The sequence below is a fragment of the Rosa chinensis genome, chromosome 6 (assembly GCF_002994745.2).
Source record: "Rosa chinensis cultivar Old Blush chromosome 6, RchiOBHm-V2, whole genome shotgun sequence".
Classification (NCBI taxonomy): domain Eukaryota; kingdom Viridiplantae; phylum Streptophyta; class Magnoliopsida; order Rosales; family Rosaceae; genus Rosa; species Rosa chinensis.
The window spans coordinates 2223109-2284056 of NC_037093.1; the positions used below are offsets into that span (position 1 = coordinate 2223109).

At 38.2% G+C, this 60948-nt stretch overlaps 4 protein-coding genes and 1 pseudogene across 13 annotated transcripts; 3 read left to right on the top strand and 2 right to left on the bottom strand.

The window, feature by feature from the left end:
- Window positions 1-18202: 18202 nt before the first annotated feature.
- On the bottom strand, window positions 18203-19132 carry LOC112169734. Its single transcript, XM_040508010.1, has 2 exons — window positions 19054-19132; window positions 18203-18966 (listed from the first exon to the last, which is right to left on the bottom strand). The coding sequence occupies exons 1-2, from the start codon at window positions 19121-19123 to the stop codon at window positions 18623-18625; spliced, it is 414 nt and encodes a 137-aa protein (XP_040363944.1). The 5' UTR covers window positions 19124-19132; the 3' UTR covers window positions 18203-18622.
- A 3354-nt stretch (window positions 19133-22486) lies between these two features.
- On the top strand, window positions 22487-27087 carry LOC112169739 (annotated as a pseudogene).
- Window positions 27088-28854: 1767 nt separating this feature from the next.
- On the top strand, window positions 28855-39424 carry LOC112169744 (TMV resistance protein N). Of its 4 annotated transcripts, none has more exons than XM_040509457.1 (14): window positions 28855-29023; window positions 29340-29838; window positions 30081-31170; window positions 31280-31558; window positions 31661-34097; window positions 34232-34522; window positions 35121-35340; window positions 35697-35867; window positions 35982-36059; window positions 36524-36615; window positions 38482-38538; window positions 38705-38749; window positions 38833-38877; window positions 39375-39424. In XM_040509457.1, exons 2-5 carry the CDS (start codon window positions 29363-29365, stop codon window positions 34073-34075), a joined length of 4260 nt encoding a protein of 1419 aa, XP_040365391.1. In that variant the 5' UTR covers window positions 28855-29023; window positions 29340-29362; the 3' UTR covers window positions 34076-34097; window positions 34232-34522; window positions 35121-35340; window positions 35697-35867; window positions 35982-36059; window positions 36524-36615; window positions 38482-38538; window positions 38705-38749; window positions 38833-38877; window positions 39375-39424. The 4 variants fall into 4 exon arrangements, with proteins under 4 accessions (XP_040365391.1, XP_040365392.1, XP_040365394.1 ...); XM_040509458.1 differs by having other exon boundaries at window positions 29343-29838; XM_040509460.1 differs by lacking the exon at window positions 39375-39424 and having other exon boundaries at window positions 38482-38629; window positions 38833-38868.
- Window positions 39425-45108: 5684 nt separating this feature from the next.
- Window positions 45109-45955, top strand: LOC112169751 (disease resistance protein RUN1-like). The gene is made up of 2 exons (XM_024306803.1): window positions 45109-45596; window positions 45838-45955. The coding sequence occupies exons 1-2, from the start codon at window positions 45109-45111 to the stop codon at window positions 45953-45955; spliced, it is 606 nt and encodes a 201-aa protein (XP_024162571.1).
- A 1126-nt stretch (window positions 45956-47081) lies between these two features.
- LOC112174076 lies at window positions 47082-49887 on the bottom strand. Of its 7 annotated transcripts, none has more exons than XR_005802248.1 (6): window positions 49656-49887; window positions 49031-49094; window positions 48888-48949; window positions 48094-48771; window positions 47443-47988; window positions 47082-47359 (listed from the first exon to the last, which is right to left on the bottom strand). XR_005802248.1 is itself a non-coding variant. In XM_024311773.2 (5 exons), the coding sequence occupies exons 3-5, from the start codon at window positions 48944-48946 to the stop codon at window positions 48301-48303; spliced, it is 453 nt and encodes a 150-aa protein (XP_024167541.1). In that variant the 5' UTR covers window positions 48947-48949; window positions 49031-49094; window positions 49656-49887; the 3' UTR covers window positions 47367-48300. The 7 variants fall into 7 exon arrangements, 1 of the variants encoding a protein (XP_024167541.1); XR_005802247.1 differs by having other exon boundaries at window positions 48067-48771; XR_005802249.1 differs by having other exon boundaries at window positions 47443-47532; window positions 47769-48771.
- Between the last annotated feature and the right edge of the window lie 11061 nt (window positions 49888-60948).

The window sequence follows — 60948 nt, forward strand, 5'->3', positions numbered from 1 at the left end:
AAAAGAACAAGGTATATAATTGATTTCTAAAGTTTTATGTTTCTGACTGTAAGTTTTTTTATCTGATAGTTTGTCAATTGGTAGTTTTAAAGATTGTCTCAAACTTCTTCTCTTCAAAGAAAGACGCAGCAAGATCTGGTCCCTATATAACCAATATGTTCTATTCTTGTGCAGGGGCATGCTGATGTTAAAGAGGAAGGAGCTCAGCTTTGCAGAGATGACCACCTTGGCTATTATGGATGTATATATTTGTAGAAGCTTTGGAGTTTTGCTGCTTGTTTTGGAGATACAATAGGCTAGTGAACTCCTTAGTGAATCAATTTATATACATTTATGTTCGGTTATAATAGCAATATATTGGGATCAATTGTCATTGTTCAATCGGTAATTGAATCTTGATTCTAATCATTGTTGAATATAAACTGAGACAACGAGCATAACTAAAAGGCATTGTTTAAAATGTATACACACAACAACAAAAGTTAAATGTGTCGTCTCAATGCACACATATATGCCAGAAAAACTATTGTGTGTATAGAGTTCGCACAACGTCTTGAAAATTAAAACCGACTTCTGATCAACAAAGAGACCACATCTAATGCCAAAAGAACTGTCGTGTGTATAGAGTTTGCACAACGTCTTGAAAATGAAAACTGACTTCTGAACAACAAAGAGACAAGGCTGGAATCCTAAAAACCGTGGTATGAATAGAAGTCACACCACGGCAGAAATGAAAACTGACTTCTGAACAATAAAGAGACAAGGCTGGAATCCTAAAAACCGTGGTATGAATAGAAGTCACACCACAGTAAATTTCTATCGACAGCATGTCGGCAGATCTGCCGATCCATCAGACGACGGATTCAGCTGCAAACCGTCGACCCAGTGATCGGTATACGACGGTTGAAAACCGTCGTCTGATAGCGTTTCATCAGACGACACCTCGATAGACCACGGAAATGCAAAACGTGAGACGACAGTTTTAAACCGTCGTGTGAAGCCTTTTGTGTAGTAGTGACGTTACTTGAGTTTAATTGTTTAGTTGAGCCTTTGTTAAATTAAATGCATCAGTTGAAAGTCAGAGCATGTGGGTTTTAGATTGAATTAACGTACGTGAGCATGATATGTTATGATATGAACTTGATGTTTATGTTGTGATAATTGTATAATGATTTTGTTAGGTTGAGATGATTTAAGCTTGTGTTTCATCTTTGTTGTTTTGAGTTTACTCACACGAGCTTTCATAAGCGTACCGGGTTTATTATTTCAACCCGGTGCACTATTCAATGGTGTAGGGTTCTATCCTGCAGGTTAGGGTGAACGTGGTGAAACTATGGTCCCTTGCCGTTACAGTTGTGAGTTTAGGAATTTAATTGTTGTGTGCACTTGTTAGTCTTCCGCTGTGTAGTGAGTTTGGTGGGGTTTTTTACATATTGAATTGTTATTTCAATTTAATTTGTAAACTTGGTGTAATGTAATATATGACTCTAAAGAATAGGTCTGTATTGACATTGTGGGTTCAAGACATCTTTATTTGCTGTTCTTTAAAGAAAATTTTTCCTAGTGTTTTGTATTGATGTCTGAACCATCACGCCCAGAGTATTTGTGATTGTTAATTATTTGTTGTTAATTTCTGCTTGAAAATCAAGGCGTGACAAATAACTTATCAAACTTTATTTTGTTAGTTATGCTTCATTAGTTACAATAAGCATAAAGAGAACATCCTGAAATGATATCAAGATTCTCTACAAAATCTATGTAACTAACCTACAATAAACATATATAACTTATTGTAGGTTAATTACAAGACTATCATTTAACTAGAGCCTATCTGACTTTGATTTTTGCCTTTATGGTCAAAAGCTTATTCATTACAACATTCTTCACATTTAGCTTTGCAGTCATAAATATTGACAGCATATCACTTATCATGCAACTCAAAAAGTAACTATTTGATCCTTATGTAACAAAACATGTTAGATTATTTAATACAATAAAAAATATACACGGATCATGTACACACCTAAAACCTAAAAGAAAGACCATCAACATGACCTCAAATCTGTCATCACATTAACATGACCTCAAATCTTTACTCAATCTATAATTCAAAATCCCAACTAATATGCCCCCAATCTTCGTTAAATCAATCAACTAACAAGATTCTTGTCTTCAAAATCCCCTCTTGCATAAAAGAAAATCAAACCACTATTGAAAAAAAAAATTGAATCCTAGTAGTATGATTATGATGATGCTGATTGTCTGTACTCGAGACCATAGTTACATAATACTCCAACAATCGCCGACGTTGATCACCCTTCAAGTATCAATTGACCCTACTTTAGTCTTTCTATCCCATGAGCAGGCTTAACCACACACTAACACAACCTAAATTTTACACAAATAAAAAAAATTAAAAGGGAGATTCTAGTTGGACCTCCATCCTTTTTTTAGTTCTTTTTTGACTTTGTCAACTCATATGAAAAGACAAATAAGGACAACGATATAGAGAGAGAGGGAGAGAGATAATCTTACTTGTCATGGAAATCTCTTCCGTTTTTCTTTTCACTTTCAATGTACAGTCTCCCTTCAATCTCTCATGCTTGGATTCTAGATGATACCTTTGTAGAAATTTTTTAAATTGTTATCCTTTCCAATTAAAGTCTCTTCCATGAAATCATAGAAGTGTCTAACTTGTTGCCCATCTTCTTTAACGTTAAACCATGAAATAACATTCAAATTCAAAACCCTAAAATAACATTCTACTTTAAACCCTATGGAAGAAAGTGAAGATGCAGCAATGGAGAGTCAAATTATCATGACTGAGTCTCAGGATAAGGTATGGGCTAAGAATTTTTAGTTACTTCTTCCTTCTCCTACATAAATAACTGAGGGGAGATGAGCAATATATGATTTATGATTCATTGCCTTATTGGTATGCAGGATCAACATCAAGATGATAATGAATCTATTTGATATAGTGGGATTGAATTGGAAAGCAGGGAAGATTATACAAATCAATTCACGCCAAGCTGGGTAATAGTTGTGTTTTAGGGAATCAGAAATTGAGATAAATTTGCTGTGTATTCTCATTGATAATATGGACCTCTTTATACAGAGGATTACAAGGCATAGAATCTGAATCATACAAGGAAAGAAATCGTACATTGAATAGGAATCTAGATCCTTCTAATGTAACCCTATTACCACTAGGTCAAGTAACCTAGAGTTTGGGCCAAACACAAATTAGGGTTTTACTTGAACACTCCCCCTTGTGTTGCCCAAACGCGGTGCTTCTCTCGTTGCCTCGCTAAAAACCTTGCTGAGTAACAAAAACCCAGTGGGTCAAAAATAACCTCGGTCGAAGGGGAAAAAGAGCACAACACACCCTTCACGTTTCGAGACCATACATGTAGACATCTCCCCCTGATGACTACTGTCATTGGAGTTCGGATAACTTTCCTAAACGATGCTACCAGCACATTTCTCGAAAGTGAAATTTAGGCAATGACTTAGTGAGTAAGTCTGCCATACTGTCCTCAGATTGAACCTAGTTCCCTTTGATCTTGAGGAGAGTCTGTTGCTGCTGATAATATTTGGTGTTGTCACTTTTGTTGTATCCTTGATTCATTTGTTCAAAATAAGCAGCATTATCCAAAATGCTTGTAGGCTCATCTATGGTAGACTTCAAACCACAATTGTTCGAACATACGTAATTATGGATCCAATCCATATACATTCACGAACCACTTCGTGAAGAGAAATGTCTCTGCATTGTTCAAAGATATAGTGACTAGGGTCTATTCTATAGACCTCCAAGATATCACGGTCTTTACTTATGGTGTCCAAAACACATGTCGTTTTAGGATGGGGATAGTGGACGCAGGCTAGTGTTGGCGGCGTTCCTTGTGTGTGATGGGTCCGAATCCATCATCTCTCTGTAGGGATAGAACAAGCCCATATCAATCGTACATCTCAAGTACCAAAAGATATCTTTTACACCAATCCAATGGCGTCGCGTTGGCACAAAGCTATACCTTAGCTAACAAGCTTACTACAAATGAGATGTCCGGTCTTGTGCATTGAGCTAAGTACAATAATGCGCTTATTGTACTCAAGTAAGGCACTCCTGCCTCTAGCACACCTTCATTATCATCCTTTGAACGAAGATGATCATTTTCAGGATCGAGACTACGAACGATCATGGGGGTGCTTGAAGGTTTGACCTTATCAAAATGCCTAAGCATCTATCAACATGCACGATGCTCAAGTTCCAAACCAAGACATAATCGTGTTCTCCCAAAATCCTTCATCTCAAACTCGGATTTCAAGTGTTCAGCGGTTTCCCTTAACTCTTTAAGGACTTCCAATGAAGATCATGTCCAACATGAATCGCGATAGAATCTAAAACTTGTTATGGAAACGCGTGGGCATATGCCTTCCCAATCAAGTAGTCACTTTAATGAGCGTTTCAACCTCTTTGTAAACGCGCTCTGTGGTCTAGAGCCACTTGAATTAGGTAAATGAAGTTCACCATGAACCTTCATGTATATTCTGTATCTAGATCCCCATAGAGATACGTAGTGACCACATTTGTAAGCTGCATGTTCAGTTATTCAGAAACTACCAAACTGACGGGGCAGTGGAGTGCAATGACATCCATTATGAGAGAGTATGTCTCATCGTAGTAGATTCTAGGGCGTTTTGTGAGAAGCCTTATGTCATAAGGAGAGATTGCCATATCTTTTTCTCTCCATGCTTTCTAACGAAGACCCATCAGTCAATAGGTTTTATGTTAGGAGGTGTTGACATCACTGGCTCAAAAACCTTCCTCTTCGTTAGAGAATCCAACTTAACCTGGATCCCATCTTTCCATTTAGGCTAAATTTTTCTACGTTGGCATTCATTCATCAATGGAGTGTGGTTTGATATCATTAGACTCAACAAACTCATGCGCATGCGCAACTACATCATTATTATGATGGAGTTTCTATCCCACGTCTCATGTACACTAGTGTAATTTTCATAGAGCTCTATATTCTCAGGAATAGGTTCTGACGTTGAGGCGTCCCCCAATGATAACCATAACTTGGAAGATACTAATGAGACAGATTTTGAGTGTCGATGATCAAAGGATTGGAGTGTGCCAAAGTATCCTTGGAACCCATGGGCCTCCCACACATCCTAGCTGCGGCTATGGCCTGTAATGCCAGAGTGCCACTCTCTTTGGCATTGGCACCATGCCTACCTCCGTGTAGGTGGTCCTACATCCTCTCGTAGGGACGTCTTTCCTTGCAGACATGTTTGCAGCATATTTGTGTGATCTCGTCACTTTAACGGGGATCGAGATGAGACATGGTGGGGACAGACTATGACAATTCCTGTCGTTCCTACTGAACATCAGTGTTCTTATCTCCCCCTAACGATGGGAAGACTGTCTCATCAAAGTGACAACCCGCAAATCTAGCGGTAAGGAGATCGCCTAGCAAGGGCATGAAGTGGCGGACTATTGTTGGAGTCTCAAATCCAACGTAGTTGCCCATTCGTCTGTGAGGACCCATTATAGAGCGTTGTGGCGGCGCAATTGGCACATAAATAGCACACTCAAATATTCATAAGTACGATACTTGTACCCAATTACTAGCTGTAACGCAGAGGTAGATTGAGTGGCGGTGGGTCGTAGATGAATTAGCATAGCTGCATGTGATATTGCATCACCCTAAGCGGATATGAGGAGTTTGGTGCGCATTACCAATGTCTGGACTACCATCGTAGTCGTTTCCGCGAGACCGTTTGAGTGTGTACATGGGAATATGATGTCCAACATCAGTCCCAATACAATAACCATCGAAAATCTCTGATGTAAACTCTCTAGCATCGTCAAGTCCAATTGACGGAATTAGGATGATCTGGGGAGTGATCCCGTTGTCATATGATATTTGCTAGGAGTGTAGCATAAGCAGCATTACAAGTGGTCAATGGCACAACACGTGACCAGCGTGTTTGCGTGTCAACCAACATCATGAGATATTTAAACGTCCGCAGGTTGGTTGAATCAGTCCATAGAATCCCTATGGGTTCTATGTAAGAACAAAATGAGTAGTTACATATCCTTTGCATAAGACTGTCTCAGTCCTAATTTCCCTAAGAAACGGGCTTTGTAAAACGAGCGAGAGGCTTTAGAAGCAACCAATGAGGATTTTGGTTGGGCCTAAGCGTCTGAAACGCTATTTGAAGCAAAGTTGGTGATTGCAACATCACCTGGGGCGCCATCACCATGATGGACGCCATCCATGGTGTCATGGATACGGACTGCACCAGCCCTAGGTTGGTGGTGGACAGCGGCGGTGCTAAGGGCAGCAGCGGTGGTCACACTTAGTCCAAGAATCAACCTTTGATTCATGCTTCATATCGCTCGAGAGAATGGATGTCCGTGTGAAGTCTTTTGTAGACGGATCATCATATCATGGCTAGGATGATCTATCCTATCGTGACAAAGCCAATATGTGTCTAAATCCAAGAGATCTTCTCTCATAACTTTTATTGGATTAATATATAGCTCGAATAGTGACATAGAATCCACTAGAGAGACACATAAACTTCTCTAAGATGTGCCTTTGTTCGCAATCATTAGAGGCATTGCAAAGGTACTCACTTCTGTTCTCTACATGCGTTTTCGCATGGAATCCATTGGCTATTTATAGGGTACGATTTGCCCTAAGAGCGTAGAGAGTTTCTGTGACAATAATCAAGGTGTCATTTGGCAAGTGGAACTTGGGCTATTCCATGTCCTTGAATTAATACCGATGGCCCAGCCATCGTAGTCACAAAGTAATATGCTTAGAATCAAAATGGAGTCATAATGAAAAGAACTGAAAATTTTATTCATAAGCCAACGGAGTTACATCATTGTCTCTTTGACCAAAGAAAATCTAATCCAAAATGCTAGCTAATGCAAAACAATGGTAGTCGTCTAACTTCTTTCGGTAATTCCAAAATAAATGTGACCAGGTGAGTAGAGAGATGTCGGTGGAGCAAGGCTCGCTTAAGTACCACTAATCTCAGAACCTTCCTAGACATCACACTTACTTTGGGTGAGCCTACTTTGAAGAAAGACTAAACCATTGGCATTCACTACAAAAATATATGGCAATTGCCTATTACATCTCTTGGGAAAATAAAGACTTAAACAAAATTGATGATCTATTGATCCCAACCAGATTTGTAGTCTTCAACCCTTCACTCTAGATCATCTTCTTGATCTTCTTGTTCCACATAGTGAGTTTCTCTTGCTTCACAATATGCTTTGTAAGCGGTGAGAATTTCTTCACGAGCTCTACAAATGTGTGCCCACTGATCAGACACTCCACATCGAATACATACATCTCTTTGCTCAAACTCCATTGACTGAGGCGCTTTGAAAGCGTCATTTAGATGGCTCTTAGTGTTGGTGGCACCACCAACATGGCCAGAGGCATTGCCTCCCTCTCTCTTTCCACGTTGACCTCTTCGATTCTATGTTCACCTATTTTGGTGATTACCTTCCCAAGTAGAGCGATTATATGGACTAGAAAGTCCAGAAGTATCCCTTAGGTTAGGGTTTCACTCTTGGTGCCTTCTCTTAGGGGCGCGACTATAATTGGATTCCAGAATATGCTCTATTTCCACCGATCTCGAATTATAGTTCTTCACAAGGATGTTGTCTTGCTTTTCAGCGACATTCATAGCTCCAATGAGCTCATGAAACCTTGTGATCCATCCTGCAGTAACATCAATTCGATAGTTCTTAGCAACCATCAATGTAGAGACGGGGAAGGTAGAGAGAGTCTTCTCAATCAACATCGCATTTGTGATCTCTTTATCACAGATGTCCATAAAGGATTTAATACGAAGTGCTTCCGAGTTGTAGTCAAGAACTGACTTGAAATCACAGAAGCGGAGGTTATGTCATCTTACTTCTAGGTCAGGAAGCAGGGAGTCATGGATGTTGCCAAATCTTTCTTTGAGTGAGACCCACAGCCTTCTGGGGTCTTCTTTATTCATACACTCGTACTGGAGCGAATCATCCATATGACGAGTCATTAGGATGATGGTTTTGCCTTATTTGTCTCTAAGGCTGCTCTATTTGCTTCTAAAGCTTGAGCTTGCTCAACAGTTAGCACGTCTTGGCTAGGCTCAAGAATCGTATCTAGGCTTCCATTGGCCTTGAGATGCTAGAGGACATCACGAACCCACCTGTGATATTCAGAGCCAGTTGTTCCAAATGGAGCAAAGTCCAATTTGTTCAGGTTACTAATCCTGAAAGAGAACAAGAAAAAGGGTTAGTTTCGAAGCGAAAAAAGCTACCACAAAAACATATAAAATTTCTGAGCGTAGTCGCTTCCAAGAAATTCAATTCCAAGAGGTATTGGATTAGATCAAAACAATGACGTAAGTGGTCGATCATAAATTTTCTACAAACTCTAAGTTTGGAGATCTCAACAAGCTCCAAGCTTGGAGTGAGCACGAACCCCCACAGTTCTGCTTAATTAGGTCTCCCCTATGATGAAGAAGGGGGGGGGTAGAGGAAGGGAGTTTGCAAGTCCCCGAAAAAGAAGAGAAATTGAATTTAAACTCTAAAAAACGGGAACGTTTAGTAAAAAATACCTTGAAATAGGTCGCCGGAAAATTTGGTCGGAAATTCACCTGAAATGTGGCGTTGACCTATGTTGACGTGGCAGATGATGTGGCAGAGTTGCTGACGTGGCGGATCTGATGTCAGTGGGCTTTGACTCCTTCTGGGCCGTTGACCTTTGGGCTTTGACTTGATGTGTGTGGGCCTCTCTATTTTTTTTTTCTTCTTCTCTTCTTCCTCCGTCAGTGGGCCCCTTTTTTTCCTTTTCTTTTTCTTTTCTGCCTAGCACGGGGCACTCTTTCCTTATCTTTCTTTCTTTCTTTCTTCTTTCTGGGCCCACTCTCTTTCCTTCTCTTTCTTTATTCTTCTTTCTGGGCCTGCTCTCTTTCCTTCTCTTTTTTCTTCATCTTTCTGGTGAAGTGGGCCGTGTCTCCTTAGTCTGGGGCTGGGCAGGCTGGAACAGAGGGCAGGGATGATCAGAGATAATTTCTGGGAGTCCGGCGGTTTAAGGACGTGCAACATTTCATCAAACCGGTCCAGCAACTTTCCGGCTAGTTTTTGGCATTATTTTTCCGGTTCCCGGATTCCGGATTTAGGGTGCTGTTTGTGGCCAGATGTGAAGGTAGAAATCGGTCTAGAAGGGCACGAACTGGCAGGATTCTTTTTTCTCTTCTAGAGGCCGATTCGGTACTTATCCGGCTGGTTCTGGAGGTGGCGCCACCGGTTCTGGACTCCTGGGATTGAGGGCTTCAATATATGCGGCGGTGGTTTCCAGGGTTTAAAGGCTACAATTTTAGGGTTTCAGGGTTAGGGCTTCGTGCTGATAACGTGATTTAGGGAATCAGAAATTGAGAGAAATTTGCTGTGTATTCTCATTGATAATAGGGACCTCTTTATATAGAGGATTATAAAGCATAGAATCTGAATTATACAAGGAAATTGTACATTGAATAAGAATCTAGATCCTTCTAATGTAACCCTATTACCACTAGGTCAAGTAACCTAGAGTTTGGGCCAAACGCAAATTAGGGTTTTACTTGAACAAGTTGTTTATTATATTTTCTTGTCTTGCAAATTGTAGACAGTACATCTTCTTGGTATATATTTTTCTTTGGTTCATTGGTATCTTTCAATCTTTCAAATTGAGAGTTGTTCCCTTGTTTCTTTCTTATTTATTATTTTTTTTTTTTTGATGCACCTCCCCTTCTTTGAGAGTTGTTTATGTTGGTTCTACATGTCTATTTTTTGTGAGCCAATTAATTGTACCATCTACAAGCATTAGTACTGTTATTGCTAAGTCAATATATAGTTTCTTTATTTGATCAGGTCCATAATGGTTTTGAAATTCTATCACCAACTGATGTAGAGGTGTGCATTTGTGAGAATATATATCAGATACTCAACGTTCTAATGATTTCCAAATTTGCTATATTTCCTGGTTCATTATTAAGCTAAGATCTAACAGTGGGATAAGATATGTATGAAGATGTCTAACTACAACGTACAACTTTGCACATTTCCATCTTTATATGTATATTAGGGGATTCTCAGCCAACCTGGTTGAAAGCTGAAGCCTTCCCATTCATATAGCGTTTCATTCTCTTTTATTTGTATATATACTACTCATAGGTGTATTAGTGTAGAGTAGTTTTAAGGCTTAGGTTTAAAAAAAAGGGATGCTCCAAAACCATGAAGCTAAAGCCAGAAACTTGGGCCTTAATCTGCCATTCAAACAGCAATGCATGCCATTGAATGGAACCGACCCAGTTTAACAACTATCTTACAATTGTGTTTTGAGTTACCTTTACCCTTTGGATACGTCTTATTCAGGGTTTTTACTTCCCAACACTTCAACAAAGTCAATAGTTAGGTAAGCAAATTCAGAACAACTTCATAACTTATTGCTCTACCTACATAAAAGTACAATTCCACATTCTGCAGGTTAAACACAAATATAATTGTTTCTGATCTTATTGTTTCTTGTGTAGCATGTAATCTCTTAAGTCTTACCTAATGGAAATCCAATATGTTCTTGATGATATATTTATCATTCCATTGATTCAGTGGTATGGATTTTTCAGGTCTTCAAAAGTAAAGGTGCATTAATTGAGTGGGTCCGTGCTGTTGGAAGGAAGAACAATCTGGTGATTATCATTTGAAGGTCTGATTCAGGAAATGTCGGGAATAAAAAAAAGAGACCAAAATTAAAGTTTTGTTGCGAGCGTGGTGGTGACTACCAGCGTGTTTTAAAGTTTGATGCTCAAAAGTCTTATAAAAAGAGTCAGAAACAAACTGATGGAGATAGTCAAAAGAAAAGGCATCCTAAGGCTAGTGGTACGAAGAAATGTGAGTGTCCATTCGCATTGAGGGGGATTGACATTGCTGGGGATGAATAGACATTGGAGGTTATATGTGGTGTACATAACCATTCTCCTTCTCAATCCCTTCATGGTCACTCATATCCCGGACGCTTATCTAAGGAAGAACATGCAATGTTAGTGGATATGTCAACTAGTTTGATGAAATCCAAGGATATTCTTACTGCTCTCAAGAAACGGGATATAGATAACGTAACAATTATGAAGATGATATAGAATGCCAGAAGAGTACATCGGACGAAGGTTATGGCTGGGAGATCACAAATGCAATGTTTGCTACATAAGTTGAGGGAACACAATTATGTTGAGCATCATAGGAGTGAAGGTGATATTATCACTGATTTGTTTTGGTGTCATCCTTATTGTCTTCAGATTTTCAGTACCTTTCCACATGTTCTTATCATGGATTGCACCTACAAGACAAATAGATATTGTTTTCCTCTTTTTGAGATTGTTGGGTTGACATCTACTAAGAAGACCTTCAATGTTGTATTTGTTTATATGCCAAGAGAGGCAGAAGACAATTACACATGGGCTTTGAGTAGATTGAAGACTCTTTTGCATGATGACTGTACTCCGGGTGTTATTGTGACTGATCGAGAATTAGCACTAATGAATAGCATTAGCAAATTATTTCCTGGTTCTCGACATCTCCTGTGTAAATGGCATATCAATAAGAACGTGATGAAAGAGTGTAAGAAAAAGTTTGCAACAAAAGAAGGGTGGGATGCATTTAATGGTGCTTGGAACACTGTTGTTAGTTCTACAACTGAGGGTGAGTATTAGAAAAATCTCAAGGAATTGGAGTCTAAATTTAGTACATATCCTAATGAACTTCAGTATGTGAAGAGCAATTGGTTGGACAACTACAATGAATGATTTGTGGTTGCATGGACAGATACTTGCATGCACATCGGTACCACTACTTCAAATTGTTAATCTTTAAGCTCTATTTCATTTTCCCTATATTATAACAAGACATTTATTTTACGTTATATGCCATAAATTGGGTGGTTCTAGTTGGACCTCCAAATTTAATACTTGGACCTCCAATTTTTTTCAATTATTAATAGATTTTGTCAAGTCATATGAAAAGACAAATAAGGACAAAGTTAGAAAAATGGAAAGAAAAAAAAATACTCCTTTTTTTTTTCTTTTTTTGAAAAGAAAAGGAATTACAACAAGAAACCCCTAGGACACCCAAGGCTAGCAGAATCCAGAAGCAATGCGGACAAGGCCACAGTCGGAATGGAATTGAACCAAATCTTGGGATTGGAAAGATCATGACCCATTGAGGATTTGAGGTGATAACATCCGCAATGAAATTGGCCTCACGAAAGACATGAGAGAAGGAAACAGCATCAAATTTCGCAACAAGGTAACTAATATCAGCGATCAAGGATCTGATTCTCCAAGGAGTGGCACAAACTCTATTAATGCAATTGATAATAAGAAGCGAGTCACCTTCCACTTGAATTTTTGTGATGTTATGACGAAGCGCCTGGAGAAGGCCATCTTTGAGAGCACAACTTTCCGCAATAGGAACTGACGTGACACCAAGCTTATGGGCACCCGCCAGGATAGGCCTACCATTAGAGTTCCTGATAATGAATCCCGCAGCAGCCCTACCGTGAGCTTTAACCGAACCATCAAAGTTGAGTTTAAAGAAGCCAATAGGAGGAGGTTTCCATATGATAGGATTGGTTGAAGAAGAAGAAACTGTCTTTGAAGCAGGCTGATTGTTTCTTATGTAGTTGTAGCCAACTGAGGCAGTTGAGAGAGTGATGCTATTTGGGGAAGCAAGAGAATTGTTGAAAATGAAGTTGTTCCTTGCCCCCCAAATTTGCCAGCACAACAAAATACAATCTTCAATAGTGGTACAGGACTCTTAAAAAAAAAAAACTCTTCTTACCTTCCTCAAATATAACATTCAATTAAATTGTTTTTTTTTTCCCGAAATTTCCTTATATTGTCATATAGTTTTATAATTACCTAAAATAATTAAGTAAAAATAATAATTTCTATACTAAAGTAAATTCAAAACAATCTGATTTGAAATTTCCTTAAACTATATTAATTGAATATTATGATATAGTTATTACTTATTACTCGATATTTCAACCCAAAATCCATGAAATCCTTCTTTTAGCAAATTCAAAGGAATTCCAGGAACATATCAAGATCGAGAACCAACCCTCTGATTAGTTTTGGTGGAGGAGAGATATACTCATAAGAGAACAATATCATGTGATTTTGATTCATTCTTTTTCTCATGGTTGAATATAGAGATAAAAAGTAGAGTAACAGATTATTGTATCTCATGTTCAAGGGTGTTTTCAGAGCTGGGCAAAAAACCAATTTGAAGTTAAAAACCGACCGAACCGAAGACCGTAACACTGAAAATGCAAAGAACCCGACCGAACCGGATAAGAACCGGGTCGGCCTCGGTTTTATTTCTTGAACCGACTTAAACCGAGCCAAACCGAAAACATATAATACAATTTTTTTTTTTTGTAATACCTGTCCTAATATTACTTGAGGAACACGGTTCTAACTCTACTCCCTTTCACACTCACCCAACTTAATTGAAAACCCTACTCCCTTTCTCTATGCGACATTTCTTTTCGCTCTCCCTTTCACCCTGCCGCTCTGGCGATCTCAGCTCTCACCTCTCTTCCTTTCTTCGTCTCATCCTCTCTGACTCTCTTCGTCTCACTTAAGCCTCTCTTCCTCTCTTCGCTCTAGGATATCTTGCCTTCTGGTTCGCGGACTCACTCAACCTCTCTGGCCTCCACGCTTTCAATCCAGATCTGAGTGAGTTGCTGCTTCGTTTATTTATTTTTTTTCGTTTTCATGTGAAAGACTGAAAGAGTATGAAGATGTATGTGATAGCCCAAACGGTTGACTAATTTCAAATTTAGGGTTTTCTGTTTTCCAATTTCAACTGTTGCACAGTTTATGTGATGGGTTTTTGAGTAAAACGATCTATTTAAGTGTTTATATTAGTTTGTTTATGAGTAAAGCGATTTGTTTATGTGATGCAATGTAAGGACTCTGATTTGGAATTGCTTTGTTTATGTTACTATGTTACTAAAGCGATCTGTTTAAGCTTCTCTATTTAAGCTTCTTTATTTTGTGACTTTGATTTGGAATTGACATACTACGGTTTTTTTTTTTTTTTAAATAAAATAAAATAAACTGTTGATGCAGATGATGGATGAATCAGTTGAGGCTTACCCACCGCTCGTTGGGACTGAGGTCACTGGGAGCAGCATTGGCACTACCCCTGCATCTAGTGCGACTGTTCCCCCTACACTTCCACCTCCTGCTGGCCCTGCAGCCCCTTCTTCAGATGTGCCTCCGGTTCAGTCTGCTACAAGAGGGAACAAAAGCATTGCATGGGAGCACTTCACGCAGCTGTTGAATCCTGATGGTTCAAAGATGGTGAAGCTGAGGGCCAAATGCAACTACTGTCCGCAGACTTAATTTTGCCACACGAAGTCCAATGGCACGAGTTCGATGAGAACTCATATGCTATATCAGTGTAAGAAGTGTCCCCTTTACATTCCCGCTAAAAATCAGAAAAATTTAGTGTTTGATTTGGTAGATAATGGGAGGAAGTTAGTTGCACGATCTTTTAATAATGATGTGGCGAGGCAAGCTTGTGCTAGGATGGTAATTAGGGATGAACTGCCCTTTAGCTTTGTTGAAGGCAGGGATTCATTGATTTCATGAAGAGTTGTCAGCCACAGTTTAAACTGTTGTCCCGTAGGTCAATTGCTAGAGATATTTAGGATCTCTATCAATCGGAGAAGACTAGGATCAAAAATATTTTAGCTACTTATGGTCAAAGAGTGTCCCTAACCACTGATACTTGGACTTCGGTCCACAATATCAACTATATGGTTCTCACAGCTCACTTTATTGATGATGAATGGGTTCTGCACAAAAGAATCCTTAATTTTTGTGTGATACCGAACCATAGGGGCAAGACAATAGGGTAGCTAGTTGAGACTTGTTTAATTGGGTGGGGAATAGAGAAAATTTTTTGTATTGTCATTGATAATGCTTCACCTAATCAAGTGACTTTAGATTACATGAGAGAAAAGATAGGAAATTGGAAAGAGCTGGTCTTGAGTGAGCAGTTTTTACATTTGAGGTGCTGCTGCCACATCCTTAACTTAATTGTTAAGGATGGAATGGAGGAGTTAGATTCCTCAATTGATGGGTTTCAGAACTGTGTGAAGTACATTAGGTCAAGTCTAGCTAGGTTGAAAAGGTTTCGGAAGTGTGCAGCTCAAGAAAAAGTTGAGCATAAGGGTGGGATAGTGCCCTTAGATGTGTGCACTAGATGGAATTCGACTTATTTCATGCTAGAGATAGCTATAAAGTATCGGAAAGCTTTTCTAAGGTTGGAGGATGAGGATTCACAGTTTGAATCCTATTTCAATGAAAGGGTTGGTGGGAAGAAAAGAGATGGACCTCTAATTGGTCTTGATTGGGAGAAGGTTGCACTGCACGGCTGGTCAAATTTTTGAAGATATTTTACGATGCAACTCTCAAGTTTAGTGGGACAGAAGTTGTTATCGCAAACCAGCCATTGCTTTGGATGTGCACCATCATCGGAGAGTTTGACAAGAGTATTAAAGGTAAAATACTTCATTTATTTATGTTTTGTTAGTTGTCAAATTTTCTGTTTTTATAAAGTAGCATAACTAATTGCACCATTTTTATTTTTACAAGGTGATGACCCTTTGCTTGTGAGCATTGGGACTTCAATGAAGAAGAAGTTCAACAAATATTAGGGGAGGCTTGAAGAGTTGAACAAGATCCTTTTGATAGTTGTGGTGTTGGATCCAAGGTTCTGTTTTTATTTTAGTTCTGTTTTGGTATTGCTGCTGCACTTTTTAAATGTGGTATGGTACTTGAACACAATTGATTTCGTATTAAATTGCTGCTACACTTGTATTTTGGTACTTGAACTTACTGTTTCGTGTTAACAAATATATTCACATTTTGCTTCACTTTAAAATTTAGTACGGCTGGTTTGCTTTCACTTTGAAATGCATTGATATATTGCTGTACTTTAGTCTATGGAGTTATGTTTCATAACTAATAGCACGATTTTTGTTTTGTAGGTACAAGCTGCTGTACTTGGAATATTTTTTTCCAAAACTGCAGCAAGACAAATCCTTGGTGGCTTCGATGGTGAATGAAGTCAAGAGCATGTTTCTGCAGCTCTTCGTTGAGTATGCAGAAAATGATCTGGAGGCGGCACAAGCGTCTTTCTCTGCAACTCAACCAAAGTTTGATGCTGGAAATGCAAGTTTGGTTGAAAAGGACAGCCATGCTACGAGCATGAATGAATTCATGAAGCTTAGGCAAGAAAAAGATGTCGTCGAGATAAAGAATGAAGTTGATAAATACCTGCTAGAACCATCGGGGGACCCTTCAAACCCATGCTTTCAAGTGTTGGATTGGTGGAAGGAGAATTGTGCTAGATTTCCCATTCTGTCGCAGATTGCAAGAGATGTTATGGCTGTACCTGCATCAACAGTAGCTAGTGAAAGCGCCTTCAGTCTTGGAAAAGAGGATTCTTGATCCATTTAGGGCAAGTTTGACCTCTAAAATAGTTGAGGCACTTGTTTTTTCAAGTGATTGGTTGAGGGCAACAAGTAAACCACTCTTTAAGGAGCCTATTAGGGTTGAAATGGAGCAGTACGCCGAGCTGGAGAAGATGGAAGCAGGTAAATTACTTCTATTTTGGTACTTGTCGTTTTAAAATTTTTGTGTGCAGTTTGAGTTTGGGTGTTTGTGAATTTGTTGAAAACTTGAAATTTGATATTGTGAAGATGATGCAGATTCTGGTGTAACAAATGTTGATGATCTACCCGAAGAGACTGTGATGGGTGAAAGAAGCTGCTTGTTGAAGACTTTAGGAAAAAATTCTGTTTACTACCCTGTACTTTTAGGGGTTCGTCAGTTTAGTCCCTGTACTTCTAATTTAATCAGAAAAGTCCTCAAACTCTCCAATTTGATCAAATCGAGCCATTTCCTCACAATTCCGTCAATTTCCACTGTTTAGGTTGCTGACGTGGAACATTGCCGTCTGATATGTCAGATTTGTGGGACCTTCCCACGTGCAAAATTTCCAAAGTACCCCTTTTATATATCTCCACCCCTTCATCAAATAGAACCAACTGACCAAAGTTTCCCTCCAATTCTTGAACATCAGTTTCCTCTAACAAAACCCAAAGTGCCACGTGTCACATCATGATTGGGCAACATTATTAAGTTGCCAAAAAGGACTAAGTCGTGACATTGAGCTTAGTCTGAACATGTTTTGAAAAGGACATCCTAACAACAAGAAGCACGGGTTCATAACATAAAGTCATAACAACATAAATTTTGGCATCCAAAAGGAAAAAAAAAAACAACATAAATTCATAGATTCATAGATTCAAATGCATCCACTGATGTTCATAATAACCAAAAGATACATCCAAGTCCTCTATCCAATTTCATCTAATAGCAAACCCATGAACACAACACTACAATGCAGCTCTAACTTGACAAAAGCAAAAAAACATAGAGCCTTACAACAATATATCCCCATAATCTGTTCAAACACCATATCTAACAAAAAAATGTCATGAGTTTGCAAATACCAACAGATTGCACGAAAAGGGTTTACAAAATAGAATTGCAGGGCTTGCTAATGTGAAATTGGAGTTCAACTATTTCCCACCTCCTATACCTGAGTTTTGTCTAATTCTTTGCGAGGTTCTAGTTGGGTTTGCAGCCTTGGTGCTAGATGCTTGAGAACTTTGTACAGGCCTTGAACTGGCAGGTGGTGGTGGTACACTCCTTGAGCCGATTGGGGCAGATTTGGTTCCTACTACTCTTGAGGCCTTCATGGAAGCCATCTTCTTCTACACATATGGTAATTCATTGCAAGTAATTGAGTTAAGCTAAAATGAGTCGAGTACACACAAACACAGTGAAAAAAATGAGCTAATCATACCCTTTGATACTCGGCTGTTTCTTTGGCTTTCTTCCTCAATTCATTCTTTGTCAAGGTTGTTTTTTTCCCCTTCTTGGTCTGCTGGAAGTAACAATAAGGGTTTGCACAATCTCACACTTAAAAATCATCGAAAACAACATTTAGGTTATACAATTACCTGAGTTTCAGAACCCTCCCTGTTGTTTAGCTTCCTCCTTTTATTAAGGGCAGAACTTTTCTCCTTTGGTGGCAGATGCCGATGGCATGTCTTCATATTGTGACCTAGGACCCCACAATTGCCACACTTTAGTGATTTTTGTACTCTTCCTAGTTTAGTACCAGATCCCTGAGCTTTCTCTGAAGAGTCTTTAATCCTCACAGTTTTTGGTCGGCCCGGCTGTCTTGTATATTGGGGAGGTAACATTGCTGGTCCTTCACCTCTTAACCAAAGATCCATACCATTAACAGGCATTATGAGGTTGCTGTATATTGCCATATAGGTCTTCTTGAGGTAGCATTCAGCAACGTAATCATCCGGGTCCTCCCTCTTCTGGAAAATAGACGAGACTGCATGTTTGCAAGGAATTCCCGACAAGTCCCACCTTCAACAAGAGCATGTCCTTAGATTCAGGTCCACAGTATTCTTAGAGCCACCAAAGTTCTCAACTTCAGCTTGTGACCTCCATTGAAGGTAGAAATACAGTCTGTAGCGGCCTTCAACTTATTCTTTTCAAGTGTTTTCCTTGCTTTGGGGCACATGTTGCCATGGTAAGCTTGCATTTTTGCCCTTCTAAGCTGAATCCTTGTCATTAGCTTCACTCGGATTTCTTCAAACATGGACAGAGGTGGCTTACTCCTAGCGTCTCTTATCCATCCATTAAAACTCTCGCACAAGTTATTGATTAGAATGTCACACTGCTGTGCAGTGTTAAAGAAAGCCTTGCACCAATGTTTTGGGGGCCTTTCAGGTTCTGCAAAACAGTTAGCAAGTCATTGTGTCAATAAACATTCATGCATACATAAGCTGAATACAAATAAGAAGCCAAAACTACATATACCTTTCATCCAATCATATGCCTTCTCATTCAACTGTTTCATATCTTCCATGTCTTTTAAATAGAAAGGCATTGTGGTTGCTTTAGCACACTTCCACATCTGGTCCTTATCTGTTTCCCTGGAAATAACTTTGTGAAGTTAGTCCACATATGTCTCGCACAGAATCTGATATGTGCTAAGGGGACCACGTCATCAAAAGCAGGCATCAATCCCTTCTGTTTGTCACTTATAAATGTCCACCCGGCTCCACCATCATTGATATCCAAATCTTTTCCCAATAACTGCAGAAACCAAATCCACGAATCTTTAGTCTCATTCTCCACCATTGCATATGCTATGACCCATGTGGTGTTGTTGGCATCAATCCCAACGGCTGTCAAGAGTTGCCCTCCAAAAGCACTCTTTAGATGAGCACCATCTAATCCTATAACAGCCCTACAACCTGCCTTGAATCCATTCTTAAGGGCCCCCAGACATATGTACATTCTCTTGAAAATGGGCTAGCTGCTTGAGTGTGAGAAATCACACTTAATATCTATCGTGGTTGCTGGGTCAACCCGCTACAGCTCTTTGCCATAATCTGCCAGCCTTGCAAATTGTTCCCTAATAGAGCCCTCCAATTCCAACAAAGCTGCCCTTTTAGCCCGATAGGCCATTTGCTTTGATACCCTTGCCTTGATCTTCGTAGACATGGTCTGGGCAAGAGAACCTGCATATCAAACACACCAAACATAATTGAAGTAAGTTTGGTACACAATTAAACCATTACAATTCAAATTCAAAAACAAGTATATATTCACCTGTGTTCCAGTTTTCATTAAGCTGAATCTTGTCCTTGAATTTTGCAGTCAAGTATCAAGACCTTACCATTGTGTTGTTCCACTTTCTTGTGCACTTGTGCTCACTTTCATATGTCTTGATCATGAGTGTGTTCTCATGTTGCATTTTTGATGCATAAAGCTCGAAGGGGCAGTCATCCTCCTTGCATATCACTCTTAATCTTTACTTGTCATTTTTGAGGTACACGGATTCCCAGCCACCTTGAATTGCTTTCTCCCTTAATGCAGCTCTTAATATCCTTACATTAGCAAATATCATCCCTTTGCAGAACTCAGGTTTCTTCATGTCTGTGTTCGGGTTAAATTCTGGGAATTCATCTTCAGGCTCCCCATCAGAGTTTACGGCAGGTCCCATTCTCTCTTCATCCGAATCCACATTAGCAAACATGTCCTCATTGTCCTCCAAATCAGCATATGCATCTATGCTCCCCAATACAGATCCTTGACTGCTTGTTCATACACCATCTTCAGTTTGCTTTCCACCATCTGCTCCTTGACTTCCTTCCATACCCTCTACATCATCATCATCATCATCGTCATCATCATAATCTATACCATAAGGGTCATAATCTTCATCATCCACCTCAGGGTTGTAATCATCATCATTATTCCCATCAGATCCATCATCTTCTTCATCCTCTTCATTATCTTTAAACCCTTGTCCACCATAACTTTGCATGAAATCTAGGATGTCTATATCGTGCAGATCATCAAAGTCGATACCGCTAGAGTTTTGGTTGCTCCTTTCATCAACCTTTTCTTTACCCTTGTCATTTGGACCAATACTAGCAGCCTTCATCTGTTGAAATGGCACAATATCCTGGACCTCTCTTATAACTATCCCAGCGTTTCTCTTTGCTATTTTTCTTGGGCTATCTAGCAGTTCCTCTATAACTACCCCACCAGATTTTGCTTGGCTAAAAAAGATGTCCTCTATTTCATACACTTCATCCAAGCTGTCCCCATACACACCATGCAGCTCCATATGATCTAAATACAGTAACATCAACCTAATTGAAGGTACACAGCAACACATTGTTATGGCATCCAGATCAGTACTTAGCTTCGTCAACGCTTCATCCTCAGAACCAATCCTATACCAATAATCTATTCTCTGCCCTTCATATGTTGGATCCAATTGCCTCACCATATTGTCTATCTCTACGAGGGACATCTTGTCCTTATCCACATAGTCAAAAAAATTCACATTTCCTCCCACATACTTGTTATCCCTTATACATCCCCCATGAAACACCTTTATTGTAAAACAATCCGGCTGCCCTGCAAAAAAGTCAAGGAGCAAAACAATTTAGCTTCAAACATCCCTTTACAAAAGCATTAAACCAACTAGTAAGCACCATAAAAGTCTACAACGTAATCACCATAAAGTCTACAACAACCAATTTCCTCTGCAAAGGTCCCTTTACAGAAAAAAAAAAAAAAAGAAAGAAACACAAGCTAACCAACCATTGTATCGCCATAAACTCTACAACAACCAAAGTTAACAGAATAAAGCCAAAACAGTCATCCTCCTTTGCATATTAGGTCCCATTAGGACCACAACACAGAAAGTAATGTCAAATTTGAAAGCACATGGCAGACCAACCCTATTTCTTTACTACCACCTTGCACATGGCACCAAACTTATTTATTTATCTGTCCCCAACTGAGAGCACATACAATTCAGCAATTTCAAAAGCATGAAACCATATAAACAAGGAAACACCTGAAGCTATATTTTCAAAGCCCTAAACCCAAAATCGAAAAACCTTACCCATAACCCAAAATTTTTATGGAAACCGTAGATCCCGAACTCGTGAAAGCTTAAATACCTTCCCCCCGTTCACATAAACCCGTGAAGCTTCGAAACCCTAAAAAAGAACTCACCATAATTGGGAACCTCATCTGCTTCGATATCGGCTCCCCTTGGAATCCATAGGTCAAGGTCGTTGCCTACCATGTGGCCACGTCTTCAATCGAAGCTTCGATTCAAAACTTCGACTCAAATGGAAGAGGATTCAGCTTTGGGTTTCCCGGTTTCGTGCTTCTGAGTTTGAGAGATTTAGGATTCTAGGGTTCTTCGCTGCGAGATTGGAAACAGGAATCAGATTTGCGCTTCACAGAACCCCTATTACGGTGTCCCAATTTGGGATGACGGTTTCTATTAGGGTTCTAATTTTGGGTTCTTCAGCGATTGAAAACGGCGTTCTGAGGAATTAGGCTACTCGAGTGAGAAAGGAAGGGAGATATATGAGAGGGGTACTTTGGGAATTTTGCACGTGGGAAGGTCCCACAAATCTGACATATCAGACGGCAATGTTCCACGTCAGCAACCTAAATAGTGGAAATTGACGGAATTGTGAGGAAATGGCTCGATTTGATAAAATTGGAGAGTTTGAGGACTTTTCTGATTAAATTAGAAGTGCAGGGACTAAACTGACTAACCCCTAAAAGTACAGGGTAGTAAACAGATTTTTTTCCAAGACTTTAAGTTACTACATTTTTAGTTCCTTAAATCAAAGACTTTTACTTGCTGTTGGGTGATGTATTTTTATTAGGACTGAAAGTCTGAAACTGATGGTGGACTTTTATTAGTATGGCTGATAGATTTTTATTGGTCAGTAACCAAGTAGTAAGTACTACTGGTCAATACCTATGGAGTTTTATTAGGTTGCTGCATCTGATGGAGTTTATTAGGTTGCTGCACTTTTAGTCTTTAATTAGGTTGCTGCACTTTGATTGTTTTGCTGTTGTGTTTTGAACAGTTGATTTTTGAATGTTTGATTTTTGTTGAAAGTCTAGGTGTTCAGAATTGGGCCTTCAGAATGGCCCCAAAAGAAGTCTTACAAAGCAGGGAAACTGAAATATTAATGAATTGGGCCACAAAAATGGGCCAAAAACTCTAAAATGGCCCAGACCAAAACCGAACCGGGCCGACTCGAATTTACGGCCCAACTGAAGGTTCAGCCTATTACATTCTAGATCCGGTTTCAGTCTTAAAAAATCCATAACCGACAACTTCAGGTCGGGGTCGGTTTGGGCCTGAAACTGACCCAGCCGACCCGGACCATATGCTGAGGCCTAGGTGTTTTGGTAAAAATAAGGAGGTCCACTTAGCTTTTCAAGTATTCTAAAAAGTAAATTAGAGGTGTATTAAGTATAGAAGGTCTAAATAGCAAATTTAGAGGTTCAACTAGAACCATCCATTCCATAAAAATTGATTTTAATAAAAAATAAAATAAAATAATAAAAAAAACTTCACACCTAGTGCACGCCAAAGAGTTTTCAGCCCGCACCCAATTTTTGGGCCAAAAGTTTGATTAGTCAGACAAAAATTTCATAATTTATTTTGCCCTTCCGCACACACACGCACTCTCTCTCTCTCTCTCTCTCTTCCTCTCATCGTGTATATCGAAGGAGCTCAAATCCAAAGTCGAAGCAAAGCAAATTTGCTCAACCCTACTGAATGGGTATTCTTTCCTACCGAATTAGGGTTTCTTTCTGAGTTTTATTTTGGGGTTTCTTGAGATCTCACGATGAACATGAGATGCGAGCCCAGCACCTGCAGTCGTAGTTTTATTGCTAGCTACTAATCGAGCAATGAAAAGGTGGAGGAGATCCAGCCTGGCACGAGCGGCCAAACCTGACCGTCAAGGTCGTCACCACCAATCCGGTCGAGAGGTCACCTCCAAGAATGGCGGCGCTCGATCCTCTCTCTCCTCTGGCCCTCTTCGACCCCCTCACATCACTGAGTGCCTCGTTAGCGATGAGACTGGAACCATTGTCTTCACTGCTCGTAATGACCAAGGTACGTATATGGACTCTTAGTCTTTGCTGAGTGCTTAAGGCTTTTAGGTTTCAACAGTTTAGAATGAGAATTGCTCGTATGGGTTTGTATTGGTTGATGAGAAATTTAGTTTGTGGAAGCGAATTTTTGCATTTGGTTTCATTTTTTGCATACCAGATTATAACATTTAACATTTCTATATGTGTAAATCTTTGTGGTGGATCTTCAGATCTATGTTTCTAGGGATTTTGTTGAATTAAAGTTAAGGTGTTTATGGATCTCTGATATTGCTGTTGTTTTTGGTCCAACTTGATTAGCTATGCATATGAATGTTGAATGTGTCCTATATTTGTATATATCATATCACAGTTGTAGGGTGTTGGGTTGTTGTGTTGTGGTATTGTGGATGTGGTTGATATGACAATAGGATTGTGGAGCATTTGTACCCTACAGAATATGGAGTTTTCGGGAGTGTGTATGATTGGAATGTACTATATATGGAGTATTATGGAGTGTGTATGATATAAATGTAAAGTGATTATTGAGCTTACCTTTGGGTTATATTTGCAGTTGACATTATGAAGCCTGGTACCACTGTGATCCCAAACAATGCAAAGATTGACATGTTCGATCAAGGGGACTATGAGGCTTGCAGTTGATAAATGGTGTTGTGTTGAAGTCACAGAACCAGCCAGCTTTGAAGTCAAGGAGGCCAACAATCTTTCTCTTGTCGAGTATGAATTACTTAGTGTTGCTGAATCAGATCAAAAAATCTAATTTGATGAAAGACTGAATGATGGGTATATGTGAGAGTGGATATTAGTGAATTAGTAGCAAATCTATGGGATGCCTCTCTGATAGTTCTCAACTGTTTTTTCAGGTGAAAAGTGAAAAAAGTAGCTTAGAGCAGATATCTAGAGTTTACGGAAATCAGGTAATATCTTTGTTTAGTTTTAGATGCATGCCCATAATGCTTCAATTCATTTATATTCTGTTGAGATGATCTGCACAGTTTCACGACATGGTATAAAAGTTCTTTGATAACTTTGTGCTTCCAATTAATTATAATAGTTCAATTTTGTGCATTTTATATTCATTGTTTTCCTTGTTGATCATTACCTTGGCTTATGGTTGCTTTAGTATTTCAAGAATTCATTTTAGCTCTAGTAACATGACTTGGAAACTACAATAAAATAGATCTTTATTTGCTTAGCTGTGGCTTTAAAATTTCCAACTTTTGTGTTTTCATTTTTTTTACATGAGCAATTATGGAGGTCTTGTTGCTTGTGATCTTTTTATTCTTGGATGGCTGTAAATGTTCAATCCGCCAAAATGTCTCTGTTTTTGCAGGAAACTAGATTGAATTCTTCCTAATTTTTTGTACTATGTGTACAGGCTGTGGTTGTAAGCATTGATTCTTGCAGAGTGTACATCAAAAATCAAAATGAAGTAAAGTTCAAGACTGTAAGAGTAACAAACCCAGGTAAGGAGACAATTTCAATGTGATAGATTTTTCATTACACAGTGTGATAGATTTCTATTAGTTCTGATGTTCAAAATTAGGTACATGTACAAGTCTCTCCGTTTTGTTTCTCGTTTCGTTTTGTCTCTAGTTTACTATTTTTTCCTGGTACATTGATATGGGTGTGTCTTCTATGGTTGTTGACAACTTAATAAATCATACTGAACTGGAATCACTCAAGAATAATATTTCTACATTCAGTTATGGTTTTTTAACCTAGGTATCCGTTTCCTTAAAACTGTACCAATCCATTAATAAACTTGAAATAGTTCCTTCTAAGCAATTTAAGTAGACAACTTAATCAATCAAATTGAACAACTTGACTCAAATTGTTCAAAGTTTGCTGCTTAATAGCTCAGACAATTCTAAAGCAAGAAACTCACATTTTATGGTACTATTTCTATTTTTCAAATATTTTTATATGTTGCTCTTGTTCATGCTATTTACTGCATATTTTAGCTCTTACTTATTTTGCATTCTAACTTCTTTGTTTTTCATTTACAATAGGACAATATTGCAACAGATTAAAGTGCACACTATGAAGGTGGTACTGATAAAGATGTTGCTGATGAAGATGATGCAAACTTTAATGAGGGCTTTTATTAGTACATATTGTTAGCTTCCTTGCTTAAGAGTGATTACGTTATGAAGACCAGATTTTGAAATTTTTAGAAACATCCAGCACCTAAGTATTTTAACAGTAAAGCAATTAAATCAGTGTTTATTTTATTTTATTACTGTTATTATTATTATTATTATTATTATTTTTTAAGAATTTGCATTTTGTTTTCCTTCATTTAATGTCAAAATCAAACTCACTTTGAAAAATTTTCTTTCTGTGTTGAAAAGAACGCGCCTCACGCGCGGCGAAAAAACAGAGAGAGTACGAGTGCTTCTCCCGGCCGAACGCCGCCGGCGCTCCTGCCGTAGCGTTCCGGTCCGGGAGAGGATGATCGGTGCAGTTTTATGCCGGAGGCTTGGCCTAGGGAGGGATGGCGGCTGGATCTCGGACAGAGAAGACCGATCGGTTTTCTTTCTTCTTGGATCGGGGGTCAAGGTGGCTCGGCGTGGTGCGATCTACCGGCTGAGTCTGGTGTCACGGCAAAGGATGGTGGCTTGGCATTGCTTGGCGATGGCGGGGCTGAGGTTGGAGGCTTGGCGAAGGCTGCGGTCTCGATCTCATGGCAGAGGCGGGCCTGGAGGGGATCTGATCTCTCTGGGGTTTCTGCTTCTGTTGGCGTCCAGGTACTGGGGTGGCCCGCTTTGTGGTGCGACGACGTTGTGGTGGTGGGATTCGCTGCGGCGGCGGGGCAGTGCAGAGGGGCGGGACGGCGGAGCGCGCGGGCATTGGACTCGATCTTGGTGGATTGCGGCGTCGGATCCTTGTGGGGAGTGGCTTTTGGGCCGAGTCTTTGGGCTAGGGTTTTTGTTTAGTCTGTTTAGTTTACTGGTTTTGCTGTTAGTTGTTGGATCTGCTCGTCAGATCTCAAATAAGTCCATGCTTTTTAGAGTTATGGTAGTCGTCGTGGTTTCCGGCAATCGGATTGATTTGGGTTGCTGGCTCGTCGTCAGGATCCAGTCCTACCTGGTCTTTGTGCTAGGTTTTCAATATCAGCCTGTGTTGAGGAGAAAGGGTGATTCTGGGATAGCCCGCCCAATAGGGTTCTATTGGTTAGTACCTATCCTAGTTAGTGCTACTTATTTTGGTCCGATTGGCGCGAGCAGCGGCTCAATTCGATTGTGGTTGTGGTTGTTGGATCCATTGACGCGTCCTTTTCTCTTTGTCGGAGTAAGGATATGTGATGTTAGTCTGAGTGTTAGTGTGATGTATACCCTGATGGGTGTTGTAATTTGAAGTATTCTTAATTGAATGAAGTTATTTTCCGATCAAAAAAAAAAAAATCAAACTCACTTTGCACCTGATAATGATAATCTTTTAATCAATTTAATACACTTCATTTCGAGACATTTTCAAAAATATCAAGTCATAACTTGAAATATTTAATCTTCCATTATTGTTGACTTCAATATTCTTTTATGTTGATGGCTTCAATTTTCAGTTCATAATGTTCCCCATATTACCGGCTTCAATATAATAAATGTATCGCTCATTTCTGCTTTCATAAGTTCAATTCACAGCTGCTCATATACAGTACGTATGTATATTACTCATTAATACGGTCCTTTTGTGCATTCTGTATTATGACATTGAACAAAGGACGCCATCAAATTAGGAAGCAAGTTAATGGTGGTGGATATGCGGAAAAGAAATTACACAATGAGATCGAGGTAATCATTTATCTGAATAAGGATAACTTGGAGGAAGACGAGTATTTCAGCTCATGCTTTAGAAGAAAGCATCCCATTCTCTGATTTCTTTTCCTCATTACCACCATCAATAACTTGCTTCCTAATCGTACTATCTCCTAGAGTCAAGAACCTATCCATCCAAGTCAGCAAACAAAATTTAGCTAGGATCATATATCAATCCTACCAAAATTTAGTTGGCTGCTTTAGATGAATTGGTTCTTGGCTTTAGAAGATACTACGATTTATCGACACAATAAAACTACTCAAACCTATCAATGTGAGTATGCTATATGCTACAGATACTTTCCTAAGACCTATCTAAGTTATCGGGTGTTCATCTCCCTCTAATCCAGTTATTATTCATCTTCAGGAAACCAGTCATCTACATATATGGCTTAATAAATGAAAGGCAAGTTTCTAGATGGTATATTTCTTTTCCTGTTATTCCCTGTTTTACGGTATTTCAAACTCTTCACTATTGTCAGGAAGCTCTTATATATTGGTTGATATACACTACATATATTATACTAATAGATACAACTTAGCTCAATTTCAGATTACCTACATTATACAGAAAATTCTAATTCTATTGCTAACCTGCAACCTGCATTCCGTCTTTCTTCTCTTGCTTACTACTATATCGTACAATTCTTGATGTTTGATTCCATACAAAAGGTCAAAATAATGTTTCTACTTACTACTCTTCATTATCTTTCCCTATTAATTGATGTTTTTGTCCTTCATTATTAACTGATGATATTCCTAAGCCACTTATGCTTTGACTCTTCTTTAATGATCAGCTGATGACTTAGCATTAAGTCTTAATTATTATTATGCTTCAACATGTAACTAATCTAAAAATTAACGCATAACGTTCAATTCCAGCAAAAATAAACGGAAAAACCCAACCTCTCTGGTAAGGTTTTATTTTTCTAGCAACGATTTCACATTTGCAACAGTCAACAAGAGTATCAATGGTGTGATGTTGGGACTTATCTCTTGGATGTATTTTTCTGATGACATTATCTCTTGGATGTTGTAACAAATTCTTGAGGACATATTAAAAAGCTGGAAGAACACAGAAGAGCGAGGAATTTTCTTTTCCCCTTTTGTTAAGGGCAACCCCACTAAAATACACCTTTGACTGGAAATGGAAAGATATAAAATAAAAATAATAATGAACATTTCAGAAAACCTAATGTGAGCGATTGACATGGGTTCAAGCCAGCTTGCAACAACAAAACAAATGCGTGGGCCCCAGCTGACTTGGATCGCATTGACCGACTGGTAAAGTCTGAAGACCGGAGTCTTGTCCTGCTAAAGTCTTTCACGATCTAGAAATAGATCTATCCTCACCCATCTCTTTCAGCTAGTCTCTCTCTAATCTCACTAAATCTACACTTGTCAATCTCAGTCTCGCCCTTGCTTGCTTCTCCATCTTGTTCAAGTACTGCTGCTACGTGATTCCCATATTTGAACACTGAACCGCAACTTCAAATTTACCCCAAACTCAGGTTTTAAAGCTCCATTAATTTCTCCTTATTTACGTTGTTTAGCTATATATCTACTATTCGTTTCAGTATAATATTTGGTTTTTATTTTTTTTTCCTAGTATTTCTGCAGATCTGCCTGATGATTTGTTGTAAAAGAGGCTTTAATGCCAATTATTTATGAATTTCTATGCAAAATTACTTGTGATCAAATTAGTTTCCCACCAAAAAGCAAAGCAACTAACGTTTATCGCTTCATACTCGATTCGTTTATTAGAATCAACGTTCATATATAGTGGATTTACAAAGAAATCCATCATTATTTCTATTTTCTATGCAGCAGGACGGTAGATTCAATTGGAAATGAGCACAGAGAGCTCTTCACCTCCTCGGTGGAAATATGATATCTTTTTGAGTTTTAGAGGCGAGGATACTCGAAAGGGTTTTACAGACCATCTATACACTGCATTGGGTGATAAAGGAATCACAACTTTCAAGGATGATCCTGAACTTCACAAAGGGGAAGCTATTTCTCCAGCACTTTTTGCTGCAATTAAAGAATCGAGATTTGGCCTCATTGTTCTCTCACAAAATTATGCATCGTCAACATGGTGCTTGGATGAACTTGTGAGAATTCTTGAATGTATGAAAGCAAGAGAAGCTGTGCTGCCAATTTTCTATGATGTTGATCCCTCTGATGTACGAAAGCAAACAGGGAGTTTTAGACAAGCCTTCGCTAATCATGAAGAAAGATTAAGGGGTGACAAGGAGAAAGTGCGAAGGTGGAGATATGCTTTAACTGAAGTGGCAAGTTTCTCTGGGTGGAATTCAAAGGATCGGTATACATATTCTCTTTTCTTTTTGTCTCTTCCATTTCTTTAATTTACAAATAATTAATTTTTCTGTTCTTCATTGTGTTATTCACAAATAATATAGGCAGATAACCAATTGAGCTTATGAGGCTTTTTAAATGTCATTACAAGAATATAAAAGAGATTAAGTCCAATGCAGAGACATTTTCATAAACTAAATTAATCTTCATATCAATAACCTGATAAGTTTAGTCTATTCTGTGTTGTAGGTATGAATCAAAGCTCATTAGAGATATTGTTGAAGTCATATGCAAAAGATTGCAACCTACATCATACAGTTATGCAGAAAATCTAGTTGGAATTTACTCAAGATTGCATCCAGTTAATTTGCTTTTAAGTGTAGGGGTGGATGACGTCCGCTTCATTGGTATATGGGGAATGGGCGGGATTGGTAAGACTACTATGGTAAGAGCGGTGTATGAGAGAATCTTTCATGAATTTGAATATAGTTTCCTACTTACCGATGTTAGAAAATCCATTGAAAAAAGTGGTCTACTTAAGTTACAAAAGCAACTTCTCTCTGGGATTTGGACAAAGAAGGCCAACATATCAGACCTTCATGAAGGAGGCACGATTATAAGGAGGTTGTTAGGTCACAAAAAAGTTCTTCTCATTCTTGATGATGTGAACCATTCAAGTCATTTAGAATATTTGGCAGGAAACCCAGAGTGGTTTGGTTCAGGGAGTAGAGTTCTTATCACAACTAGAAATGAGCATTTGTTGATTGAACATGGAGTGGAGAGAAGAATGAAGGTTGAAGTATTAAATGATGATGATTCTCTTCAGCTTTTTTGCCAGAAAGCATTCAAAAGAGGTTGCCCTGAAGAAGATTTTCTTGGTTTGTCTAAATTTGTTATAAATTATGCCAAAGGTCTTCCTTTAGCTCTTAAAGTACTGGGTTCTTTTTTGTGTGGAAGAGATCCAAGTGAATGGAACAGTGCACTGAGAAAACTGGGAAGAGTTTGTAACTTGGAAATCTTTGACATACTTAAAATAAGTTACGACGGTCTAGATTCTGAAGAGAAGAAAATATTCCTAGACATTGCATGTTTCTTTAATGGACAGGACAAAGACCGAGTAACACAAGTACTAGCCAGTTGCGATTTTTCTGCAATTATTGGAATAAAAGTTCTTACCGAAAGATCTCTCTTGACTGTTTCGCATGGAAGACTAAGGATGCACGATTTGCTCCAAGAAATGGGTTGGGAAATTGTCCGCCGGGAATCTCCTAACGAGCCGGGCAGGTGCAGTAGATTGTGGCTTCATGAAGACGTCAAACATGTCTTGACCAAAAATACTGTAAGAAATTTAGTAAAAGAATAATTTTAACTGCTATTTGCTAGTACATTATATGATAAATCAGTCTACTAAATCTGCTTTTTATGGTATGCTAAAATTTGGTTGATAGGGAACTGAAGAAATAGAAGGCATATTTCTGGACTCAATCGAGTCAGGAGTAGACGTGAACGTGACTCCGAAATCATTTTCAATGATGAACAATTTGAGATACCTGAAGATTAAGAATGGGAACCTGCCTAAGGGGCTTGAATATCTTCCTAATAATTTACGGATTCTTGATTGGACGAGGTATCCATCAAAATCCCTGCCATCACATTTCAACCCTCAGAAGCTTCTTGAACTGAACTTGTGTCATAGTTGTATTAAACATGTTCAGATAGGAACGGAGGTACACTATAATCACTATATCATTCTTTCATTACTTATAATAGTTGTTGAATATATCATGGAAAGCTAACTTTTTTTCTATGCTTTTTTACTTGACATGCAGCCTTTATACAATTTGAAAACCATTAATCTGAGTCGCTCTCTGAATCTTGTCAACACCCCAAACTTTAAAGGTATGCCATATCTCGAGTTTTTGTTTCTTGAAGGTTGTATAAGATTGTATGAGGTTGACCCGACAATTGAAGTGCTTGAAAGACTTACTGTGTTGAACTTGAAAGATTGTAAGAATCTCGTGCATTTTGCAAGCAGTGTACTTGGCTTAAAATATCTCAAAGTTCTGAATCTTTCTGGTTGCTCAAAGCTTAGAAAACTACCGAATGACATAGGTCATTTAGAGAGTTTGGAGGAGCTTCACGTGAATGGCACTGGCATAAGAGAACTACCTTCCTCTATTGGAATGCTTGAAAGACTTCCTATGCTGAAAATGGAAGATTGCAAAGATCTGGTGTGTCTTCCATGCAGTGTAGGTGGCTTAAAATCTGTCAAAGTTGTTAATATTTCTGGTTGCTCAAAGCTTGACAAATTGCCCGAGGAGTTGGGCCATATAGAGTGTTTGGTACAGGTTGATGCGAGTGGAACTTCTATACAAGAACTACCTTGCTCTGTTGGCATGCTTGAAGGACTTCTTTGTATGTCCTTGAGAGATTGCAAACATCTTGTGTGTCTTCCAAGCAGTGTAGGTGGCTTAAAATCTCTCAAATATCTCTATCTTTCAGGTTGCTCAGAGCTTGACAAATTGCCGGAAGAGTTGGGCCATGTAGAATGTTTGGTGCAGGTTGATGCGAGTGAAACTTCTATACGTGAACTACCTTGCTCTATTGGCATGCTTAAAGAACTTGTTTCTATGTCCTTGAGAGATTGCAAACATCTTGTGTGTCTTCCAGGCAGTGTAGGTGGCTTAAAATCTCTCAAATATCTCGATATTTCTGGTTGCTCAAAGCTTGACAAATTGCCAGAGGAGTTGGGCGATATAGAGTGTTTGGTACAGGTTGATGCAAGTGGAACTTCTATACGAGAATTACCTTGCTCTATTGGCATGCTTGAAGGACTTGTTTTTATGTCCTTGAGAGATTGCAAACATCTTGTGTGTCTTCCAAGCAGTGTAGGTGGCTTAAAATCTCTCAAATATCTCTATCTTTCAGGTTGCTCAAAGCTTGAGAAATTGCCAGATGAGTTGGGTCATGTTGACTGTTTGGAGAAGCTTGATGTGAGTGGAAGTGGCATCAGAAAACTGCCCTCCTCTATTGGTCTTGTGAAAAACCTCAGAGTATCTTTTGCAGAGTCATCAAAATCATGGAATATGATGTTCAAGCCCTTTCAGTTATTGCGAAAAAGAAGTCACATTCCGGCAGGATTGTCGGTTCCTTGTTTGTCGGGTTTGCATTCATTAACTGAATTGAATGTAAGTGAGTGCAATCTTTCTCAAGAAGTATTGCCCAGTGATTTTGGATGCTTGTCTTCATTAAGAAGATTTGATCTCAGCAGAAATCAATTCATTACACTACCCGACAGCATCGGCCAACTCTCTAGACTTGAATCTCTTCAGTTGCATTGGTGCCGCAATCTTCGGACATTACCACAGCTTCCATCTCTTGCATCGGTAGACGCTAGCCACTGCATTTCATTAGATACTTTGGCCAATCAAATAGGGCAATGTAATTCGGTGCTATTCGGATCTTTTGTTAACTGTTTCAAACTGGTGGAGAATGAAAGCACTGGGAGTATAGCGGTTACATTGTTAACACGCTACCTTAAGAGTAAAGCATTTTCTGACCATAATAATAGATTTAACTGTATTGTTCCTGGAAATGAAATTCCAGAGTGGTACAATCACCAAAGTGTGGGGGATTCGATAACCGTAGAGCTACAACCAGGTTGGTTAAGTAACAAGTGGATGGGATTCGCCTGGTGTGTCGTTTTTAGATTCCTCAAACCACAGCCGCCTTGGACTGAGATGTTCTTTTGTTGCAATCTTGTTGCCAATGGAATACTCATGCCCTTCAATTTTCAATTTTTTGGGCCAGAGTGGGGAGCTCGAGGGTGGGGAGAGTTCTATGCAATTAAACCTGTGTCAGATCAGATTTGGTTGTCGAATTTGCACCGTGATTTTTGCAAACATGAGTGGCAGGATATCTACTATCGGCTTGATTTCTCAATTGAAATCAACTACATCGACATCGAAAAGATTGAGGACCGAAGGATATATACGAAAGTTGTGGAAGTGAAGAAGTGTGGGGTCCGTATGGTATATGAGGAAGATGCAGAGGAGCCTTTGGAAACATTATTGCAGCAGAGCAATGTCGGCAGTTCTACCAAGCAACGCCTTCAACACTATGATGATGATGACGACGACGACGACGACGATGCATCATCTAGTAGTGCAAGTCAAGCTCATCCAAGAAGCATGAAACAACTCCAACTTGACGGCGCAGGACCCAGTGGAACCCCTTATTCATGACCAGAATCATCGAAGGAAAAGAGTAGGTTCTTGTTTGTTGTTCTTTTTCCCCCAATTATATTGATCTGGTTAGAGAAGGGCTCTGCTTCAATCAAATTCTCTCTCTTTCTCACTCCCCATTGATTCTGATCACTTTCTTGTCTTCTGATTTTGCAGCATTGAAAAAGCAGGGGGAGCTGGATTACCATTGGGCCGAGTTCGATGACGTCCGGTACCACACATTCAGGGCTTGCGGGGCGTCTTATTGTCATTGGCGGTCCTAGGAATCTCGGTGAAGGTTTCATCGAGATCAATGCGTGGGTTCCGAGTGAAGGTCCTCCTCCGCAGTGGAACTTGCTTGCGAGAAAGCAATCTGGTAACTTTGTCTATAACTGTGCTGTAATGGGATGCTGAAGCTTCATATGTATAAGATTGGTTTGTCCACCAACACAGGAGTCTTGCTAATTGGTAACACCTTCCCCTCTCTTTATAGATTGTTTTTCCATTTGGGTGGGGTGGGTGGGGGAGAATGGGGAAGAATTTTAGACTTACTGAAGATTCAATTGAATATTTTCTTGGAATGAGATTGATCTTGAGGAATTTTTTTTCTCTTTTCTTTTCAAACTTCTTTTTGTTTTCCTCCATGGAACACCCCCCCCCCCCCAGTGACATAAGAAATTTCAAAAGTTGGCATCATGTAGGAGAAGAATGGGTTCAATAATTTGAAGTACCAACACATTGTGGTAGGTCGTCAGTAGTGCTTGCTGAAGCTTTCTTACTTAAATAGACAGAACTAGTTGTAATGGTTTCCCTTCTTTAATTTCATTTGCGTTGTCTTCGAAAGAGAATGAGAGATTGTTAACTTGGATGCTGGCTTATGTACGGATTACATACTTGATGAAATTGATGGGATATATTTCAAGTTTTCAAAGTTAAATTCATGTGGATCTCTCGTAGGGTTTGATATTTTCTATGGCATGGTAACTGATTGATTGGTTTTCCTCAGAAACCCAATTCGGGGTTTTGACTAGTTCCAATGGGTCATTGACCATTGATGGTTTTGCAGGTGATGATGAAAAACCCACACATTGTGCTGCTTTTTTTCGCTGCCGGCCCCACCTCCGGAAACTGTGTTCTTGAGTGGGCTTCCTGCTGGGGCTATAAAGGCTGCATATGGATCAGTAGTGCAGATTCTTGACCCACCTAGAGATGGGTTTAATCTTACATTGAAGCTCAATCTCTCTAAACTTCCTCCAGATGAAGGTTCAACGAGTTCCTTTTCTAAGGTCATTATAAGATTGCTATATTGCCATGAATATGCTCAAACATTTTAGGACAGTGTCGCTTGTTATGGTATATGAGTATATTAGGTAGAATGATGAATCTTTCGGAGAGGTTTTCCTAAACTGTTTTTGGTAGTGTTGTTGAGCTTTTTGGATTGCTTGCTTCTCGTATAAAACCCACCTAGTTCTTTCTTGTTATTTGGATTGGTTTAGATGATCTTTTAGTGGATTATAGTCTTTTAGGCGTCCCTTTGTTATCCATGTTCCAGATTATGTATTTTTCCGTTTGATTTTGTTTTTTGGCTGAGTTTCTAATATTTTTTCTTGTCATGTTGTTGTTTGATGTTGATGATGTGTAGAGTACAAACATGCTCTTTTGGTAAAGATTGCATCTGTAAGGGAAGTGGTGCTAGGAGCTCCATTGAGAGTAATTCTGAAGCTGCTTGCTTCGAGGACTGTTGCTTCCAATATTGATCCACTTGTTGCTCTTGTGCATCGGCCAAAGGAATCCTTTTTTCCTTATTCCTCAGGTAAAGTTTCATATTATGATGAATCCTATTTGTTTTCTATATTCTCTAGTTTAGCTACTTAGGAGGACAATACTTGAAAAATTTGCTGCTAAATTTTTATAATTATTGTGACAGGCAGAAAAGGTGACCGTGGTATTTCCTATGAGATTCAAGGACTCTATTGACATTGTTCTTGCAACTTCCTTCCTGCAGGTATACTGAGTATACTCTTAAATTAGTTGAACTACATAAAACGACTTGCAAATATAAATTCCTTACTGGAAGAGATAAAAGTCACTCATAACTAAGTATGTTGATGAGGCTAATAAAAGTTATCTGATATCGGACATAGTGCAATCTTGTCCAATCTTGAAATAGTACCTCTCAAGCTATGCCGCCTCGAATGAGGTTTTGTATACTTCCGAGTTCTTATTGTGAACTCTGAAGGTTTGCTTTGTTATCATTTAGGAATTTGTGGATGCAAAATGTACGGCTGGACTTAATAATGCTCCTTATTGTATGTGGTCTCCGACCCCTCCTTTAGAACTAAAGGGAGCTCCTGATGAAGCTCTATCTGTCAATGCGGGATTTGTCGCTTTTGGTAATGTCATGGAAATGGGCAGCTTGTTATTAATTTTCTTTCTCGCTGTAATAATCTGTGCTGTGTACCAATGCAGTTGTTTTACCTCGTCATGTGGAAGGCAAGAAACTGGATCGGACAGTTTGGAGTTTATCAACTTTCCATGCATATGTTAGTTATCATGTTGAGGTGTGACTTCTTCATATGCACCTATTTCCATCTTTTGTTCTCTTTTTCTACCTCCTGATTTGCTAGTTTGGTACTGTAGCTGACTTCTGATGCAGCATAGAGCAACAGTTGGTGAGAGAATGATTTGGGTGGGTTTGGCCGTTTGGGAGATTAAGAAAGCAGATTGATCTTAGAAGAAACAGAGGTCTTAGCTGTAGAATAGAGAAATAGAACGAGGGAGGTAAGGGGAGATAGACCAAGGCACCAAGCCTTCAATAAAACTCAATTTTATTTCATTCCAATCTGCCTTGGGTTTACAGTAGGTAGCCATATTTATAGGATTAAAAAGCATAACACTTGGACTCCTAGAAAATGGTGCAGGACATTCTAAAGTTTAGCTAGTCAGTGCAAGTGATATAGCTGAGTACGATCTAGTTAGCTTTCAGACTAAATGTAGAATATTCTTCACTGAATTCACAAAAGGGATAGGAAAGGAATTTCTAAGTTTGGCATTTCAGGTGTGAAAATGTTTATTGAGCATGAACTAGTGGAAGAATCATTAGTCATGTCTTAATAAGACACATGCCTATTGCTATTCTGGTAAAAACTAATTTGTTTATGGATTGAAACTAATTAAATTGCTTCATGGTTTTGATTTGTTACTGTCAAATCTCCTACTTATGATTTCTCGTTTCAAGATATATATGATGCTAGTAATAAACTGACATTTAGTGCTAGTAATAAACTGACATTTAGTATGCAAGAACACTATGTAGAATTTGTTATCTAATCAGAATAATTATATTTGGAAGTAGAAGGCAAAATTTCACAATACAATTCTATGGGAGGTGAGGGTTCATTGATTACTCTAGATTCCAGAAGGTAGTATAGAATACCCTTTTGATTTCATTAGCTTAATTATGTCAAACTGAAAAGGTAGGACTTCCATCTCTGTGAACTGTAAGACCATTACTGAGGAAGTGTTCTTATAGCTAAGACCGTATGTTGGCTTAGCAGTTAGTTTAAAGTTAAGGATGGAGTTGAGAATTTAACCAAAGAGCGTAGGAGATTAGTCCTAATTACTTTTTATGGACTAATAAACTTGAAAGCTTCAGACCCTCTTCGATGGTAATCTTAGAGGTTCATCCGGTGAATGATTCTCGTCAGTTTGTCTTGTTGGAAAATTTTGGTCTGCTATAGAGCTATAGTTAACTTTGTTTAGCACCATAAACCCCAGCCTTTTGCAGCAAACAAGATGGAGAGTGAGCTCTCTGAATTATTGCTTCTTGTTCTGGTTTAATTTGGTGATATTGAATTATAAAAATGTAGGCCAAGTGCATGACTGTGTTCTGTTTCATTGTGGCTGGTATCTGTTCTCCAGTCAATGGGTACACTCAACGAGTCAACGTGTTTGTCACGTTTTGATTGACTTCATTGATACCTCCAATTGTGTTTAACCTGGTCAAATAATAATATGGATATATTTTGTTGACCAATACATCAGAATGGTCTTTGTGTTCAATTTGATCTATGATTATTTACTGGAAGGCACATTTTTTTCCATAGTGGACTATCAAATTATAGGTTCCCAATCAGGGACTGAAATGAATGAGGAAAAGTCTATGTAGGCTACTGGCCAAAAGTGTACTTTTATACCTCTTAATCTTCCTTCTTAGACCTATAACCAGATTCCTGCTATTGGTAAGGTGGTAGCTTTCTTCTGCTGCATAAATTAATAGTAGTAATAGTAAACAAACCTATGTTCAGATTGGAAACAAGATATTTTGAAATATTATGCAATAATAATCTCACTGGAAATTTTCTTGATTTCGCCTCTTAGCTTCTGTGGAAAGTTAACAAGCTCATTAATCTTTTTCACTTTGGCAGGAGAAACTAAAATCTGTTGAATGCCTCCAACCTGCTTCCCGATGCTGCAAAGAGTATGTTAGTTTTTCAATTACCTTTTGAAGGCACCTAGTTTTATAGTAAAAGGAACTGCAACGGAATATCTTTCAAATTTATTTGTTCTAGCCATGTAAGAAAAATGAGGTGATTCTCTTTATATAATGTTAAGTCATCTTCTAGTAGATTGAATATGAATATTTTGCAGGATTGCTGATTTTGTGACTGCGAATCCAGATCCGTTGATACCAACGTAAGAATATCACCAAATTTTTGTAAAGTTTAGTTTGCATTATGTGCATTGTGATCATTAAGTTGTATTTATCTGTCAAGCAGAAATCGAAAGAAACAACGATCCTGTCACTTTTGGAAATGGCTCTGGTACCATCTTCTCTTTACTTTTCAATTCTTGTTTATCATTTTCAAGAGAAATGCTGCTCTACTATTAAGATAAAATTGCTTCAAACAAAGAAATTATTAGCACTATTGAACTGAGAACAACTTCCCAGCAAATGTAAAATATGTTGTGCTAAAAGATCATGAAGCATTTGAATTCTTTCTATAGATAGAAATGTGGACTCAATCTTCATCCTTAGTCCTCAATTGTATTTCTGATAGTTATTACTTATCCATATGCTCAGTGTTGGGTCATTTGTTAAGTATGATTTTAATGATGCCTAAAACTTACTGTTATTGATGGAAGTAGCAGTAAAGCTAGAAAACATTTTGTGCTTGGTTCCTAAAATAACAAGATTAACCTTAAAATTTGATTAGCAGTATCTTTGGCCTCTTCTTTTCCCTCATCTGTAATGCAGTATCAATCAATTAAACGCAATGCCTAAACTTCCTAATATGACATAAGATTGTTTGTGGTACAGTGGAATGCCCTGTTTTGGCTTGTCATCGATTTGCTGTTGCTGCTGTTGTGATGGGTGCTCTCTTCACCTAGAAATGCCACGCTGCTCCTGCTGCGGTTCATGCAGCGGTGAATGCTGTGTTTTATGCAAGGGTTCATGCTGCAGTCCATGTAACTGTAATTCGTGTTTCAGTTGCCCTTCACTACCAAAGTGGCGATGTTGCTGCTCATGTCCCCGATCCCGTTGCTGCAAAACTAGTTCATGTTCATGCAGCAGAAATTGCTGCATTTTACCATTGTGTTCGTGTTCAAGTCCCGATTGCTCTTGTTTGAATTGTTTCAAATGGAAATGCTCTTGTCCTAAATGTCTGAAGGTACGGCCTTGTTGCTGTTGTAAAATAACCTGCTGTAACCCTTGCAGTACATGTTTGTAGTATTCATGACATCTCTTATGGAAGCTCTGTATCATGGCTTTTTCATATTTAACTAGTCTAGATATGCTGCAAATATTCATGTATTCATAAAATTGAGTTGATGAAATAAATTTTATAGTATTGGCCTCTTCATTTTTGGTTTTCTGATGAGGAAGTGTGTTCATTATCATCTGCAATTACTACGCTCGAGTCTCCTAGTGATTCTGATAAAAAGCTTTACAAGCCATAACTAGGCTCAGTTTAAGTTCTTAGGTCAATGAATCTCTGTCATCCATTTCTGGGCTTCCGGGATATAATTTCTATGTTAATTCATTGCTAGAATAGTTTCTTGCTCATTGGTTTTGATGAAAATGTAGTAGCAAATGGAACCATATTATATGTAAGCAACCCCCACCATGCAATTAACACAGTTGTGTCATTCTATTACATTAGTTTTTAAAAGGATTTATAGAATTTTCTGTGTATTCTTCTCATTGTGAGGAAAGCATTATATACACAAAGGATTACTAAATTACAGCTATCTAGATCCTCTGTCTAAGCTATCTAGATCCTTAGTCTAAGCAATTACAATGAGTTAGCTAATTAGATCTTTAATCTAGGCAATTACATAATGAAGAGGAAGCTAAGATCAAGCAATTACAAAATACAATGAATCTGGACAGAGATGGTTAATTAGGTGATTTAGCACTCCCCAGCAAATCTGACGATCCAGGAGAGACAAGATTTGACCGTAGAAGAGCAAACCGCTGGCGGGAAAGACCTTTCGTGAAGATATCGGCAATCTGATCTGGAGATGGAGTGAATTGAACGCGATGAGCACCAGAAAGAAGGTATTGGCGGATGTAGTGATAATCGAGTTCAATATGCTTGGTACGGGCATGAAAGACTGGATTAGAGGCCATGTAAGTGGTACTGAGGTTGTCACACAAAAGGATGATGGGTCGAGGAGGTGAAAACTGAAGTTCAGTGAGGAGATATGAAATCCAGATAGTATCAGCACAAGCATGAGCAAGAGAACGATACTCAGCTTCAGCAGAGGAGCGAGAAACAGCCTGTTGCTTCTTAGCACACCAAGATATAAGATTAGGTCCTAAAAACACACATATACCTGTGGTGGAACGTCGAGTGTCAGGACATCCAGCCCAATCTGCATCCGAATAAGCACGAAGAGTGAGAGGACTTGAGGAGCGACGAAAAGACAAACCAAAGTCTGGAGTCCCTTTCAGATAGCGAAGTATACGTTTAGCGGCAATGAGATGAGAGGTGCGAGGAGCACTCATAAACTGAGCAACATGGTGAACAGCATAGGCAATATCAGGGCGAGTGAATGTCAAGTATTGAAGAGCGCCCACAATTTGCCGATACTCAGGGCCATCAGGCAGCAAATCACCTTGCAGGTGGGACAGCTGAGAAGTAGCACAAACCGGTGTAGTACAAGGTTGGCACGTAGTCATGGAGTGGCGATGAAGGAGATCCATGGTGTACTTGGTCTGAGAGAGTCGAAGACCGGTAGAAGTAGGTTTAGCTTCTAAACCCAAAAAGTAGGAAAGACCACCAAGATCACTGAGCTCAAACTCTTTGTTAAGAGTGGTGACAAACGAAGAGAGAAGTTCAGGTTGATTCCCAGTCAGAATAATGTCGTCCACATACAGTAAAAGCAACATGATGGCAGACTCGGTTCGAAAAATGAACAGAGATGGATCAGCCTGACTCTGAAGAAAACCAAATTGAAGTAGGAATCCACTGAGCCGCTGAAACCATGCACGAGGAGCTTGCTTCAAACCATATATTGCTTTGTTGAGGCGACAAACATGATGAGGGCGAGCTGGATCAGCGAAGCCTGGAGGTTGACGCATAAACACTGTTTCAGCAAGAACACCGTGAAGAAAAGCATTCTTCACATCCAACTGACGGAGGAATCATTTAAAGAAAGCTCTGGAAGAGAGGGTAGGACAGCGTGTGTGCCGGATGGAGCATTTGAAGTAGGTTGCCGACGTTGATAGGTGCGTAATGGTGCTGGAGGAGGCTGTGAAGTCGGAGGAGGTGGTGGAGCCGGAGGAGGTTGGGGAGCCGGAGGGGGCTGTGGAGCCGGAGGAGGTTGGGGAGCCGGAGGGGGCTGTGGAGCTGGAGGATACTGGGGAGCCGAATGAGGCGGAGAAGCCGGAGGGGGCTGGGGAGCCGGAAGAGGCGGAGTAACCGGAATGCAAGTCCACTCAGAGGAGGTGGAAACAGGAGAAGATCTGAGTTGAGCAAATGGAAAAGATTGCTCATCAAATCGAACATGTCTGGAGATGTAAACACGACCAGTGGTGCGATCCAAACACTTGTATCCTTTGTGTTGTAGACTATAGCCTAAGAAAACACACTCAACAGTCCTAGGCAAAAGCTTGTTAGTCCCATGTGGGATGTATATATTCTCAACACGCCCCCGCACGTGTGGCTAATTTTCAAGCCATACACGTGGACAACTTGGGTGACGTGGAGCCCGTGTGGCCGTTAGGCATGCACACGTGGGTAACCCGCTCTGATACCATAAAAGGATTTATAGAATTTTCTGTGTATTCTTCTCATTGTGAGGAAAGCATTATATACACAAAGGATTACTAAATTACAGCTATCTAGATCCTCTGTCTAAGCTATCTAGATCCTTAGTCTAAGCAATTACAATGAGTTAGCTAATTAGATCTTTAATCTAGGCAATTACATAATGAAGAGGAAGCTAAGATCAAGCAATTACAAAATACAATGAATCTGGACATAGATGGTTAATTAGGTGATTTAGCAGTTTTCTAGCCAAGGCATTTGCAGTTCTTTCATGACAAGCTACCTAACCTTTGAACTGCCTTCCTTTTAGGCAATGCCATAAGAACACAAACTCTCCCAACTACTGGTTTGAAGAATGAGTTTACCTCTTGAATGATAGTTGACGGTGGTTGACGAAAAGTTTACGATAGTTAGCGATAGTTGATGATAGTTGACAAAATGTTACGATAGTTGAAGAATGAGTTTACCTCTTGAATGATAGTTGACGGTGGTTGACGAAAGGTTGACGATAGTTGACAAAAGTTGACGAAAGATTATGATAGTTGAAGAATGAGTTTTAATGGTTGACGAAAAGTTGACGATGGTTGACGATAGTTGACGAAATGTTATATATGTTACTATGTTTGAGGATATATATGTTATTATGGTTGACTAAGTAGATTGAATTCGAAACTATGATTTTGACAACATGCATTAAATAGTCTAATAATCTCACGCAACGATCGGTTTCTCAATTTTCGTATGTCTAGATGGGGTTGCCCAAAAAGGAATTAGATATATAAATATAAGATTATGAAAGTAACTATGGTTGACCAAGTGGATCGAAATGGAAATGAATACCAAATCAGATGAATTTTTTAGAGCAACTTTAAAACATCTCAATATTCCTATCAAACGGTCAGTTTCTCCAAATTCATTGTCCACCTTATTGTTTTTTTTTAAAGATCCTCATGACTTCAAATGCAATGTACAAGTTATACAACATTAGTAGGAACATTTGTCTTCCACTTGGTCAACCATAGTTACCTTCCTAGTCTTATTTGTATATCTAATTCCTCTTTGGGCACACCATCTAGACATACGAAAATGGAAAAACCGACCATTGGGTGAGATTATTAGACTATTTTATGCATGTTGTCAAAAATTTAGACAACTTCATCATAGTTTCGAATTCAATCCACTTAGTCAACCATAGTAACATATATAATATTTCGTCAACTATCGTCAACCATCGTCAACTATTATTCAAGAGTTAAAACTCATTCTTCAATTATCGTGATCTTTCGTCAACTTTTGTCAACCATCGTCAACTATTATTCAAGAGTTAAAACTCATTCTTCAATTATTGTAATCTTTCGTCAACTTTTGTCAACAATCGTTAACCTTTTGTCAACCACCGTCAACTATCGTCAACCATCGTCAATAATATTCTAAAGTTAAAACTCATTCTTCAACTATTGTAATCTTTCGTCAACCACCGTCAACTATCATTCAAGAGGTAAACTCATTCTTCAACTATCGTAATATTTTGTTAACTATCATCAACTCTCGCTAACTATCATCAACTTTTGTCAACTATCATCAACTTTTTGTCGACCACTGTCAACTATCATTCAAGAGGTAAACTCATTCTTCAATTATTTTCAACTACCGTAAACCATTATTACATGTCATTCAAGAGGTAAATTCATTCTTCAACTATCGTAACCTTTCATCAATTATCGTCAACTTTTGTCACTCATTGTTAACATTTCGTCAACCATCATCAACTATCATTCAATAATAAACTCATTCTTCACCTATCATAACCTTTCGTCAATTATAGTCAACTATTATTCTAGAGGTAAACTTATTCTTTAACTATCGTAACATTTCGTCAACTATCATTCTTCTTCTTTTGAATACATTTTATTAAGGTTATTAAGTCTTAATAACCTTAATCTTTGACCGAGTTGATCGACATCATAACGATGACAGATTTTTCTGAATTTTGAACTTGAAGCCTAAAATAATGTACTTGACACATCTAACGGAAGGTTTCACAAGTGTAAGCTCCAATGATGCCTTTGCCCTTTGAAGCTTGTAGTGAAAAAAAATAGGCTTAGTTTGGGACTGCTTGCATACTGAGTATGGAACATACAGTATACTTGGCACTGCTTGCATATCAATTTTGGAACTTGATTGGCCATCCAGATCCGTTAATACCAACGTAAGAATATCACCAAAAAGAATGGAACATACAGTATACTTGGCACTCATTAGTTTTAGTCATAACTTTTGGTCAAATAGGATGTATGGAGATGTGTTATGCAAGAGTATATGCATTTGCTGCTGCTAATGTTTAATTGTCTATCTCTCTGTTGAGGGGTTTCAGCCAAAAGTAAGACAAAAGAAGAATTTGTTTAACTGTCTTTCAACGAATCATATTTTTTTTTCCCAATTATATATATTTTTTTCTAGTTTTCAAGGAGCTAGTGTTTTGTGTCTCTGTGTATTTAGATACCCAGACAACAGAAATCAAAGGAATAAAAATCAACCACAGAAACCAAGCCAGACAATTTTTTGTTGCTTCATAGTCAATTACACAACTCTTGTTACAATGAATATTTGTTTATGTGGTTGGGGAATTATTAATCTTTTCTAGGTTTTATGCAGTAGGGAAGAGAAACCAGGAAACACAACTGCATGTTTTCTATCTCCAAGCCTTGAAATAGCAAGTGTTGAAAGCTTCTCAGGTTACTCATATCTATAGTGTAGAAAAGGTAGGTTTCGTTGGAAATGAGCATACAAAGAATCTCTACATCTTTCCCCCCTTTAACTCCTCAGTGGAAATATGATGTTTTTCTGAGCTTTAGAGGCGATGACACTCGCAAGGCTTTTACAGACAACTTATACACTGCATTGGAACATCAAGGAATCATAACTTTCAGGGATGATCCTGAACTTCAGAAAGGGAAGGCTATTTCTCCAGAACTTTTTGCTGCACTTGAAGAATCAAGATTTGCTATCATTGTTCTCTCACAAAATTATGCATCGTCAACATGGTGCTTGGATGAACTTGTAAAAATTCTTGAATGCATGGAAGCAAAAGGAACTGTGCTAATTTTCTATGATGTTGATCCCTCTGATGTACGAAAGCAAACAGGGAGTTTTAAAAGAGCCTTTGCAAATCACGAAGAAAGATTTAAGGATGACAAAGAGAAAGTGTGGAGGTGGAGATCTGCATTAACTGAAGTGGCAAGTTTCTCTGGGAATTCAAAGCAATGGTATACATGTACTCTTTTTTTTTTTTTCTTTCTCTTTCCATTGCTTTACAACAGTTAATTTTGCTCTATCTCTTCATTATGTTATTCCCAAATAATATAGGCAGCTAATAAATTGAGTGTCTGATGCTTTTTAAATCACATTACTAGAATATAAAAGAAATCGAGTGCAATGCAGAGACATTTTCATAAACTAAATCTTCATGTCAATAACCTGATGAGTTTAATCTATTATGTGTTGTAGGTATGAATCAAACCTCATTAGAGATATTGTTGAAGTTATATGGAGAAGATTGCAACCTACTATCATTCAGTTATGCAGAAAGTCTAGTTGGGATTTACTCAAGATTGCAGCCAGTTAATTTGCTTTTAGGTGTAGGGGTGGATGACGTCTGCTTCATTGGGATATGGGGAATGGGGCGGGATTGGTAGGACAACTATGGTAAGAGCGGTGTATGAGAGAATCTTTCGTGAATTTGAATTTAGTTTCCTTTCTGATTTTAGAAACTCCCGCCTTTGGTTTGGTGGTCCATTAATTGCGAATTTAGGGCCAATGGAAAATCCTTGCATTCCTTAATATAGATTTTGGGGAAAGATGGGGTCAACCTGTGTTGGATCACATTTGGTTCGTCTATTTGCCCCGTGATATGTTATCTCGACATGAGTGGCAGGATATCTACTATCAGCTTGTATTCTCATTTAAACACGACTTGGAATTGGAGGGAGGAATCGATGAGGAAAATGTGCAAGTGAAGAAGTGTGGGGTCCGTATGGTATATGAGGAAGATGCGGAGGAGCTTTGGCAAACATTATTGAAGCAGAGGAGCAATATTGGCATTCCAAGCGAGGCCTTCATCACCATGATGATGATGCGTCCTCTAGTAGTGCAAGTCAGGCTCATCCAAAAAGAATTAAACAAGCTCCACCTTGACAGTGCAGGACCCAGTGGAAGCCCTTATACTCATGACCAGAAACATGGTTAATGCATTTTTTTTTCTGTGAAAAAAGAAAAAAGAAAAAGAATTCTTGTCTTCGAACGAACACATGTATCTTCTGTCCTGGTAGTTAATTATGCCTACTGGTGGCTCGATGCTGCACCAATATTTAGTTTGTTATGCCTACTGGTGGCACAGAATTGGTGACTACAATAAATGAAAAATCCAATCATCCTGCTTTTCAAGAAAATGAGGGCTGATTAAATTTCTGAGTACATTGTAAAAGTGAATTGATTTGTTCTGTGAAAAATGGGATTCGTAGATAAAATTAAGAGAAGCTTGAATGGCCAATCTCCAATTTTTCGATATACTTCTAGGTAAGTTTTAGTTATTTGGTTCGATCCAATATTCATTTCAGATAAATCCTTTGTGTTCCTGCCTTTGCCTTCCGAGATGCACTCATAAGTCATAACTGAAAGCATCAAATGAGAGTCTATATATAATTGTATATAGAAACACATTGCTTCTCCCATGCTTACCAGCTGTAAATAGAAGTCATATATATGAGTAATGATACAAGTTTCCTATCAAGAAAAGCTCATAATAAGTATCAATATTTGTGGCAGAAATGTTATTCACTAGAGTTCTTCCAGGGACACGATGCCCAAGGAAATCTGGAAGTTTACTGTTCCAACACTAGGTTGCAATATTATGTTTTTAACATGATTAATATCATATTATCTATTCAAATTGAACTATTCTAACAGGTGGTGATTGATCGACCTTAAGTACAACTTCCAACTTGTTTCGATTATCTGTTGCCTACAACACCTGTAGAACCAACGCAGAAGTTAGCAATTATGAGCAGCTCATAATGAAAAAAAAAAGAGCAGAGCAAGCTCTTATTCTCATACATGTATCTTTCCAGTAGTTCTAGGGTCAAGAAATCTACTTGCTGAGTTCCAAAGCAGCTTGAACCCATTACCGGCATTTACCACAAACATCTGATGTAATGTAAATGAAGAATGGCTGAATGAGTATGACTGTATAACAGCATATTTGGAACACAGCAGATATGCTGCATATGAATGAGTATCAGTTCTGCAACCTAGGAATATAGCAAATGAGTATAACAGCAAATTTGGAATACAGCAGCCTTGCCATTGGCACCAAAGCTCATTTTCCATACCAAACTCCCCATGTTCATATGCCAACAGACCAGTATGTCCATCATACTTACCCAGCTCATAATCATTAGCTGATTTCAAGTGAAGAGTCTCAACCCCATCTCACAAATCATCACCATGGCTCCCGCTCAACCATCAGCAGAACCACTATCTTGCAAGCCTCACCAATCAAAAATAAGAAAACCCTCCGGCCTCAAGTTGCGCACTGCCTCTGCATAGGATGATGGCTGTCCCCGAGTACTCAAGCAAGTCTCTTTCAACCCGAAGGAATCTCTGCATACATCATTTCTGAGTTGCTCAGGCTCCTTACTTATTGTGACTATTGAGGCAAAGTCAGAGAAAGGGGCATACAATTTGTTGAAAGCAGAAGCACTTAACTTGTAAGTTTGTTCCAGTAGATTACAGCACTTATGGTTCGGATCTCTAATCACTGCTGGAATGTTCTTCAGGCCAGAAGTTGAGAGCAGTTTCATTCCCTGGACCTGAAAGAGAGCATGATGAAGCATATTCTCTTGTGATTTGTCTATGTAAGGCTTCACTTGGTTGCTTTTCACCCTCTCCAATTCAACCCTTGCTTGCTTCAACTCAGATCTTAGGTCGGCTATGATTTCCACCAGGAATTGAAGCTATTGATTTAAAAGCTATTCCATCTTTATTTCTTGTTTCAAGGATGTCAACTGTGCCTCCCTCACTTGTCTGTATCAATTGAAATCTCCATCAGTTACATGTAAATATAAAATTTTACATGTAAAGACCAAAGCTTTTGCCATGACCTTATTCTTTGGCACCGCAACATTTTTGGGTTTGGGGTTCCTAACACTTCGAAATGTATCTGGATTTGAGATGGGTTTTCTGATCCTTGGAGTAGTAAGAGCTTTGGCTACAGTAGATGGTTGCTTTGCTTTAACATTTGGGATTGTTGCAGTGATCTTAGAAGGGAAAGGTTTGGCCTTATCTTTGGCATCAACTATCTTATGAGAGATTGAAGAAATCAGGGCCAACCTTGAAACTCTAGGCTTTGAAGATTTTGCAGGAGCTGTAAGTGGGCATTTCAAACTAGTATATAACACAAAAAAGAGTTTTACAGATATTAGTAATTTCATCTATCAGAGCCAAATTATAACAGTAGAAAAGGACTTGGAATTAGATTATTGAAGGCTTGGCGTATATACCTTGGCGACTTTCTGTTCGGTGCTTTTCGAAGTCTAACATTCGGACTTCTTGCTGCCATAACCTGTAAAACTAAATGCTATCATATCCAACCAAAGTGATTTATGTGATCCCAATTCAAATGTACCCAAAACCTACAACTCACCTAAGAACAAAGTTCTTGTATATTGCTTCAGTGTCTATTTCTTCTTAATGCTTTTGATCACACCCTGTAAACCACCACCAACATAACATTCATCATCAGACACAAAGAGCTGGGTTCGAAATAGGTCGAAATTCAATGGCTAAGAAAATCCATTCTATTTGCACAATTAGGCCTCAGTATTTTCACCGTGATTCTGAATTGCACACACAATGTCAACTGGGTCAGTATTCAACTCAAATTAGTTAATTTCTTCATTTCCGAAAAATCATTTCTCTCTACTAAACCAACCAAGCGCTTAAAAATCAGGCTATCATCTAAATTGGATGATATAATCACAGTGATTCTGAATTGCATATACCATGTCAACTGGGTCAACCATCAAAGATTGACCTCAAATAACTGATCTTTTAGTAACTTCATTCATTAATTTCCTAAACAATCATTACTCAATTTCCCTCAGGACCCAAAATCACAACAGATCAAATGCAAAATCGATCGAATGCAAAACAGATCATATAAAGAAGAAAAAAGCTAACAGTGACACGAGGTTCAATTCAAAGCAAGAGCTTGTGATAAGTAAATTAAGGGAACATAAGAGTTGTGGGGTTTAGAGCGAAACACGAACCGACGCGCATGCAGAACCAATAACGGTCGTCGGGACAGAAGTGATCCGGTGTGGTGAAGTCTACGAACTTGGGGGCCTCGATCTCCTCGTAGAACTCGTCCCCGCCTCCTCCCTGGCCGTTGGTCTGAACAGGCTGAGGTTCTTCTTCCATACCCACAAAACAGAGAGAGAGAGAGAGAGAGAGAGAGAGTTTGGTGTGACTGGAAATTATGGAGGTGAGGAGGAGGAGAGAGTTAAGTTTAAATTTGGAGGATTCTGAAAGTAGCCGTTGGGAAAGGTTCTCATTTGCGGACAAAGGAGGTCACCGTAACGGCTTCTCAGGGACTTTTCAGTAATTTGGGCGCAGAAGTCTTTTCCATTGGCCACCTGTCACATCTTCAAATGCAAAACCCAAACCCCCAATTTTTTTTTTTTTTTTTCCGCCCATCCTATTAATGCCTTTCTTCGTCTCACTAGAGGGGGAGTCCGTCTTTCTCTTTGTTTTTCAGTTCTGTTCTCTTCGTCTCTCCCACGTTCTCAATTTATCTTCTTCAAAAATCTCTTAATCAAGCTTATTGCATGCCCTCAGCGAACTTCTTCGTCTCCCTCATCAAATCGACACCACTTTACATCTGTAGAAATACACTCGAGAGTCAATGGCGCACAAAACAAAAAGGAAAGAAAAAAAAAAGGCAAGTTTTTCCTTTCAATGCTTGGACCTCGTGTATAAAGAAGAATGGGCACAATCAATGACTAAAATATCGAGTATCGAGGAAATATCGATAGTTCGGAAAATGGAAATTTCAATGGAAATATCGAGAAAGTTTCGATATCGATAAATTTTAGAAAAAAATGATGGAAATTAGGAGAATATCATTGAAATTTTAAGTGAAACTTTGTGAACTACTTATTTGATCAATTATCTATTATATTGGGAAGAAAGAAAAAAAACAAACGGTGACCAAGCTTCATTTCATAGTGAATTATAGTAATTTAGAATAAATGTTTGAAGTTGCCCGTATAATATTTAGTACTTTTAAAATATATAATTCTAATTAGAAATTTTATAAAGTTGTAAAGCTATTCAATCAATAAATACAAATGAATTAATATTTCTACAACATGGCAAAAGTATTTAGGAATGTTAGAGTCAAAAAAATAAAAATCTATAATTGCTGAAGGCCTAAAACTATACCTTAGAAGTTAGAGGTTTAAATTAATTGTCTAAAGAAATTAGTAATTTATTCTATTAAAATGACTATTAATAAAAAAAAAAAGCATAGAAGTACTAAACTGAATCCCAGTCGAGTTGGCTGGGGTGCTTTTTAACTTCATACTGAAGGAGACAGGTTCGAATCCCGTCTCTGTCAAGGTTTTCCTCATATCTTGTTTGAGGAATATTCGCGAATATTCCCTAAAATATCGCGATATTTCGCGATATTTTCGAAAATATCGCACGAAATATTGAGGGAAGTCATCTAAAATATCGTAGCATCAAAAAAACGAAAATTTCGCCGAAATATTGGCGAAATTATCGATTTTTTAGTCTATGGGCACAATGGAAATATAAAGCTTTAACTTTAATTCATAAAGGCAGTTCTTGTAGAAAACAAAGATAGCTTAAAAATAACTCACTCCAATTTGCAAATAAAACTCTAAGTTTTAATTTTAAATGTAGTCCGGAAGAAATGTTTTGTTAATTGCGGTCCAGTGACTAGGCATCCACATTAGCTTAATTTCCTATATTAGCATGATGAGTCAACTTCCACTTTTTCACATATCGAATTTGGAAAATTTTATTCGCACATCCCTAAATACTTAATACACCAACCCATTTGATTTCTTATTCTATCATTTTATTAAACACACCACTCAAACTACCTAAATTATCCTCAAATCTCAAAATTCTATATAAAATCACTATATATAAATCATATTAAAATCATCATGCTAAACTTTATCATAATCACAACATTCTATATATATCATAATGTTTAAATGCATTTAATTATCAGAATCATCATAATAATTTTAATTTTCTTTCAATTATTATCATGAGACCTGTATAATCTTAACAATTTTGTCATTCAAAATTGCTGGTAGTCAAAATTGTTGAAAAATAATCAAGAACACATGAAGAGGATCCCAACTAGGTTTATAACTACATTGTTATTATTTTCTCTCCATTAGTTATCATGAAACAACATATACAATCATCAGGATTTTGTAATGCAAAATTGGTAGTAGTCAAGCTTGTAGAAGAAGATTCCAATTAGGGTTTATATATATCCTACTAGGTTTTATTTTCTTTCTATTAATTACCAAGAAACAATATGAAGATCATAAGAATTTTGTAATGCATAATTGCTAATAATCAAGCTTGTCATGAACTCATGACAAAGATTTCAACTTGAATTTATAACACTATTAAAAGCTATTAAACATATTCCAATTATAGTTCCTTTTCTAATATGAATGTCTTTTCAGTCATTTCATTTACCCATATAATCTGATTGTAAATGTAAAAAAATTAGAATGTGTATTAAGTATTTAGGGATGTGTTAATAAAATTTCTCATCGAATTTACCCATAACAATATTACTCAAAACAATCAATAATTTATGAGTCAATTAATTGAGAGTTAATGTTGTTTTTCATTTAATTTGGTATTCATAAAAACCATACAAATTATAATATGTCATCAGCACAACAAAACCTCTTAATTCATGCATCGTCATTAAAAAAAATTATAATTTAAATAAAATGATTATACCTTACCATCATTTTTCTGCACCATATTTATATAGATTAATTTCAGTTTACCCCCCTCTGAGATTTGGGGATGTCATCATGTCACCCCCTCTATTCTCAATTTTGAATTTTACCCCCCAAACTTTCCAATTTCAATCAGGCGTGTACAATTTCTCCTATTCCGTCCAAATTGGACGTTAACTTTGACAATCAGACCCACTTTGAGAGCTAAAATGGTCATTTCAAAAGAAAAAAAAACCAAAAAAAAAAAACTCTCTCACTTTCGGGGTTTCTCTCTCTTCTCCAAATCCCTCTCTCTCTCTCTCTCTCTCTCTCTCTCTCTCTCTCTCTCTCTCTCTCTCTCTCTCTCTCTCTCTCTCTCTCTCTCTCCTGCAACTCTACGGGATTGGAAAAGAAAGCGACGAGAATCCTTATCAAGAATGCTAAATTGGGTAATCCAGACAGCAACACTACTTGGTGATGCTTCAATTAGAGTGATACCAGGGCCAGCTAATTAGAAGAAGCATAAGGGCAACGAGTTCTGGTTCTAGGCAATTAATTGATTAAAGCAAGGGAGGCATTGATGCAAAGAAGAGATATTAATCTAAAGACTGAAGAGTTACTCCAGCAGAAGAAACTAGAGATGCATCCTGTGATGTATGAAGATAATATTGTTGCTGGTCACCATTCCTCAGGGAGGTTAAGATGCAGAAGAAGGCTTCCTCGTAAATCTGAGAATCCAAACACTTTGAATTCTGTGGTCAGTGATTAAGATTTGACAGCTTATATTCTGAGAATCCAAACACATTGGAGACATTGAGGGAACATCAAGAATTAGAACAGTTGACAATGGAGCTCAAGAAAGTCAGAATTATGAGTAATTGTAGGAAAGCTTGTTAACCTATGGAGTTATGGCCAACACTTCCTCTTCTTCCTCCTGGTTGAAACAAACATTACTAGCTGCCCAATCGTTAAGCTAAGGAGGGTAATTACAACTTATCTTTGCTGCAGCTTGAAGCTTGAAGCTTGTTTTCAAAATCTAATTTTAATTACCCACTCTCTTTTTTGGTCACCTTGAAACCTTGCCATGACCCTATGACACTTCTAACAAGATCTTAGGCCCTTCCGTACGAGATGCATGGCCTCTAGACATAATTTTGTTGCCTCCATTACGGGATCGGTGCCTTATATACGAGCCTCAGGCCCTCTCGTACTCGATTCATGGCCTCCTTGACATGATTTAGGTGCCTCTTCTACAGGTTCGGTGCATCCTCTTCGAGATTCAAGCCCTACCGCTCAAGATGCATAGCCCCCTTGACATGATCTCGGTGCCTCCTCTACGGGATCGGTGCTTCCTTTACGAGATTTAGGCCCATGCATGGCTTCCTTGACATGATCCTGGTGCCTCATCTACGGGATCGGTGCCTCCCTTATGAGATGCATGACCTATTTAACATGATCTCGGTGTCTCCTCTACGAGATCCAAGCCCTCCCGCCTGAGATGCATGGCCTCCTTGACATATCTCTCAGTGCCTCCTTTACGAGATTCAGGCCTATGCATGGCCTCCTTGACATGATCCCAATCCCTCCTATATGAGATCTTATGGCCTCCTCTCGGTGATTGCATGGCCTCCTTGACATATCTTAGTGCCTCCTTTACGAGATTCAGGCCTATGCATGGCTTCCTTGACATGATTCTAATACCTCCTCTATGAGATCTTATGGCCTTCTCTCGGTGCCCCTCCTCTACGAGATCTTATTGCCACCTCTTGGTGCTTCCTTTATGAGATCTTATGGCCTTTTCTCTATGCCTCATCTATGAGATTTTTGGTCATCTCTCGGAGACTCCTCTACTAGATTTTGTCCACCTCTCGGTGTCTCCTCTACGGGATTCACCTGTACCTGATCTTGGTAAATCTTCTACGGGATTCAAGGTCTATCGGATCTATGGCCTCTTTTACATTACCTCGGTACATCTTTTAGAAATATTTGCATTGGATATCATAAGTCTTTCGAGAACTTTCACATATATCTATGTATCAAGATCCCTATAGAGATAAATTGTGACTATATCCATAAACTGCATATTGATTTTTTTTTTTTTTTTTTTTTTTTGAAACTACCAAACTAATGAGGTAGCGGATCGTTTTGACGTCCATTACGGTAGAATACGTCTCCTCATAATCATTGTCAAGGCGTTGAGAAAATCCTTGCACTAGTATACAAGTCTTGTATCTCACAATTTCATTCTTCTTTTTACGCTTACTTACTAATGCCCATTTAAATTCTACTGGTTAACATGGGGAATGTAAAAACAACAAGCCCAAACACCTTTGTCTTCGTCAAGGAGTCAAATTTGACCTGAATTGCTTCTTTCCATTTTGGCTAGTCGTTTTTGTTGCACCGAAAATTCGCCTACGTTGTCGACTTCTTTACCTGCACAATAAGAAAAGACAATCGAAACCCTTTGTGAGAAAGCACCGGTGTGGTACTGGTCAAAGAGACTCCGACGGTTGAGTCAGTTAGAGTGTTTCGCGTTTTTGTATTTTGAATGCTTGTGTGATTTCGGACTACTGTCACTTATGACCTAGGTAGGCCTGCAAACTATCCCATATCGGGTTCAAGGGAAACTAAACTTCCAGACTGTACTACAAAATGGTCAAATACTTCCAAATCAAGAAAGTCCAAAACTCTACCCTTTCCGTACCGTTACTCTGTCAATTTATTTCACCTCAGTATTGATTTAGGCATCAGAGGGTTTGAGATCGGCACCCTATGGTCTCCCTTCTGATTTACTCCTTTCGTGTACAGGTCTACGGAGCGAGGTACCGGTGATTCAGTCAACCATTCCTACTGTTGGGAGTACATTGAAACACTCGTTCTGGAGTCTTCTAGTCCTGAATGGATGGACTCAAATGAGATTAGCTTATTCCGCATGGAGTGTTGGGTCTTAAAGCTAGGCTTAGGTTAGTCCGTATATGACGCGGCATGCATCTGTTGGACTGGGTCCATATCCATTGCAGATTGGGCTTGAGCCGAAGCCCATATCTCTTGGAGACTGTTCCGGGGTGCTTCCCAGACTATCTGGACCTGACTTGGCGCTGTCACCTCGCTACCCTCTCACTAGAGCCTCGCCGATGCTTGGTTTGGGGAACGTGCGTTTTCCACGGCCAATGTGCAAAACCCTAGATTTTGCTCTACAAGGTCGCTCCTTTTACTACTTTTTTTTAATGCATTTAGGGTATCTAGCTAGTACAAAGGGCTCTCCTTCTCTCTAGATTCTGCTATTTCTGGGTTGCCACTGCTGAGAGTCGATGACTTGCTCCAATTGCTAGGGGTTCCATCCGATGACCAAAATATCGAGTATCGAGAAAATATCGACGGTCCAAAAATGGAAATTTTGATATCGATAAATATTCAAAAAAAAATGATGGAAATTGAGAGAAGATCATTGAAATTTTAAGTGAACTACTTATTTGATCAATATATTATCTATTATATTGGGGAAAAAAATGGTGAAAAACTTCATTTCATAGTGAATTATAGTAATTTAGAGTAAATGTTTGATGTCACCCGTATAATATTTAGTATTTTCAATATAAATAATTCTAATTAGAAATTTTATAAAGTTGTAGAACTATTCAATGAAAAATAAACAAATTAATATTACTATAACCTAGCAAAAGTATTTAGGAATGTTAGAGTCAAAAAACTAAAAATCTATAATTGCTAGAAATTGTATCTTAGAAGTTAGAAGTTTAATTAATTGTCTAAAAAATTAGTAACCTATTTCATGGGGAAAAAAAAAATACTAATAAAAAAAAAGTATACTAGAAAAGGAACAGGTTCGAATCCTAATTTTGTCAAGTTCTTCATTGCATTTTATTTAAGGAATATTCTCTAAAATTTTGAAAATATCGCACATTTTTAAAAATATCAAAATAACGCACGAAATATTGTTGGTAGGCATCGAAAATTTCAGAGTCTTAAAAAAATGAAAATTTCATCGAAATATTGTCATTTTAGTCATTGGCTTCATCTAGGCCTCATCAACGGGCCGGGCCGGGATTTATTGTAAATTGAAGGATCCAAGCCCATCCATTTAATGCGGGCCTCACGGGCTTTTTCAGGCAAGGCCGGGCTAAGCCTTGCGAACTTTTTCGGGGCGGGCCTTGCGGGCTTTATTTACAAATAAATCTTTAAAGATAATATTTCTTATAAACTTATATTTATATATCATACACTCTAAAGAGAAACCTCTATCAACTTAAATAAAATGGGAAAACCGACCGTTGGATGAGATTATTATAATAAATTACGAGTGTGGTAAAAAATTTAGCCAATTTCACCATATTTCAGAATCCGATTGAATTGGTCAACCGTCGTCACTTGTATGTTTTCTTGGTTGACCGATGGCATGACGACCGCGAAACGTGCTTATTTTTTCACATCATGTCTGTAAATATTCCATCGATGGATGTGCGTGGACATAAGATAAAATTTTCAATTTTAATTGCAAAGATGTTGGCCTATATCAATTTGCCTTCTAAAGTTGTATGACTTGTATATTGCATTTAAATTGTTGAGGTTCATTCTAAAGCAACCATGAAGTGGAAAATGAATTTAGAGAAATCAACCGCTCGATTGAGAGATTGTAATGTTTTTATGGTGATTGTAAAAAATTCAGCTAATTTGATTCTCGTTTCGAATTCGATCAATTAGGTCAAATTTAGTTACTCTTATAAACATATATCTATATATCATACACTCCAAAGAGCAAACCTATCAATTCAAAGAAAATGGAAAAATGGACCGTTGGATGAGATTATTACAATAAATTATGAGTGTGGTAAAAAATTTAGCCAATTTCACCATATTTTCGAATCCGATCGAATTGGTCAACCGTCGTCACTTGTATGTTTTCTTGGTTGACCGATGGCATGACGACCGCGAAATGTGCTTATTTTTTCACATCACGTCTGTAAATATTTCATCGATGGATGTGTGTGAACATAAGATAAAAATTTCAATTTTAATTACAAAGATGTTGGCCTATATTAATTTACCTCCTAAAGTTGTATGACTTGTATATTGCATTTAAATTGTTGAGGTTCATTCTAAAGTAACCATGAAGTGGAAAATGAATTTAGAGAAATCAACCGCTCGATTGAGAGATTGTAATGTTTTATGGTGATTGTAAAAAATTCAGCTAATTTGATTCTCGTTTCGAATTCGATCAACTAGGTCAAATTTAGTTACTCAAATAAACCTATATCTATATCATACACTCCAAAGAGCAACCCCTATTAATTCAAAGAAAATGAAAAAAATGGACCGTTGGATGACATTATTACAATAAATTATGAGTGTGGTAAAAAATTTAGCCAATTTCACTATATTTTCGAATCCGATCGAATTGGTCAACCGTCGTCACTTGTATGTCTTCTTAGTTGACCGATGGCATGACGACCGCGAAACATGCTTATTTTTTCACATCACGTTTGTAAATATTCCATCGATGGATGTGCGTGGACATAAGATAAAAAAAAAAAATTAATTACAAACACATTGCCCTATACCAATTTTCCTCCTAAAGTTGTATGACTTATGCATTGCATTTAAATTGTTGAGGTTCATTCTAAAGCAACCATGAAGTGGAAAATAAATTCGGAGAAACCAACCGCTCGATGGAGAGATTGTAATGTTTTATAGTGGTTGTAGAAAATTCAGCCAATTTGGTTCTCGTTTCGAATTCGATCAACTAGGTCAAACTTAGTTACTCTTATAAACCTATATTTATATATCATACACTCCAAATAGCAACCCCTATCAATTCAAAGAAAATAGAAAAACCGACCGTTGGATGAGGTTATTACAATTAATTATGAGTGTGGTAAAAAAATTAGCCAATTTCACCATATTTTGGAATCCGATCGAATTGGTCAACCGATATGTAGAATATATATATGCACTAATGCACATATTCTATATAAAAGTATAACAACTTCCACACACACACACACACACACACACACACATATATATATATATAAACACACACATATATTTTCAATCAAAAAAAAAACACACACACACACACACACATATATAAACACACACACACAAATATAAATCTGTGTGTGTGTGTGTATTTATAAACACACACACACACACACATATATATAATATTTTAAGGGCTTTTACGGGCCGGGCCGGGTTTTTGTGGGCTTTTGGTGGGCCGGCCCACTACCCACAGAGGCGGGCTTTTGCAGGCTTTTAGCCCTCAGGGCCGGCGAGCCTCCATCGGCCCACTTGATCTGTTGGCTTTTTGATGAGGCCTAGCTTCATCCAATGACTAAAATATCGAGTATCGAGGAAATATCGATAGTTTGGAAAATGGAAATTTCGATGGAAATATCGAGAAAGTTTCGATATCGATAAATTTTAGAAAAAAATGATGGAAATTAGGAGAATATCATTGAAATTTTAAGTGAAACTTTGTGAACTACTTATTTGATCAATTATCTATTATATTGGGAAGAAAGAAAAAAACAAACGGTGACCAAGCTTCATTTCATAGTGAATTATAGTAATTTAGAATAAATGTTTGAAGTTGCCCGTATAATATTTAGTACTTTTAAAATATATAATTCTAATTAGAAATTTTATAAAGTTGTAAAGCTATTCAATCAATAAATACAAATGAATTAATATTTCTACAACATGGCAAAAGTATTTAGGAATGTTAGAGTCAAAAAATAAAAATCTATAATTGCTGAAGGCCTAAAACTATACCTTAGAAGTTAGAGGTTTAAATTAATTGTCTAAAGAAATTAGTAATTTATTCTATTAAAATGACTATTAATAATAAAAAAAAAGCATAGAAGTACTAAACTGAATCCCAGTCGAGTTGGCTGGGGTGCTTTTTAACTTCATACTGAAGGAGACAGGTTCGAATCCCGTCTCTGTCAAGGTTTTCCTCATATTTTGTTTGAGGAATATTCGCGAATATTCCCTAAAATTTCGGATATATCGCATATTTTCGAAAATATCGCGATATTTCAAAAATATTGAGGGAAGTCATCTAAAATATCGTAGCCTCAAAAAAATGAAAATTTCGCCGAAATATTGGCGAAATTATCAATTTTTTAGTCTATGGCTTCATCCACCCCCTCACGTGGTCATCCGTCATTCTTTTAACGACTCAGTCTGTCTTATCAGTGGGAGACCTGTCTTTCTCTTTGTTTTTCATTTTCTTTCTCTTCATCTCTCCACATATGTCCTCGGTTTATCTTCTTGAAAACCTCTTAATCAAGCTTTTTGCATGTCTCAGCATACTTCTTCGTCTCCATCATCAAATCTACACCATTTTTCATCAGTAGAAATACACTCGAGAACTAATGGCCCACAAAAAAGAAAAAAGAAAAAACCTAGTTTTTCCTTTCAGTGCTTGGACCTCGTGTATAATAGTATAAAGAAAAGAGGCACAATGAAAATATAAGCTTTAACTTTGATTCATAAAGGCATTTGTTGCAGAAAACAAAGATAGCTCACTCCAATTTGCAGATAAGGATCAACAAGACACTATAGAGCCTTGTGAAAGATTCAATGCAGAAGAAACCATCAATATCAGTGGAATTATGCAAAAGTGGGTCATTTTAAAGAAATTGGTATAAAAAAACCCCCTAGGAGAATCATACAGAGGTGGATCATGTTGAAGTAATTGGGTGTTGAAGACCCTATTATGATAATCATGGGAATGCGAATCGTCTGAAGACAAGTGAGGTAAAATCTCACACAGTACCTAGGGAAACACAAATAATGTTGACAAATGTCGACAAAGGGTGCAATAAATTTTTCCTTCCCGCACTCTGAATTCGTGTGGAAAAGAAAAAAGGGCAGTATGGGGTGTAAAATATTGGAATGGGTTCCTAACCAATAGATGGACAAAAAAAGAAGCAGCCCGACTTATTCAAGAAATTCTCTAGATGACGAATCCACTCGGAGTCAATCAGGGTAAGGAAAAATTGGTCAGCTCGACTAATCCGTAACAAGCGGGAGGACCTCCCCCACGTCATTTTAAGAGTGGCATTATGGACTCACTAACAGATGACTTGCAAAAATTGCACATCACTACGTACAGAAACTAAGATATCCTCTCAGACTCACCTGTAAATACTTGGAATGGTGAATAATTAAGGGAGGCAATCGATTTCTACTTCACTCATTACAACTTAAACACTCACTGACCTATGCATCAGAGGGTACCTTCTTTTCAAAACGTGACTTACTAATGCCAATCGAATCCAAAAGATATCTTTAAAAACAACTTCTTGACTAAGAAGTCTTCACTCTTACTATAGTCAGCAAAGTAGGTGAGGAGATATTTCATCGAATTTTTCCACACCAACATAATATAAATAAATAATAGGGTTTTTGTCCATTTACCCCATTTCTGGGGATTTTTTTCCCACTAACCCCATTAAGTTTTTTTAATTCCCTCTTACCCAATACACTCTAAGGGAGTCTTCCCTAATAACCCATTAAGATTTTTTAAAATTTT

Coding starts and splice junctions, on each gene's coding strand:
- LOC112169734 (XM_040508010.1), bottom strand. CDS start 19,123: ATGCCTTTCTATTTAAAAGACATGGAAGATATGAAACAGTTGAATGAG. Junction 18,967..19,053: donor GGCATATGATTGGATGAAAG/GTATATGTAGTT, acceptor ACTGTTTTGCAG/AACCTGAAAGGCCCCCAAAA.
- LOC112169744 (XM_040509457.1), top strand. CDS start 29,363: ATGAGCACAGAGAGCTCTTCACCTCCTCGGTGGAAATATGATATCTTT. Junction 29,839..30,080: donor GGGTGGAATTCAAAGGATCG/GTATACATATTC, acceptor TCTGTGTTGTAG/GTATGAATCAAAGCTCATTA. Junction 31,559..31,660: donor ATGTTCAGATAGGAACGGAG/GTACACTATAAT, acceptor CTTGACATGCAG/CCTTTATACAATTTGAAAAC.
- LOC112169751 (XM_024306803.1), top strand. CDS start 45,109: ATGAGCATACAAAGAATCTCTACATCTTTCCCCCCTTTAACTCCTCAG. Junction 45,597..45,837: donor TCTGGGAATTCAAAGCAATG/GTATACATGTAC, acceptor TATGTGTTGTAG/GTATGAATCAAACCTCATTA.
- LOC112174076 (XM_024311773.2), bottom strand. CDS start 48,946: ATGGCAGCAAGAAGTCCGAATGTTAGACTTCGAAAAGCACCGAACAGA. Junction 48,772..48,887: donor CCGAACAGAAAGTCGCCAAG/GTATATACGCCA, acceptor GTTATATACTAG/TTTGAAATGCCCACTTACAG. Junction 48,412..48,488: donor TTGCGGTGCCAAAGAATAAG/GTCATGGCAAAA, acceptor CAATTGATACAG/ACAAGTGAGGGAGGCACAGT.